Source organism: Pinus tabuliformis, chromosome 3_2 (assembly GCF_031772625.1).
Source record: "Pinus tabuliformis cultivar Carrire ecotype Pingquan chromosome 3_2, CPIR1, whole genome shotgun sequence".
Taxonomy (NCBI): domain Eukaryota; kingdom Viridiplantae; phylum Streptophyta; class Pinopsida; order Pinales; family Pinaceae; genus Pinus; species Pinus tabuliformis.
The window spans coordinates 85,341,402-85,413,490 of NC_142302.1; the positions used below are offsets into that span (position 1 = coordinate 85,341,402).

A 72,089-nucleotide genomic window follows, 5' to 3' on the forward strand; every position below is an offset into this window, starting at 1 on the left:
AATGACTCCATCGCCCAATGGTTGCAAGCACTGGTCTGCTCTCCCAGATGTCTAAGGTTCTTGGTACCTCCAAGGAGCTACCATCCCCATTGGAGCCAATGTTAGTGTCAGTCCTTTCAGCCTTCCTCCAGTGATCAAATATGCTCTTACAAAGTTGTTTCAGAGTGTTAAGGTCAAATTTTGTCATTTCAAAGAGTTTTCAAGCAAAATTTGGTCACTAGGCATTAGGTCTAGGGTTTGCTCTCACTCTTTTCAAATTTGCCCAAATGCCAATCTATGTCACTATTCAGCTGAGTCTATCATCATTCATAGGGTTGTCATTATCATGTCGGTGTTGAATGAGTCATTTTACACTTTATTCATGCTTCAGTTGTGCCTAGGCAAGGTCATTTCCCTCTCCTAGGGTTTTGAAAGCTAATTTTTCTTGGATGGTCAAATCACCGGCAAAACTTGTTTCCTGATGTTCATACACCTTCCCCTATCCTTAAAATACCTTATCAAACACTTCCCATCCCTTAGATCCGCCAAATTCCTCATTTTTGCGCAAACCCTAGTTTCTAGCTACAACCTGGCAATTTTCTAGGTTTGGCCTCTGTTTTGCCCTTTTGGACCCCTTCCCCTCACTGAATCTCTGAAACTCCACTTTCCCCTACTTCCTAACGTCCCTCCCTACTCCCCAAAATTTCCCCAAGAATTTAGAAGTCCCCTATCCCCTTCATTTCGCTCCATTTCGACAAAATTCCTTGTTTCACACATCGGGACAAGTTTCACTCAAATGATGTTTCTGAGAAATAAAAGATGCATTTTGGAAAATTGAGAGAGGTTATTGTCCACAACATGTGAAGGAAGAAAAATCTCCTTCACTTTTTACACAGGTGTCATGGTTTGAGAGAAATGTCAAGAATACCATTGCCTCAAGAGAATCAAAGACACCTCTGAAAGTGACCTTGGGAAAATCAAGTTTTCTCCTAGCTTGGTTGGCCAAATGATTTCTTTGATGGGTAAAATGATAACTAGACACAAAGAGATTTCCAATGAGCTATCATGAGCTCAATTTGGGGTTGAGGAAGGCATTCAAACGTTGACTTCAATAGTACTCTTCTTTCAGGCAGCCTCATTTGGCACTTTTTGACCAGTCTTGGGCGATTTGATTTTTGACAGGTCAAATCAACTCCAAATTGAAAAATTCCACTTGGGTTGGAAAGTAGACTCAAAGGCATTTCCAACGAACCATCCTGCGATTAATTTTGACACCGGAAAGGCCTCTAAAAGCCTCCTAAAAAAGTGCAACCTGTTGGGAGGTGCGCGACCCGTTGAGAGCCCTCCTGTAGTGTAAAAAATCAACGTGCGCGACCCGTTGGGAGGGGCACGACCCGTTGAGGATTTCTCCACAAAAAATTGCCAGTGAGCTGCCAAGTGACCACAAACTTGCTCAATCTTCCTCCAAATCATCAAATTTGTTTGAGGTATGCCTTCTACACTTCAGTTGGTGGTTTGTCATGATTGATGGCTCTCGTGTGCAAAAGTTGAATTGTGTAAGTGGATGAAATTTTAAATGGCTCCTCAAACATGTCAGACACTGAAACATATGAGCAGAGTGATGACCATTCATCATCTTCATAGGTTCAAGTACAGAGGAGGCCACATAGAGGTGGAAAAGGTGGCCATCACAGGAGAGAGGAGCCTACTTCTTTGGCAGGTCTACAAGCTTGTCCTTTGGTAGTTTCTTGCTTTCAGTACATGTCCTGTTATGAGTTTTGTGAGAGGATCTCTCGGATTCAACACCACCGAGAGTTGGCCCGCCTCTTTGTCTTGCACTTGCATGAAGGACATGTCAACCTTGCCAAGGTGGATTTCACTTTGACACCCGAGGTGATTGCACAGGCTACAGGGATTCCAAATGTTGGGGAGATATGAGAAAGTCCTTGATGAGCTATAGAGGATTCGAGGAGACCGAATCTTGAAAAGAAGGAGGCCCGATGACCTATTGCTTGTAGAACGAGAGTCCATGCTCATCCAGGTGAATGCACACTTAGAGAGGCTGTTGGCTAAGGCCAACCATGAGAAAAGGCTGCTGAGAAACATGAAGAATCATTATTGGGCAAGGATGCATGTTTGCAAAGCCAAAATGAAAATGTTCCAAAGGAGGTTGTTCGAGGCTCTTAAGCGGAGGAAGAAGACCAATCCACTCCGTATCTTGTCTGAGGCATCCCTCAGAGATCATGGCACTCACTAGCATCAGCTACAGCACAAATCCCAAAATTTTTTGAGAATTTTGGGTAATTTTGGTATTTTTGGGAAATTTACAGGTTTTGGTTTCTCAACGGGTCTCACCCCCGGTGAGACCCTTTGTCATCGTAGCTCCGTTTTGCGAAAACTCAGCATTTCTAGATTTTTCATGCAAAGTTACACATGCCTATGGATGGACTTAAGTTTCTATGGAGTTTTGGGCCTCCAAAAGGTCAAAATACAGCCAAATTTTGACTTACTGCCCCTTTTTTGAGCTGCAGAAGTAGTCTTGGGAGAATTGACTTTTGACTGGGCAAATGACCTCCAAATCCAAAAATTCTAGTTGGGTTTGGAAGCAGACTCAGAGACCATTCCAACGAGCTATCCTTCACCTCATTCTGACACCGGGAAGGCCTCCAAACAGGGCTACAAAGTGTGCGACCCGTTGAGGAAGATGTGCGCGACACGTTTAGGGAACTTTGCCAGATTTGACCAGTTCAGCCCAGAAAACAAAGTTTAGCTCCAGTTTGACTTTCTGAGGTGGATGGTGATCCTCTTGACTGTACTTGTGGCACTTTTTGGATACTTTTACTCTTGTTTAACTCTTCTAGAAGATTCTTGCATGTAAAGGGTAAAAATTGAATGTATTAACTGGTTTCCAAGTTTATAGAGGCAAGTTGTTTTGACTGCCTATTTTGTAGTGCTTAGTTTAGAAGTGGTTCAAACAACTCCTAGGATAGTGAGATCGACCCATGGAGGCCTGGAAAGAGGTTAGATCATCTATATTATGTACTTTCTTGCTCATTTTCATGGTTGGACTCTTGAGGGAGGAGCTATCATTGTATATTTCACTTGTATCTCTGCAATTTTTGGCTAAGGAAGACCAGGGTTTTGCAGTCATCTTTGGGATTCTTGTGGACTCATGTGTTGATGGTGTGTTTCTTCATGTTATTGTAAGCTTTGTTATGTGATTCATTTCCTTTCTATACTGCTGCATATTAAACAAATGAAGTGATAAAGTTAGAATTCATGCTTGCCATGCTCTACTTTTAAATTTGTTTAATTTCTATGTTTTCTGCTGTCTAAAGAGAATTCAAATCCATTGTTTGCTCTCTTTAGCCCTCTCATCTTTCTTCTTAATCATCCCTTTCAGCTAAAGACATCAATACAGGTTCCTACCTTGCCCCAAAGACCCCCCTGCAGAAACTATGTCCAATCCCCACACCCTAAATTGGAGTTCCTCAATTTGCCACCAAAAACCCCAAAAACCCCCAAATCAACCTTCAAATCAGTTTACTAGCCTAATATCAGTGTTACCGTGTTGGTCATCTCATCCCATTGAAGATCTACCGAGATTGACCGGAGAGAGCCTTCTCCTGCCCCGTAGGGCTAGCTACGAGGCTGAATGGTTTGATGTAGCTTTGAGGTTTGCCTTTTCAGCCTGAGGTGAAATTTCAAGTGCTAACAGACCCTACCAAAATTAAAGCCATTAAGGAATGGAAAATCCCCACATCCATAAATCATTTGCGCAGATTTCTTGGGTTGACAGGGTATTATCGCAAGTTTGTTAAGAATTATGGGAGAATAGCAGCACCTCTAACGACATTATTGAAGAAAGATGCATTTTCATGGACTCCGGAAGCAACAAAGGCCTTTGAACATCTTAAAGAGGCAATGTGCCAAGCACCGGTCTTAGCTACACCGGACTTCACAAAAACCTTTATTGTTGAATGTGATGCTTCAGGAAATGGAATTGGTGCTGTTCTAATGCAAGATGAAAGACCCATTGCTTTTGAAAGTCGTCCAATCAAGGGAAAGTTTCTAAGCAAAGCTATTTATGACAAGGAAATGTTGGGAATACTCCATGCACTTAAGGAATGATGACCCTACCTAATGGGAAGACACTTCAAGGTAAAAACGGATCATGATAGCCTTAAATACTTTTTAGAACAAAGATTTTCCTCTGAAGAGCAACAAAAGTGGGTCACAAAGATGTTGGGTTATGACTTTGAAATCATCTACAAAAAAGGGAAGCAAAATGTGGTGGCAGATGCACTCTCATGGAAGGATGAGGATGTGGAAGCATTGTTGTTCGTTATTTCTATCATCCAACCAGATTGGATAAATGAAGCAAGGGAGGAATGGAAGAATGACGAAGAAGTTTGGGCACTTATTCGAAAGCTACAACAAGATTCCAGTACGTCTCATACATTTACCTGGAAAAATGATTCGTTATGGCACAAAGATCACTTATACCTCTGTAAGAATTCCTAGCTAAAACAAAAGATTCTTATGGAATTGCACACTTCTCCCTTAGGAGGGCACTCAGGATTTTTAAAAACTTACCACAGGGTTAAGAAGGAATTTTTTTGGGATGGCCCTAAATCAGATATTCAAAAGTTTGTGGCAGAATGTTTGGTTTGCCAACAAAATAAAGTTGAAACAATTAAGACACCAGGTCTATTACAACCTTTATCCATTCCAAGCCAACGTTGGGAGGAGGTATCAATGGATTTTATCACAGGTTTACCCAAGTCTGAGGGAAAGAGTGTCATCATGGTGGTAGTTGACAAACTTACCAAGTATGCACACTTTTGTGCATTATCACATCCAATTAAAGCCAGTATAGTTTCTACTGCATTTATGGAAACAATTCAAAAGCTACATGGAAACCCAAAGATTATTGTAAGTGACAGAGATCCCATTTTCACTGGAAATTTTTGGACAGAATTATTTTCTTGTCTTGGTACTCAGTTAGCTCATAGCTCATCTTATCATCCTCAATATGATGGGCAAACTGAGATCGTAAACAAATGTTTGGAAGGATATCTTCGCTGCTTTGTATCTGATAAACAAACACAATGGGTCAAATGCTTGCCTCTGGCTGAATGGTGGTATAACACTTCCTTTCATACAGCAACAAAAATGACCCCATTTATGGCACTTTATGGGTATCAACCACCATCCATCACATCATATTTAAGAGAAAATTCTAAGGTTCAGGTAGTGGAACATCACATCGAACATCAACAACAAGTCCTCCAACTCTTGAAGGATAACCTCGTGTTGGCACAGAATAGAATGAAGCAACAGGCAGATCAACATCACAGTGAAAGAAGTTTTGATGTAGGTGATTAGGTATTCCTACGGCTACAACCATATAAGCAAATGTCCCTCAAGCAAGCTAAGAAGGATAATAAATTATCACCAAAGTATTATGGTCCGTACAAGGTGTTCCAAAAGATTGGTACTATGGCATACAAATTGGAGCTTCCTGCAGCTTCTCGATTGCACCCAGTTTCCATGTTTCATGCTTAAAGAAGGTTATAGGCGACAAGCTCCTAGCTCAAACAATATTGCTAGAACTTGACGAGGAAGGAAAAATTATATTTGAACCGGAAGCAGTTATAGAAACAAGAACTCGACAGCTATGAAATCGATCAATTTCAGAGTACCTTATCAAGTGGAAGAACTTATCCGTTGAAGATTCCACATGGGAGGATGAGAATTTTATGCAGAAGTATCCAGAACTACTCAAGCGTTGAGGACAACACTTTTTTGAAGGAGAGGGGCATGTTGGGTCCCTATAATACTAGTGATTACCCCATTACTATTGTAGTTATACCCCTTATTTATATTGTTGTGCCCCCATTGCCCCCATATTGTTATTAATGTGCCCAGAGAATCCCTCTATTGTTATTTTTGTGGCTTTATATTATTATTGTTAGGTCGGCTGGATTATATTGTGACTCCTTAGACTCCTATATATAGAAAGGAGGTTTTGTCATTTGTATCATCCAAGAATTGTTCATTTATGTAATGTAAAGGAGGTTGCCCCTCGAAGAGGCTGAATTCTAAGGCGTTGATCTATCTTTTCTATCTTTTCTTGAGCTGGTTTCATAACAAGATGAAATCAAAGCAGGAATGGTACATTTTCCAGAAATTTCCTATTTATGTCATCATTTTGCAGAAACTATTGTGGCGAATCCAAGATGAATTTTGAGAAACTAGAGGAATTTTGTGTTCCTAAATGTCCAATATACAAAATCCTATCTCAAGTTTAACACAGGTATTGCAAAAATTGCGATAACTTCATATCTTCACAACCTATTGTTTAGACTGTGCAAAGTCCTGTTTTTGACATCTTTTCACAGAGAATATTGTGAAAAATGGGAGTTGAATTTTTGGAAACTAAAGAGGTTTATCTCAATAACATACTTATCTACAATAACCTCTTTCACTGTTTACATATCTATCTCGGATTGAGATTACAATGGTATCACTGGACCCTAAGTTTGCATAATTTCTGTGGAAAAATGCACAAAGGAAGGACTTAGTTAGTGACTTGGAGGTCTCATAATCAATTAAGAGTTGCTATCAAATTCAAATTTTTCTTATTTGTCACCATCAATCCATAAATATAGTGCCAAATAGATTCATTTGTTTTGAATGTCCTTTATTTCAGTTCTATTAATGTAAAACAGTTTGAGATATTTGTAAAACCAATCTTGATATTTTTTCATGATATTTCAGTTTAGAATTTTTATATATACTTCTCCATTTTAAGTGTTTTGGGTGGATTGTATTAGACATTTCTATAGAATTTTTGATCAAGAAGACCTAGAAGGTTATTATATCGGTCGATGAGCGAGCAAGCTAAATTGATAAATAAAGATCAGACTTTTCCAAGGATTCATGTGTTAAGTGAATTTCCGACAAGTATTTTCATGTGTTATTGCCATTTTTCTCAAAGTTATTCATAATCTAATATGTGTTTCAATATAAATGCTATAACTGGAATAATATTTCAAAACTTGTTTAAATCACACTATGTCTTAACAGTTAAGAATTTGAATGTTTTCTTCTGATATTTAAATTAAAGAATTCTTAATTTCTCCTTTCTTTAGATTGATTTCATGAATATCTAGGTGGAAGGATTCTTAATTTCCCTTTGATCTTGATTATCCCTTCATTCCTCATTCATTATCCAGGTCTGAGAACCCTTAACTACTCTCTCACCCCGAGTGAAACCCTTTGACCCCTCTGTCTTAAATATCTAAAAAACACTCTACTTTCTTGCCCTTGAAACATTCCCTTTAGTGAGTTAATATAGTTTTTCTTACTTATTGTTTGACTCCATAGCCCAATGGTCTAAGATACCTCATTCTATCCATCTTTCTAAGAATATCCCACCACCCAATCTCAAACAAAATAAAAAAACCCTTGAACAATCATAACTAGCCTTAAGTCATCTTAACTGAAACAAAGTTAAATTATAAAGAGAGAGCCCTCTCTGAGCATTAGGAAGGCTAGGTCCTAATCTCCAAAAGTGGTTTGTAGTTACCTCGGTGATTTCTTTCTTTACCCTTGAGAAAATACCGAGTGATAACAGAACCTTTCCAACATATCTCTTAGGTTTTTCTCTTTAGAAATGAATATGCCCCTATCCTTTTGTAGGATTTGAAGCCCTAGCTAGAAAGTAAGTTCTCCAATCATTGACGTCACAAATTGAAACTTAATTTCTTCATAAAACCATTTTACTAGATTTTATTTGTTTCTACCAAACAAGATATGATCCACATATGCAACCACAATTAATAATTCATCTCCGTTAGCCTTTATGTACACATTCCTATTGACTCCTCCTCTGTTGAAGCCTTGTTTTTTAATGTACTTGTCCAGCCTAGAGTACCATGCTCATGTTGCTTATTTAATACCATACAATTCCTTGTTTAACATGCATACATAGGTTTATTTGATAACAAAACGCCTTCAGGTTGTTCCATATAGAACTCTTCCTCAATTTATCCATTTAGAAAAGAACAATTAACATCCATTTGGTATAGTTTGAAATCCTTGTAACAAGGAAAAGCTGAAAACATCTTGATTTCCTCCAGTCTCGCAAATGGTGCAAAGGTTTCTTCATAATCAAGATCTTCTACTTGTGAGGACCCTTTACACACTAGTCTTGCTTTGTTTCCAGAAAATTGACCCTATTCATTCATCTTATTTTTGAGTACCCATTTTGTTCTAATGAGATTCTTTCCAATAGGTCTTGATGTTAGTTCCCAAGTCCTCTTCTTCTCAATTTGGTCTAACTCGTTGTTCATAGCATCTATCCAAATTTTGTCTTTACTTTCCTCATCAAATTTATTTGGCTCGACCTATGACAACATAGCTATAAGAACTTGCTCAGATTTTTCTATTAGTTGCCTCATTTTTTGTACTCCTTCACTTTTATCTTCATTACTTTGATTTATATGATTATTATTTTTTTTATTACAGTGGAATCGGCAACAGGGGCAGCCTTGCGACTCGCGTTACATGGGGTTGATTCTGACCGCTACCTCTATAACCACTGGGAGTTGCGCCTGCCCCTCTATACAGCTCTAGGGTAAGTCCGAGGGATTTTAACTCATGAACTTGAGTACAGAGCCCGCCTTTCTAACGAACTTCACCGCATTGTGATTACCAACTTGCCTACCCCGTGGAGCTTTCTAGGATTATTATTCTAAGTGTGTCTTGAGGGTCCTTTTAAATGAGTCTCTGTATCTTATAATTCTCATCTTGTACTTCATTTTCTTTACTGTCATGATGATGATGATATGTAGGATTGGTAAAAATTGTGCTCTTGTCCTTATTAGGTAACTCTTCATCAAAATTTACATCTATGCATTCCCCAATATTAAGCTGTATTTTATTATAACATATGTATCCATTATGTTTTGAGGAATATCCCAAAAATATTCCTTCATCTAATCGAGCATGAAGCTTTCCTAGATTTTAATTATTATTTTCTATATAACATTTATTCCCAAATACTTTAAAATGCTTGATTGATGTTGGTTTCTCATGCCGCATATCATAAGGTGTCTTATCAAAGTTTTTTTTGAGATGTGCCTTATTGAGAATATTTACTGTTGTATGCACCGCTTTTTCCCAATAGGTTTGAGGAATCTTATTTCTTGAATTATGGCTATGGCCACTTGCTGAACTGATATGTTTTGTCTCTCTACAACTCCATTCTGTTGAGGTGTGTCTACAATAGTAAACTATCATTTTATGCCAAGTTCATTACACAAGTATGAAAACTCATATGATGTAAATTCACTTGCTCTATCTGACATTATGCACTTTATCTTGGACCCTATTTGTTTTTTTTTCAGTGCCTTGGATATTTTGAACTTGTTAAATTCATTTGACTTATTTCTCAAAAATTCGACTCATGTTAATCTCAAATAGTCACGAGTTATCAGCATGAAATATTTTTCTCCTCTTGGTTCTTCTGTTCTGGAAGGTCGGCACAGATACATATGAACTCGATGCAAAGTCTTACTACTTTATATTTTATGTTTGACATTAAATGATTTTCATGTTTGTTTACCCATTTCACATGACTTGCAGATAATGTTGTAAGTCTTCGTTATTGTTGGTATATATCTAACTACTCTCTTCTTGCTGAGTCTAATGATGTGATCAAAATTGAGATACCCCAATCTTTTATGCCATAGCTAAAATTCATCTTGTTTATTGATGTAGCATTCTTCACTCTCTTCCTTAAATATATATACATTATTCTCTCTTCGAACTCCTTTATCCAAAATCTTCCACATAGATGTTGACCCGATTTCACAGTATTGAGCTGTAAAGAGAACATCACAACCTTTATCACACATCTAATTTACACTAAACAAATTATATTTTGGACCATCTACAAACAGTACATCCTCAACCTTTCCTCTTCCATTATTCAAACTGATTGTACCCTTTCCTCTAATTCTTCCCGCTTCATCATTACCGAATATGATATTTCCAATATTATTTTCATCAATGGTTACAAACTTGGTTTTAACTCCTATCACATGTTCAGTGAAGCCACTATCTCTTCTATAGCTAAAACCTTAGGATTGAATTTAGAAGGTAATGGCCTCAATATTTTGTGAACTATTACACATTATTTGATTTATTCTCCTCAAACCACTATGGTATTTACGACTTCATCAAATCTTAAAAAGCATTTAGCTATATCTTCATCTTCATTCATTCTTATGGTCTCAAGTTGTGTTCTATATACTTGTAATTTGGCCATCTTTACCATTTTATCTCCTTCATGAATATTTTCTAATTTACTCTATATATATTTCACTATCTCAAAATGAATTACTTTAATAAATTCACACTCTCATAGAACACTAAGAAGTGCATTCATAGCTTTAGTATAAAATTCAGTTTGGCATCTTTATCACTATTTTTTCCCTTTCTTTTCTTCATATCCTGCAATCACAACAATGCATACTTCTACTCATAAAGATACTAAATATGTCTTCATTCTCACTTCGCAAAAGGCATAGTTCGTACCTATAAATAGAGGAGATTTATTTGTTGAGCATCCTACTTGACTAGCCATTTTACTAACTTAGAACCTCCTTCCAGTTGTTAGACTGCTACTGAAGGAACCTAGCTCTAATAACAATTGATATTTACGATTGGAAATTACTGATACATTGGGGGTGAATCAATAATTTAAAATATTACTTTTTCTCAACTTAAATTTGTTCTTATGTAGCTAATGATTTATGTATGTCTCTATTATTATTTTGTTCCTTTTGGAGGTGTCAGGGAGATAAATTTGAAGATATATTTATCAAGAATCCAAGAACATTCACACAACATTCAAGAACCAACACATGAAGACACCAAATATAAGTGGAAACCTCAAAGGGGGAGAACCACGAATTTTAGGCTGAAAGTGATGTGAAGGCAATCTACTACTCCTTATTACATCATATTTTTGTAGGCTCCAACCTACAAAAGGCTACTACCTCAAAGGAAGCTTCAACTCCCAAAAAGAATTTGCAGCCTACAACCCATAGGAAGCTCCTACCTCAATAGGCTACAACCCATTCTTTATTGTGCTACACTATAGAAAGGGACAAAAATCTCTTAATCACAACATCAAGTCACAAATGTTGGTTTCCTTATATACAACTCTATTGTCAAGTCTACTGATGCACTACTTCTTCTTGTCAAATTTTGGCTTCTTCTGTTGCTACTCATCAACCTTCTTATGCAGACTATTTCACTTCAAAAAGTTGTGTTTCCATTCCACATTGTATACTTTATAAGGTAGACATATTGGTTTTTCATATTATTTGCAGGAATATGAAATGAAGCATTGTCTTTTGGACTGCCAAAAGCTTCTCACAAACTTGTCACTTCATTTTCAATTCTGAAAACAATTTGTAATATAAAATAGAGTTGAACTAAAAAATCTCAATCAGTAATGATTACAAGAGACAAATCTGATTTTTATTATCAACATTTTTTGTTCAATGAAACATGTATATTTAAGCTTTTATATCAATATTTTTTGTCCCCTTTTAACAATCTTCAAACTTCACATTTAATATCATAGCCTCCACCACTAGTGCAAAATGACTAATTAGTTACTAAAAAAACAACTAAGATTTGCATATAAGCGACCATTTTTCACTCGGTGACCAATAGTAGTTGATTTACAGTATCTTATAAAGAAACCGATTTTTAGTCATTTTTAGCGTAGTCATTAATTGGTTCCCTCAAATTTACCATATAGTAGTATGCTTAATCATAAATTTGTTCATTAATTTTTCATTGGTTTAGTCATTAATTGTCACAATTAATGATCAAATATACAAAAAATATATTACTATCTAAATCCTCGAGAAAATCAATTAATGACGAAAGAAATATGACCAAACTGTGGGTCATGTTATAAAGTACTGTAAATTAGCTACTAATAGTCATATATATGCAAATTTCAGTCATCATTTGAAACAAATTAATGACCAGAGAAATATGAATAAATTTTAGTCAAGTTATAAGATACTGTAAATTAGCTACTAATAGTCATATATATGCAAAATTTAGTCATAATTTTAATAAAAAAATTATCATTTGCATTAGTCATTTATCTTTTTTTGGTATTTTCATATTCATTATATAAATGACTGATTTAGTAGTTTCTATTCATTTCATTTAATTTCATTCATAATCATTATAAATGACTAATTCATTCATATATTCATTTTATTCATGTTCATCATTAATTAATATAAACTACTAATTTAGTAGTTTTAGATTGATTATATGTGTTCATTATTAATTAAAATAAGTATGATTTTGTGACTAAACTTTAAAAAAATGCCATACAATGTGCATGTTTATGTAATATGATAACTCAAAGTTACATATGTTTATTACAAAACTAAAAAATATCAAGTGAAAATAAAGATAATTTCAACCATATAAATTTTATTATAGAAAATATCAAGTATTACAATATGAGTTTCCAACTTAATATCAGTTGGACTACAATTTACACGTGAAATATTGTTTCATCATTTCAAAACATTGTCACTGTGTTGACAAAGCATTGCAAGTGAATTCGCCAACTCTGAAGGCTTGACCATCAGTATTATGAGTGTCTTATGAAAGATATTTGCTTTAAGGGTATCACTAGACATATTCACTTGTCTCTCTCATTTTGCATTTATCACTCCAATGTTATTCTTCTCCTCCTTGAGTTGCTGCTTCTTAGCATCAATATTGAGTTCCTCTCCTGAAAATAAAAGAAGATACAATCTAGAGTATAAGACATGAAAGATGATGAATACTTGAATATAAAATCAAGTAGACTATAAAATATTTATATGACATATACCTCAACATTCGATACGATTACCTATATAAACAGAGTAAATAAAATGTCACCATAAAAAATAACACCTCAGGAACTTAGTATTCAACCTTTAACAAAACCGTAGGCACAACATACCAACTAAGTTACATGTTAGAAATATTAGGCAATAGGTAACTTGTCAAAACAAATGGAAAAAAAAAAATCAATGTTAAAAATATCCTTATTGCTTGTTCTAAAAGAGTCACGTTCCTTAAATTTGGATATTAATTTCCCATAGTAAAAGGTCCCCGTTATTATGACCTATGTTTTTAGAATCATGAGATTGATTTAACATCATATTCGATTGTGGTGACAAAATGATTCAACTTTCCAAGATGAGTACCTCACTTCGTTGAATGAAGGTGCTAGTTGTGTGTGGTGTCAAAACCTTAGGGAAGCAGAACACTAAGGCCTAAGAAAATATATCACCACTTTTCCACTGAAAGAAAAAATTTCAATCCTGTAATGGCCTCTAGGAGTACATTTCTTTGGATGAATATCACACTCCGAGAGATGATTGTCTAATACACTGAGAAGTGTAGATATATTGTCACAATGCCCCTCACAGTAAGACCCTATAGTTGTGTCCTATAATAGTAATCATATTATACTATTTAATTGTAAATTATTACTATAAGATAATTATTAATCTGAATAATTAGTCTAAAATTGTGTTTTTAGTACTTTTATATACATGAAAATATTCGAAAAAAAAGAACCTTTTGTGACTAGTTAATTTCAATTAAATCTAAATACACAAGAAATTATGGCTCCTCGGATTTTCTCTAAGGGTTATCCACTGATTGTATCAATTTCTCCCATGTCCTCTACTACTTCTAGTGAATTCCTCTTTGATGATGTCCAATGCCAATGCAATGGACATTTATCCTCGATGTTTTTCTCAGCGAAAGGGAAGATCCATAAGTAACAACCAAAATGTAGCCTCAAATATATTATTGGGGGAAAAATGCATTAATTATATGAAAAGCTAAGAAACACTACACGTTAATCATCTTCCCTTTAATATTGATTGATAACATCTTTGCATGATCATGTATTACTAAAGTGTCAAGTAGGGACATTTAAAGTTTGTCATCCATCAATAAAACCCTTGAGAGTGCTTGGTAGTTAATACTTCCTATTACACACACAATAGATCACCAACTTCAAGGATAGCAATATAAACACAACAAAAAAGAAATTAAAAGAAATACTAGGAAGCCAAATCCAAATAATCTTGAGTCAAGAAGATACCAACCCCTTCACATTAGCAAGGCATTCATAGGCACTAAAATAGAAAATCCTTCCATTACATCATTTTCAACATTTCTTTAATTTCCTTAATTGAGAACATAGCTTTCAAAAAAAAATCATTGAAAAAGGCCTCAAAATCATAAAAAATGCTCGAGTGATTGTTGTATCAATTAAATAGAAAGGCAATTGTTCGATGTGCTTTTAACTTGCGGAGTGTATTTAAGGATATTAAGATTTCTCATCCATTTCTCATAATCAAAATTTAATCTGTGGGTTCCAATAAAGTAATAAATTTCCCTCCAAGATAGCTAAGAGATCACTTTGGAGAAGTACTTTTAGAAGCACTGGGATAGTAGAAATGAAATTAACTAGGAGGTGTTAGCACTCAGTAATTTTATGAGGTTGCAAAAGAAAATCAACAAGGTAACCACAAACCAACTTTAGAAACTGGGATCTAGGCCTTCCAGCTTCAGAGAGTGCTCTCTTTGTAAGATTTAACTTTCTTTGGTTAAATATTAGGCTAGTTATGAAGTTTAGGGTTTGATTTGTATTTGAGTGGTTGGTTGATAACTTAGATTTCCATTGCGCTATGGAGTCTATTACATAGAATACATATTAACTATAGTATCTACAGATAGATCTCACAAGGCAAGGTAGCCAAACTGACTGGATTCTTTAAAGTCTGTGAAATGGAGAAGAAGAACAAAATAAGGTTCACTTTAAAATATAGAGCATTGTTACCTAAATTTTATATTTAAAGATCAAAAGAAAACATAGAAATGATTCATAGACGGGTATAGGGTGTAGATTTAAACAAATGTTTTCCTTTATTTATTTATTGAATAATTCAGATTTAGAAACAAATATGTGCTATAAATAGAGAGGTATAAACACATAAAATAGATAGATGTACATCACCAACAACTTGACACATGAATCCTATGAAAGATCTTATGTAAAACTTTATAAAATCTGTTGATGCTTAAGAAAAATATATATAATAGTGTTTCTTCTTATAAAAACCAACATGTACTACAACAATTGAAGTATTTATAACTAATTTACAAAAAAATATCATGTTAGGATGATGAGGATGTATCTACAAAAAAAATAGGACTGAAGTAATATAACTTCTTACAATGAAATGAGGTAAATCAAACTATCTAAAGTAGTGGCACTGAAATGAAGGAACAACTGGTTGTCTGGCATTGAAGAACTAGATTTGCTGTAATGCTGAGCTATGCCACTAAAATTACCTTTTAATATAGTAATTCAAAAAGTTTATCCCATTGCATTTCGCTTGGGATATTCATCTTCATCAACTTCCTGTATACTTCAACTTCAGTATACTTGGAAAATGTCAGCCAGGTGATGATCAAATTTGGAATTCCATATTGAATGTGAAGATCATATAGTACTACTTCTAGGAATGCCTTTCATGTCATGTTGAGTCTTCCGGCTGTAAGTTTTGAGCTATATCTTGCCTTGTTCATAATATGCTCATTGTAATCTGGCCATGTGCTGAGCTTGTCATTAATCACTAACATTTTTGGAAGTGCTTTCTTGTAGAGAGGATCCCCCTTGGAAAAGAATATCTATATACATGTGTTCATGTTTTTACCCTTATATTCAAGCCGTCTCATCAGGTTCCTTTTAGTCAACACGTTCCTGACTTATAAAATTGATTCAGTCCTGTCTTCAATTTATAATTCTTCCAGTTCTTGACTATTCTTGGAATTAAGAAATTTGATAAGCTCAATCGTTTCATTTGGTTTATCTCCTAGCTACTTTCTAACCTACTCAATGGCTTCATTTGACCTTTCAATAAGATCTTGTTGTTCAAAAATGATTTGGATTGAAGGCCAAATTTATCCCGTGTCTTCTTTAATTCTTTTCCTAATATTTTCCTTCACTTGTGCTGATGTGGTGCCCATGGCACAATCTTTTTCCATTTTCTGTAATCTTTGGGACAATTTCTAGGACTTCTGTGTTTCTTCCATGTAGGAATTTTCAAACCTTGTACTCTTCTCCTGTAAAATCTTTATCTCCAGATTTAGTTTCTTTAGCTCTTCTTTCTATTTTGACATACTTTCCATAGATTACGCTAACTTCACTGAGTCATCAACAAATGATGTGGGAAGCATTGTTGAGGATGATGTTCCTACTGTAGTGGTTGTTGTAGGTACACATGTTTGTACTAAATATGCAATAGGAACTACATGTTGGCATTATGACACAGATTTAGCACTATGGCATAGGTGTTGTCATTGATGACAACTCACTCAGATGACAGATGACAGTTCAACAGGTTAATAGCACAGCGTTACAGATCAAACTTCACAGAATGAGGAAAGAGGTATATGCAGGTTCACCTTGACAAAGTAGCATATACATGTGGATTAACAGATCAAAAGGAGCTTATACATACACACACACTTTCACAGAATGAAAGGTGCGTATATCTTGGAAAACTAAGTTTCGGTCCAAGGTATTTGGTCCATGGTATTTTGATCCATGGTATTGGTCAAAGATATATGGTCCAAGGTATTTGGTCCAAGGTATTGGTCCTAAGTGGTTTTGGTCCATGGTATTGCGTAAGGCCTAAGACTATAAAAGGAGGAGAAGATGATTAGGCAAATGTACTTAAATACTAAATATCTGATGAAGAGTGAGATCTAGTATACAGGTTATTGGGTTATGGTACATAACTGCATCTGACTCAAGGATGAACCTTAGCGCTTGATGAAGGATAAGATCTAATGATGGGTCAAGATCTTAAGGCTTTAAGTGAAGTATATTTATGTGGTTTGATCATTTATCTGAATAACTGGCGCATATAGTAGTCTGTAAATATGATGATCTGGGTATAACTAAAGTCTGGAATTGTTGTAATGTTTAAATCATCATTTACAGATCTATACGTAGGTTCACTTTAGAAAAGGCATGTATACACAGTAGTTCTGCATATCAAAACAACATATACATCTTAAATTTGATTTGCAGATCCGTACGCAGGTCTGCCTTGAGAATAGAGCGTATGCATGCAGGTTCAACACATGGAAGTAGCATATACCTCATAAAATATGTTTTAGCTGCTTCTGTTTGATGTTGCAGTGTTCTGGGTTCTGGGTTGTATTATGGTTACTGTATTCTGGTTATAGCATTATGAAAGATTAGATTGAAGGATTGTCAAAGTGATTGATTGGCTTAGTTGTGGTTGGTGCAAAGGATATTGGTTGATGCAAATATATTTGATGATTGAATGATGTTAGTGATGGATCCAATCTGAAAATTTATGAAACATGGTCTTGGAAGAAAAGAGAAGGTTGTAGCCTTTTGTAGGCTAGCACCCACGTACTAGTAAACATATCAGCTAGTATAAGAGATAGGGGGTTGTAGCTCCCTTCCAAGAGAAGCTGGAGAATGAGAGAAGGTTTTATCCTTCTGCAGGTAGAATCTTGTGTACTAGTATAAGACTACACCAGTACAAAATTGTAAAAGGAAGTTTCTTATTAAAAAGAAGATAGAGACGATTGGAGCAGGTGGTTTTCACCCACATTGGGTTTCCACCTTATATCTTTTGTTCATGTGTGTGATTGATTGTTCTATTTTTACTGCACCTGGTTATTGTTTATATGGTTCTGATGCACTAATTAAAGGTAACATATGATGAATTAACTGAATCATAAGTTTGCAAGATATATGCTAGTTTCCTTAAACACAATTGCGTATACACGCGAGTTCCATTAAATGAAGTAGCGTATTTGAATCTGATTATGGAAATGAAAAATTATTGACTTGATAATAATGATTCACTCCCCTCTCCCCCTCCCCTCTCAGTATTATTTCCAACAATTGGTATTAGAGCAGGTCCTTCAGAAGAAGCTTGATCGCATGAAGGAAGATGCATCATCATGAGTAATCAAGGAAGAGAGGGATCCATCAGAACACCAGTATTTGATGCAAGCAACTTCATTTTTTGGAAGGTAAGAACCACAGCCTATCTTCAATCTCTTGGAACAGATGTCTGGGAAATCGGGGAAGGAGGATATACATTTCCATTAGCAATTCCTACAGATGTGCCAGGGAAAAAGCAATATGAAACCAATGCCAAGGTTGTCAATACATTATTGGGAAGTCTGTCACAATCAAAATTTGTCAAAGTTATGCAACTCAAATCCACCAAATAAATATGGGACAAAATTGTTCTAAGCTATGAAGGAAACTCTAAGTTAAAACGTGCAAAATTGCAAACTCTCAGAATTTAATATGAAACTCTCAAAATGCACAATGATGAAATTATAGCTAGTTACTTCTTACATATAGATGAGATTGTTAATTGCATGAAGAATTTGGGTGAAGAGATAGAAGAAGTTACTTTATTTGAAAAGGTTTTAAGATCCTTGTCTGCTAAGTTTGAATCAAAAGTATTTGCCATGGAGGAAAAGCAGGATCTTCAGACTATCACTATGACACAACTACACAGAATATTAATTGCTTTCGAGATGAGAAAAGGAGGTCCATCAGATATGACAGAAGCCATATTTAAAGATTCAAGAAGAGAAGAACTCAATGAATCAAGACATATCTTAGAAGGAGAGGAAGAAGAAAACTTTGTCAAGAACCTTGAACAGGGTTCCGGAAGATTTAGAGGTAAATTACTTTTCAAATGTTTTGCTTGTGGAAGAGTTAGTCATTATGTTGCCAAATGTCCTCATAAAGATAAGCTTGATAAAGTTAAGGAATCAACAAAATGGAATAGAAAACAAAGTGTAAGTAAGAAGAGCTACTATACCTATGAAGATAGCGATGGTTTATTAATTAGTGATGAAGATGAAAATAGTAATGACTATATACTTCTGATGGCTTTTGGAGATGATGATTTCTTGGATGCTTTAGATGAAGATGACCTTTATGAAGAAATCTCTAAACTAAAAATATGTTTATAAGAAAAGAATATGATTATCGATACTTTGACATTCCAACTCGCTGAAAGAGAAAAACACAATGAAAAACTAGAATGTGAAATTGTGGGTCTAAGAAAGGATATTGAGAAAACAAAATCTCTCAATCTTAGATTGAATAAAGGATCAGAAACCTTAAATGAAATTATCAAAGTGCAACGTTCTCCTCTGATAAAGACAGGTCTTGGATATATTGAAGAAGCATCTCAAGCACAGAAGCCACCAACCTCCACTAAAATCTATCTTGATGCAACAAAGAGCAGTGAACAGTTTGACAATCGCCAGCAAAGGCATAAAGCAGATCACCAAGTAAATCAGGCTCAATTTACCTCAAGGATGAATAGAAGCTACAAACAACCTCAGGTAAATCATACTCAATCTGTTTCAAGAATGAATATCAATAGAAATTACAATCATCAGGTCAGTAGATTCGATAATCATGACAACTTCTTTAATGGCTAATGTTTTTCATGTCATAACTTTGGACACAAAGCTACTCAATGTGTTGCTTACAAGACCATCATGACTAGAGAAGCACGAAATCAAAGGAATGTGACAGGGATCATGAAATGGACCTATAATAACTATTCTCTTCTTGAAAATGAAATATAATTCTCTATCTGCAACAACTTTAGTCATGAAGAATCTGAATGTAGAAGTAAATTTGGACAAACATCTCAGAAGGATCAAACTTCATTAAGTCCCAAAATATGGAGAAATAAAGAACCGCAAACAAAAAGATGTGGTATAGCCTTGTATGAATTATTAGAGTCAGTCTTTATAGCCTTCCTCCAGTGTTAAAGCATGCTCTTACAAAGTGATTTTTGGGTGTCAAGGTCAAATTTTGTCTTTTCAGTGAGTCTTCAAATAAAATTTGGTCACTGGGCATTAGGTCTAGGATTTGTTTTCACTCCTTCCAAATTCTTCCAAGTATTTGTCCATGTCACCATTCGAATGAGTGTAGCATCATTAAAAGAGTTGTCATCATTAGTTAATGATCAAATGGGTCATTTTACACCTTTTTTGTGCTTCAGTTGTACTTGGGTAAGGCTCATTTCCCTCTCCTAGGGTTTTGAAGGTAATTTCTCTTGGATGGTCAAATCATTAACAAAACTTGTGTCCTGATGTTCATACACCTTCCCCTATCCCTAAAATACCTTCTTAAACAATTTCCATCACTGATATCCCTCAAATTAGTCATTTTCCCACAAACCTTATCTTATTGCTACAATTTGACAATTTTCTAGGTTAGGCCTGTGTTTTTCCCTTTTGGACCCCTTCCCCTCACTCAATCTTTGAAATTCCACTTTTCGCTACTTCCTAACATCCCTCGCTACTTCCCAAAATTTTATCAATAATTTAGAAGCCACACATCCCCTTCATTTCCCTTCATTTCCATAAATCCCCTACTCCACATATCGGGATAGGTTTTCTTCAAACTATGTTTCTAAGCAAGAAAAGATGAATTTGAAAAATGTGAGAGAGGTTTTTGTCCACCCTTGACCCAAGAAGAAAAAAATCTTTCAATTTTTACATAGGTTTCATGGTTTGGGAGAAATGTTGAAAACATCATTAGCCTCAGGAGGATTGATGCACCTCTGGAGTGACCTTGGGTCAAATAAAGATTTTGCCTATCCTGGTTGGACAAATGACTTGATTGATGAGTCAAATGATAGCTAGACACAAATATATTTCCAATGAGCTATCATCAGCTTAATTTTTAGTTGAGGAAGACCTTCAAAGGTTGACTGTAATAGCACTCTACGTTTAGGCAACCTCTTTCTGCACATTTTGACCAGTCTTGGGAGATTTGCCTTTTGACATGGAAAATGAACACCAAATTGAAAAATTAAAGATGTTCTGGAAAGTAGACTCAAAAAAATTTCCAACGAGCTATCACATGCCCAATTTCGACACCGGGAAGACTTAAATATTTTTCTGAAAAAAGGTGTTGTGCATTGGGAGGCTGGTGCTGCACATTGGGCAGGAACTGTGCATCAGATCCATTTCTCCTTCACAAAATTGCACTGGCACTATGCATTTGGAAGGCACTGCACATTGGGTTGGTTGCACTGTTCATTGAGCTACCAAGCTTGTAAATCACCCAAAGTCATCCTCCATCACTTCTTTTGCTGCATTCACATTCCAACAAGTAAGTATCAACATATCTTGAGCTTAAATAAGGTTTTCATGTATGGTTCATGATTTTTGCTTCTTAAAATTCAAACCCTAGTCTATCCCTCTACACTATTTTACACCACTGCAAACTATAATTCCTTGCCTCGTTTTCCCAACTTCATTTTCCTTAAACCTACCCCTTGATCCCATTTTCCCTAACTCATATTCCCTTCCCCTATTTTCCAAGAAAAAAACCTAACCCCTTTATGAAACCCTAAACCCCTCATACATCAAACCCTATTTCCTATATCAATTCCACTCACTCCCTTACCTCACCCCATCACTATTTTTCCTTTTTCAAATCCCTTCATACTCATCGTTTCCCCCAACTAGTAATCCACCATTCATCACATCATCCCAAAAAGACAGGCATGGAGAGAGACAGTGAGCCTGATTTTGAGGAGGAGGAATAGGATATGCGACATGAGGATTAAGCAACTTAAGGCAAGATTAAGGAGGTTATTAAAAAGAAAAAAGAGGGAGGATAAGCTTAATATCTTCACTCATGTTACACTAGCCCAACAAAGTAACTCATGAAACAACTTTGAGCCAAAATTGGGCAAATTTTGAAACAATTTTGTCAATTTCAAATTTTTGAATTATGCAACACAAAAAATTACAGTGGTGTTGCGCGTCGGATTGGCACACCCATTTTCAAAATGGCTTGTAATTCTGGATTTAACATCCAAATTACATCAATCCCTAAAATTTTCGTCTCATTTGGAGCAAAACTAGGTCTCCTAAAGGGCAAGAAACACTCAAAAAGTGCCCTCTCTGCCACTTTTTGCACCCACAGGAAGCAGTCTTGGGGGAATTCATTTTTCAAGGGGAAAATGACCTCCAAATTCTAAAATTAAATATGCTCCAGAAACTAGATAGACAGATCTTTCCAACAAGCTATCTTGGGCCTAATTTTGTGGAGTGGAAGGCCTCCAAAAGCATGCTTGAAGCCGCGCTGCGCATTGGGCAGTTTTTGTCAATTTTGCTTAAAACTCAAAATTTCTCCCAGTTCGACTACCAGTTGACTTTTTCTCTTCTCCTTGGTAAATTCGTGATGATAAATGATGTAATGTGATGTAAATTTTATGAAAAATGACTTGGCGGGGTAGATACATCAATGAAAAGTGGTTTAAAACTGAATGTATCAGTTCCCTTGGATTTAGAGGCAAGCTATTCCACTGCCTATTTTCTTGTTCCTAGTTTAGGTGTAGTTGAAACAGCTCCTTAACTCTTGGATTTTACCCTTGATGGGTAGCTCAGATGTTTTTGATGCCTATATTATGTACTTTCTTATTCATTTGTAAGGGTTGGACTCTTATGGATGCTTTGAGCTTCATTGTACATCACTTCTGCAGTTTGGCAAGGAAATAAACTAAGGTTTTGCAATTATTTTTGTTGGATTCTTGTGGTAAAGTGTCTTTGCATTGTTTCTTCCTTTGTTATTTAGTGTCTCTTATTTGTTTTATGTGCCAACATCTATTTCTTTATTCTTAACTAAATGAGTCAAGATAGATAGGTGGAATCCATTGATATTAATGCTTTTCCATGGGAACACATTTAGTTTTTAATGTTTTCAGCTGTTTGAAGAGGATTCATGAAATTTGCATGCCATCCCCTCACCAATCTTAGACTTACCATCACATTCAATTCCAAGTGCAAAAACACCTACCTACCTCGCCCCACAGAACATCCTACAATTTTGAGTCGATTTCCCAGACCTAAAGCTGCCTGCTCCATTTGTTCCAGCAACCAAACCTTCAAAATAAATAAAAAACCCTAGAGCTACTATACCTAGCCTAAAATCCATATTTTTAGTCATCTCGATTGAGATTGACAAGGAGAGAGCCCTCTCCTAACCTGGTAGGGCTAGCTACCAGGTTAAGCGTGGTTTGTGGTTACCCTAGAATTGCTTCAATTCACCCTAAGGTCGATCTAGGCTCTACCATAGTGGCAACCATACTGGGGAACGTAGTTTTATATTCCTCAGCAAAATGTTTCAAGCTTAGATCTGATTGTTGATGGTGGACAACGATCAGAAACCGGAAGGCTGAAATCATTCACCTGGCAACTCCAATGTTGAAAAATCCCAAGGTTTAGAATTTTTATGGCAACTCTACTCCTCAATAACCAGTAGCCTAAAGAATTTCTTGGTGAATTCGTTGTTATCAAAATTGATTTGCTAGATCGAAGGTATGCTCCTATCAGCCGAGATCACTTTCTAGGTTTCCCAAATAAAATTCCCAAGGTAGATTGGTAAAGGAATTTGCCTATGTTTAAAGATGATGATAAGAATGATGTTGCTTTACATCTGGTTAGATTTCACATACATATTCACAAGTTCAAGGTTGATTTTCCTGAAGACTACTTGATGAAGATATTCATGGCCACTGCTAGTATTTAAGTTTTGAAAGGTTTTCATACCATGTTCTTTGAAAGGTATAAATAATCTTATCCATCCTTAGTATTAGTTCAGAACTGTTGTAGACATGCTTATAGTTTTATTGAAAATCTTGAGAAAGTTTATGAAGATGATGACTTCATGGATGATGAGATCATGGAAGCCCTGTATGAAAATCCATTTCAGCAACATAAAGAGAGCTTAGTGGATACTTATCAAGATGCGCAGGAAAATTTGCAGCAGGATCAAGATCTTAGTACAATGGAAAATGATGAAAGAGAAGGTCTTATTTCAGATCTGCTCATAGCAGATGACAGTATGCAGGGAAATCAAGTTTCAATTTCAGATCGTGATGATGAAGAGTACCTTGTTCTGAATCCCATGAAGGAGAGCTCTGTTGTTGAGACTTTCTAGAAAGAAGAAGGCAAAGTTATTGATCCAAGTGTTCTCATTTCATTAGAAAAAAGTCTTCACGAGGAGGTAATCTAGTCCTTTTATGAAAAACAAGATGAGATCTTTGTTCATGTAAGTGAAAAATCTTCTTTGGATAACTCAGTGGTAAATGATAAAAGTGTTAGTTTTGAGTTTCAACTATCTAAAATTTTCCCTCGTATGACTGATGAGTGCGATGACAATTTGATTGCCATGTCATTTGGAGATGATCAACAACATTTTCAAATTTTAGAAGACCAGGGAATTGAGGACTTTCATTCAAGTTTTTCATGTTTTAAAATGTTATTTCAAGAAGACAATACTGGCTTGAGAAAAAGAAAACAAAAAGTATTATCTCCTCTGTCTGAAGATGAGATAGATCAACTCCTTAAAGGTCGGGTTACAACCCAAGCTAAAGAAGTTTTGCAGTGTTCACATAGTCAGGAAGGTTTTAATGAAGCTTCTTCCACTTTTGAAAATGATAACAATCTTGAAATTAGATTTATAGATCAATGAATAGATATTGTTTTCCTTCATGAAAATGATAAGGCTATTGTGTTTGATAATATTGAAGAATGTTTTCTATTTAAGAAAGGCTTAGACTATGAAATTGAGCCTGAGAGAGACAGTATGCCAGAATTTGAGTCAGAATTTCTCATGGTCAAGGAATTTACAGCCAACACTCAGATAGTAGAAGCTTATACTGCTCTATGCCTTCCTATCAATCAGCAACCAACTGTTCTTTCAGATCAAAATGAAGGGAGTACTTGTATTTTTGCTGCTGGATCTCAAGACAAGCTGGTGCTTCAGAATTTTTAAGATCCCTTCACCATTCTTTTGCAAACATTAGAAAAGATTAATGTTACTTGGTTCGTTAGCATAAGCCCTGGTTTCAGTTGTTATTGTGAGTTGCCTACATGTACATCGTTCTACCTGCTTGGGGAAAGTGAGAAAAAAATTTCAATATGTAGCCATTTGCTAGATTGGTTACATTAGAAGGCCCACTTGACATGATTGTACATATTTCATTAGCAGGCAGGTGGTTTTCATCATGATTTGAAGCCCTCAAATCTCGATGGTTTGTTGCCATTAAAAAGCTTTGTAAGTACTTGTTTCAGTTAAGTAGTCCTTGAGTCATTTTTCGTTTTAGTCAGTTTCAAGATAGTTTTAGAGTCAGTTTGTGTCGTCAAGTCATCAGTTTTGAGTCATGCATTTTAGTTTGAGATTTTGACTCCATGCCCAATGGATAAGGCTACTAGGTCTATGGTGTTCTTGGCACCTCCAAGGAGCTACCATCCCCATTGGAGCCAATGTTAGAGTCAGCCTTTGCAGGCTTCCTCTAGATATCAAACATGCTCTTACAAAGTGATTTTTGGGTGTCAAGGTCAAATTTTGTCATTTCAGTGAGTCTTTAATTAAAATTTGGTCACTGGGTATCATGTCTAGGATTTGTTTTCACTCCTTCCAAAGTCTTCCAAGTATTGGTCCATGTCACCATTCAAATGAGTGTACCATCATTAAAACTGTTGTCATCATTAGTTCATGTTCCAATGGGTCATTTTACACCTTGTTCGTGCTTCAGTTGTACTTGGGTAAGGCTCATTTCCCTCTCCTATGGTTTTGAAGGTAATTTCTCTTGGATGGTTAAATCATCAGCAAAACTTGTGTCCTGATTTTCATAAACCTTCCCCTATTCCTTATATACCTTCTTAATCAATTCCCATCACTGATATCCCTGAAATTCGTCATTTTCCAACAATCCCTATCTTATTGCTACAATTTGACAATTTTCTAGGTTAGGCCTATGGTTTTCCCTTTTGGACCCCTTCCCCTCACTCAATCTTTGAAATTCCACTTTACCCTGCTTCCTAACATCCCTCCCTACTTCCCAAAATTTTCTCAATAATTTAGAAGCCCCTCATCCCCTTCATTTCCCTTCATTTCTACAAATCCCTTGCTCCACATATCTGGATAGATTTTCTTGAAACTATGTTTCTAAGCAAGAAAAGATGAATTTGACAAAAGTAAGAGAGGATTTTGTCCATCCTTGACCCAAGAAGAAAAACATCTTTCAGTTTTCACACAGGTTTCATGGTTTGGGAGAAATGTCGAAAACATCATTGGCCTCAGGAGGATTGATGCACCTCTCGAGTGACCTTGGTAAAATCAAGATTTCTCCTATCCTCGTTGGCCAATGACTTTATTGATGCATCAAATGATAGCTAGACACAAAGATATTTCCAATGAGCTATCATGAGCTTAATTTGGAGTTGAGAAAGACCTTCACAAGTTGACTGCAATAGCACTCTGCATTTAGGTAGCCTCATTCTGCACATTTTGACCAGTCTTGGGAGATTGACCCTTTGACAGGGAAAATGAACTCCAAATTGAAAAATTCAATATTTTTTTGGAAAATAGACTTGACAGGATTTCAAACGAGCTATCACATGCCTAATTTGGGCATTGGGAATACCTTCCAGAGTTGTCTCCCAAAAGGTGTTGCGCATTGGGCAGGCGCTGCACACCGGGCCATTTCTCCTTCACAAAATTGCACTGGCGTTGTGCATTGGGAAGGCTCTGCGCATTGGGAAGGCACTGTCCATTGGGTTGGCTGCACTGCGCATTGAGGTGCCAAGCTTGTGATTCACCCAAAGTCATCCTCCATCACTTCTTTTGCTGCATTCACCTCCCAACAAGTAAGTATCAACATATCTTGAGCTTAAATAAGGTTTTCATGTATGGTTCATGATTTTTTCTTCCTAAAATTCAAACCCAAGTCTGTCTCTCTACACTATTTTACACCACTACATACTATAATTCATTGCCTCGTTTTCCCAAATTCATTTGCCTTAAACCTACCCCTTGATCCCATTTTCCCTAACTCATATTCCCTTCCCCTATTTTCCAAGAAAAAAACCTAACCCCTTTATGAAACCCTAAACCCCTCATACATCAAACCCTATTTCCTATATCAATTCCACTCACTCCCTTACCTCACCCCATCACTAATTTTCCTTTTAGAAATCTCTTCATAGTCATATTTTCCCTCATCTATTAATCCACCATTCATCACATCATCCCAAGGAGACAAGCATGGAGAGGGACAATAAACCTGATTTTGAGGAGGAGGAATAGGATATGCAACATGATGATTAAGCAACTTAAGGCAAGATTAAGGAGGGCCTTAAAAAGAAAAAAGAGGGAGGATAAGCTTAATATCTTGGCTGATGTTACACTAGCCCAACAAAGTAACCCATGAAATAGCTTCAAGCCAAAACTGGGCAAATTTTGAAACAATTTTCTCAATTTCAAATTTTTGAATTATGCAACACAGGAAATTTTGGTGGATGCGCAGCGCGACCGGCGCTGTGCATTGGGTTGGCACACCCATTTGCAAAATGGTTTGTAGTTATAGATTCATCATCAAAATTACATCAATCCTTGAAAGTTTCATCTCATTTGGAGCAAAAATAGGTCTCCTAAAGGGCAAGAAACACTCAAAAAGTGCCCTCTCTGCCACTTTTTGCACCCAGAGGAAGCAGTCTTGGGAGAATTCATTTTCGAAGGGGAAAATGACCTCCAAATTAGGAAATTCAAGATGTTTAAGAAACTAGATAGAAAAATATTTCTAGCGAGATATCTTGGGCATGATTTGGTGGAGAAAAAGGCCTCCAAAAGAATGCTTGAAGTGGTGTTGTGCATTGGGCAGTTTTTGTCAATTTTTCTTAAAACACAAAATTTCTCCCAGTTTGACTACCAGTTGACGTTTTCTCTTCTCCTTGGTAAATTTGTGAAGGTAAATAATGTAATGTGATTTAAATTTGATTAAAAATGACTTGAGGGGGTAGATACATCAACGAAAAGTGGTTTAAAGTTGAATGTATCAGTTCCCTTGGTTTTAGAGGCATGTTGCTCCACTGCCTATTTTCTTGTTCCTAGTTTAGATGTAGTTGAAATAGCTCCTTAACTCTTGGATTCGACCATTTATGGATAGCTCAGATGTTTTTTATGCATATATTATGTAATTTCTTGGTCATTTGTGAGGGTTGGACTCTTGTGGATGCTTTGAGCTTCATTGTACATCACTTCTGTAGTTTGGCAAGAAAATAAACTAGGGTTTTGCAACTATTTTTGTGGGATTCTTGTGGTAAAGTGTCTTGGAATTATTTCTTTCTTTTTTATTTAGTTTCTTTTATGTGTTATATGTGCCATCATCTATTTATTTCTTCTTAAATAAATGAATCAAGATAAATAGGTGGAATCCATTGATATCAGTGCTCTGCCATGGGAACACATTTAGTTTTTAATGTTTTCAGCTGTTTGAAGAGTATTCATGAACTTTGCATGCCCTCCTCAATCCCTCACCAGTATTATACTTACCATCACACTCAATTACAAGTTCCAAAACACCTACCTACCTCACCCCACAGAACATCCTGCAATTCTGAGTCGATTTCCCGGACCCAAAGCTGCCTGCTCCATTTGATCCAGCATCCAAACCTTCAAAATAAATAAAAAACCATAGAGCTACTATACCTAGCCTAAAATCCGTATTTGTAGTAATGTTGATTGAGAGTGAAAAGGAGAGAGCCCTCTCCCAACCTGGTAAGGCAAGCTACCAGGTTAAGCGTGGTTTGTGGTTATCCTAGAATTGCTTCAATTCAGCTTGAGGTCAATCTAGGCTGTAACATTTAGAAGGACAAGAAATTTAGTGATACATTGACAGTGGATGCTAGAAACACATGACAGGTGATAAAGAAAAGCTTCATTCATATAATGCCTTAGAAAAGGAAAAGAAGGTCTCATTTGGAAATGATACTCCTGCTGTCATAAAAGGTAAAGGTTTTGTTCTCTTAAAAGAAGAAGTTAAAGCTAGGAATGTTATGTATGTTTATGGTCTAAAGCATAGTCTGTTAAGTGTCAGTCAAATGTATGATCAAGGAAATGAAGTAGTATTTTGACGAAATGGATGTATTGTTTGTGAGCTTGATATAGGAGAAACCATGATCAAAGGTATAAGAACTCCAAACAACTTATAAATTCTCAAGGGAGGACAAAAACAATGTTATCTAAGAAAAAATGATGAACACTGGATATGGCATAGAAGATTTGGGCATCTAAGCTTCTCTCAAATAAAAAAATCATACATATTCGAGGTCGTTCATGATCTTCCTGATATCAGCATTCCAGAAAATACAATATGCAAATCATGTCAATTTGGTAAGAAAACCAGATCGCACTTCCCTGAAATGGAAGGATCAGCTAGTAAGCGTCTTGAAATTGTTCATAATAATTTATGTGGACCATAAAGGAAAATGTCACCTTGTGGAGAAGAATATTTTATATTTTTCATTGATGATTTTTCCAAAATGTGTTGGATAGGGCTTCTAAAGCATAAATATGAAGCATTTGAAAAATTCAAAGCCTTCAAAGCCTTGGTTGAAAATGAATCAGATCACAAAATCAAATGCCTCAGATCTAATCGAGGAGGGGTATTTACCTCAGATGAATTCTTTGACTTTTGTGAAGAACATGGAATAAAAAGGCAATTCTGCACTGCAAGGACTCCTCAGGAAAATGGAGTGGTAGAAAGGATGAACATAACTGTTCAAGAAATGGCTCTTTCTATGCTAGATGAGTCTGTAACTCCTGCAACCTTTTGGGTGAAGCTACATTTGCTGTCGTCACTATTCTCAACCAGGAAAATTTTCGGGTAAACAACACTCAAACTCCACATGAGCTTTGGTATGGTAAGACTCCTACTGTAAAATAATTCAAAAGTTTTGGAAGCAAATGTTACATCAAAAGGACTGATGAAAAACTTGGCAAGTTTGAACCCAGAGCAGATGAAGGTATTCTTCTTGGTTACCCTTCCTGAAGTAAAGGATATAAATGTTATAATAAAAGACTTGGGAAAATTATTGAAAGTATTGATGTTGTGCTTGATGAAGCATGCAAAAATCCAAAGCAAATAAAAAACGAAGATTATGAAGAAGATGAGGCTTATCTTCCCACGTCAAATTAGACTAATTCTGAATAAGAAACCAATGAAGCACTAGAAGAAAACATAATGGTAGAAGAAAAGACTCCGTCCAGGTATGTTTAGAAAAATCATCTAGAGGCTCAAATTTTTGGACAGAAAGAGGCAGGTGTGCAGACAAGAAGAACTATTACAGAAGCTTCAAGCTATCTAGCATCGCTATCCTCCACCAAACCTAAAAATGTAAATGAAGCATGCAAAGATGAATGTTGGGTCAAGGACATGAATGAAGAACTTGAGCAAATTGAAAAGAATAATACTTGGGAATTAGTTCCTATACCCCATGATAAGAATATCATAGGAAATAAATGGATATTCAGAAATAGGCTAAATGAAAATGGGGAAGTTATTAGAAACAGGGCCAAAATTGTTTGTAAAGGATATGCTCAACAAGAAGGTATATATTTTGAAGAAACTTTTGCACCTGTTGCTAGACTTGAAGCCATAAGAATGCTCCTTTCTCTTTCTAGTTTTCAGAAATTCAAAGTATAGCAAATGGATGTAAAACCTGCCTTTCTTAATGGAGACTTAGGAGAATAAGTCTATATTGAGCAACCAAACGGATTCATTCTGGGAAATGATGAAAAAATTGTATTCAGACTCATAAAGGGTCTCTATGGTCTAGAACAAGCTCCAAGGGCCTGGTATTACCATCTTGACAAATATCTCCATCAACAAGGTTTTTCAAAAGGATCAGCTGATAGCAATCTATATAAAAAGATTGACAATAATAAATTGCTAATACTTGCTGTGTATGTTGATGATATCATTTTTGGTAGTAATGAAGAAGCCATGAGTCAGAATTTTGCTTTGGTAATGCAGAAAGAATTTGAAATTTCCCTGCTTGGTGAGCTTACATATTTTCTTGGTCTACAAGTTCAACAAAATAAAGATGGTACTTTTCTATCACAAACCAAATATCTCAAACAGATCTTGAAAAAATATGACATGGAAGATTCTAAACCAGTATGTACCCCAATGGTAACAAGATGTAGTCTCAGCTCAAATGATTAATCAACAGTAGTATATCAACCAAATTATAGATCCATGATTGGCTATATGCTTTATCTAATAGGTACCCGACCAGACATCATGCATGTTGTAGGAATAGTTGGAAGATTCCAAGAAAATCCAAAGGAATCGCACCTTCGGGCAGTCAAAAGGGTTTTCAAATATCTTCAAGGAACACAGAATGTTGGTTTATGGTATCCTAGAGATACAAATCTTACACTTCATGCATATACAGATGCAGATTGGGCAGGAAGCATTAATGCCAGAAAAAGCAATAGTGGTGGTGCATTCTATATTGGTTTGAAATTAGTGGCTTGGTTCAGCAAGAAATAAAGTTCAATTGCATTATCTACAGCTGAAGCAGAATATGTGGCTACCGCATCTTGCTGCACACAACTCCTTTTGATGATGAAAACATTGCAACACATTTAGATCACATGTACTCCACCCATCTTCATTCTATGTGATAATACAAGTGCCATCAGTATTTAAAATAATCCAGTCATGCATTCCAACACTAAGCACATACCCATCAAATATCATTTTCTATGTGAACAAGTGGTTGAACAAAAGGTCAAATTGGAGTATGTTCCCTCCAAAGAACAGGTTGTTGATATATTCACCAAACCACTGCCCAAAGAGGCATTTGAATATCTCAGACAGAAGCCAGGAGTAGTTGATGTATCATCCTGTTGTTAAAGCTTATATGTTTTAGAGAAAGGTGGTCATACGTGAGTTTCATGAAGCGTAGTCACATACATACACTGGTTTCTACGGATACAGTAACGTATATGCTGGTTTGAGGAAAAGTAGTGGGATAGACTCAGGATGAAAGGGGTCTGATATGGTTAAGTGAATTGTCTGCTCTGCTTGATGATGGTTACAATCTATTGATGACATGTGCAAATGTGTTGGCTCTCATAAGTTGTTGACAACCTGATGTATATCTGATTGATGATGATGCCTTGATAACTCTTCTACTATATGAAATGATCAGATCTAACAGTGATCATCTGGCACAAGTTTAAGGGGAGCATATACTTCTAATAATGCATTGTTGGCATTATCTTAGAAGATCTTGGTACAAATTCACACAGTTGTTTTTGATTCAGGTGGAACAGGTTCAAGGGGAGAACATGGTTGCTGGTTTGGATGTTGATTGACAGATGTTGCTGATGACTATCATGGTCTTTCTTCAGACATTTGGTCTCTATTATATATTTCATGTATATCTTTTAATGTAAAGGTCATGAAACGACCTATTTTGTTACCCCACTATGCATGTGATGGATGATGTAATGTTCTTGTTTTGACATGTATAAACAATTTGTATATCCCCACTTGGTTGGGTGGATGAGTCAAACTTGGTATATCCCCATTTGGTTGGTTGATGGATGTATGTATGGGTAATTGGTGATAGGAAGGTCATTTATGATGTATGTACAGAGTCATGTTCTTCTTTTAGAACATCTTTTTACAGGCCTTGCTTATATTCAGGGGGAGCATGGACTCGATCATGGAGCTCAATCAACACACTTTTTCATATCAAAGAACTCAGAATGAACTTAGGGGGAACATAACCCTTTGCCCATGATGACAAAGGGGGAGAGTGACATGGGGTTGCCATTGAGTCCAAAGGGGGAGATTGTTGGCATTATGACACAGATTTAGAACTATGGCAGAAGTGTTGTCCTTGATGGAAACTCACTCAGATGACAGATCACAGCTCAGCAGGTTAATAGCACAAAGTTACAGATCAAAATTCACAGAATGAGGAAAGATAGGTATACACAAGTTCACCTTCAAAAAGTAGAATATACACGTGAATTAACAGATCAAAAGAAGTGTATACGTACACACGCACTTTCACAGAATGAAAGGTTTGTATATCTTGAAAAACTATGTTTTGGTCCAAGGTATTTGGTCCATGGTATTTTGTTCCATGGTATTTTGATCCATGGTATTGATCCAAGATATATGGTCTGAGGTATTTGGTCCAAGGTATTGGTCCTAAGTGGTTTTGGTCCATGGTATTGAGTAAGGCCTAAGACTATAAAAGGAGGAGAAGATCATTAGGAAAATGTACTTAAATATTAAATATCTGATGAAGAGTAAGATCCAGTATATAGGTTATTGGGTTATGGTGCATAGCTAGATCTGAATCAAGGATGAACCTTAGCGCTTGATGAAAGATAAGATCTAATGATGTGTCAAGATCTTAAGGATTGAAGTGAACTACCTTTATGTGGTTTGATCATTTATCTGAATAACTGGCGCATGTAGTAGTCTATAAATATGATGATCTGGGTATAACTAAAGTCTAGAATTGTTGTAATGTTTAAATCATCATTTACAGATCTGTACGCAGGTCCACTTTAGAAAAGGCACGTATACACGCTGGTTCTGCATATCAAAAACAACATATACATCTTAAATTTGATTTGTAGATCTGTATGCAGGTTCTCCTTGAGAATAGAGTGTATGCACATAGGTTCAACACATGGAAGTAGTGTATACCTCATAAAATATGTCTTAGCTTCTTCTATTTGCTGTTGCAGTTTTCTAGGTTCTGGCTTGTATTATGGTTACTGTATTCCGGTTACAACATTCTGAAAGATCAGATTGAAGGATTGTCAAAGTGATTGATTGACTCAGTTGTGGTTGGTGCAAAGGAGATTGGTTGATGCAGATATATTTGATGATTGAATGATGTTAGTGATGGATCTAGTTTGAAAATTTATGAAATGTGGTCCCTGGAAGAAAAGAGAAGGTTGTTGCCTTCTGTAGGCCGGCACCTACGTACTAGTAAACATATCAACTAGCACAAGAGCTAGGGTGTTGTAGCTCCCTTCCAGGAGAAGTAAGAGAATGAGAGAGGGTTGTAGCCTTCTGCAGGTAGAAGCCTGCATACCGGTATAAGGTTGCACCAGTACAAAATTGTAAAAACAAGTTTCTTATTAAAAAGAAAATAGAAAAGATTGCAGCAGGTGGGTTTCACCCACATTGGGTTTCTACCTTATATCTTGTGTTCATGTGTGTGATTGTCTGTTCTAGTTTTATTGCACCTGGTTACTATTTATATGGTTTTTATGCACCGATTAAAATCAACATATGATGAGTTAAATGAATCATAAGTTTGTAGGATATATGCTAGTTGCCTTAAACACAGTGGCGTATACACACAAGTTCCATTAACTGAAGTAGTGTATAAGAATCTAATTATGGAAATGAAAAATTATTGACTTGCTAATACTAATTCAGCCCCCTCTCTTAGTATTATTTCCAACACTGTATCTAGAGGAACAACTGCAAGTTGTGATTGATGTTCCTTTTCCTTTATTAGCTTGTCCATTTCTACTTCCATTGCTTTGATCTGGGAACCTTGTTCTACTATAAGCTTGAGAATATCTTCCTTTTGTAGCTCTGTCTCTCCAAGTTTTTTGGCACTGGGATCTTCCTTTGCTGGTAGCTTCAATTTCTTCTTTAATGTTGCAATTTCAACATTCTTCTTTCTGATTATCTCTTCTGTAGATTTGGAATTTTCTGGATCAAGGTCGGATTTGACCACCATTTCCTCCAAATATTTAATTCTGGTATCTTTTGCAAGTGAGGAGATTTTCTCCAATTTGAGTTGATGTTGCACATTATTTAGAGTAAGTTGTAGTTTTGACATAGTGATAGTATTCTGAGTGAAACCCAAATACACCATCTCTCCTTCCTGCCTATGCATATCTATTTGATACAAAGGATGGACATCCTTTGCATCAAATTCAAAAGTGGTATGTTTGAAATATGTTACTGACTTTGGTTGAGAGACATGGGCCTCCAATAATTCCATATGCATTCTTTCCTTCTATGTACCATATGATGAGATGAGTCTGTGCTGAATGGAGGAGGATTTCTTTATGAATTGAGCTAATACACTATCATGAATGCCCTCATTCCTATGTTTGATTTCCTTATATCTCTAAAAAATGTTTAAATATCTCTACTCTGCAGATGTTTTTGGTGTCTGAGGTACACTAGATGGAATATCTTTTGTAACTGAGGAAGATGATGGAGTCTTTGTAGTACCACTGTCCAGCTTGAAAGTCTTCAAACCAGAGAGCAGAATAGTGCCTTGTCTATCCTCCAGTGATGGAAATTCTATTTTTGAATCGGAGCCTGCTTTAAGCTACTTAGTATATATTTTAAATTACTTAGTGGAGACTTCGGTGACTGGAGAATCATCCTCTCTTACTCTCTTATCTATTTTCTCTTTGGGTATTGGAGTCTCTGAAGCTGTCCTAGAAAGTACCTGCTGCTTGGCCTCCTACAATGTATTTTCCACCCATGTGTGCTAGTTCATATACTTTTCTATTTCAAGCCTCTGAGTGTGCACATATGGTGTAGTTTTTTGTTCCACTCCCAACTTGGAAATTACCCCAAAGGGGTCATAAGACCAAGTGAAACTAAGAGGGAAGTTCATCTGTTTCAGCAGGAGGTCTGGTTCCCCTCCTGGTGCTCTACTATTGCAGATAAAGGGCCCTACTTCTGCCTTGATTTGAAACTGCGATTTCTTCTTGGCTGCCATGAAATGGATATTCTCAAAATGAATTTCTACCTGATGTATTCCAAGGCAAATATCATCATTGGAAAATATTTGGGCAATTTGTATGGTGGCAGCTCTGGACCATACACTCTAATCTATGTGAATGATTGGTGAAGGTACCAATCCCCTGTTTTGACCTATTTACTGAGCTGCAGTACCTTCTGAATTTCTACATTGATCCTTGGAAACTTATGGCCACTTAACAAACAAATAGATGGGTATACAAATTTCTTTATGACTCTAAGAAATTATATTCATGTGATTGTTTTCTAACTAAGGAAGTCCAGAAAATGAATGACTCTGGCTCTCCTTCCTAATCAAGCTTCTGTACTAAGAATGGAAACTTATCAGTTTGGAAAAACATGAACATATGCATAATAATAGATAAATATCTAAACATTCCTTCGGTTAAAAACTGAAGGAATTGTTCATGAATTACATTTGATAAGAAGTGACCATAGTCAAAGGTGACTGATGGTCGTTCTTCTAATGAAAGGGTGGACATAAATCCTAGAATATGCTCATCTATCGACTTATTTGAATAATAGCCAAGAATGGATGAAAAAACATAAATAATTTGCCTTTTCCTTTCAGGGGACATAGAAGATGGATATGGGGGATTTTTCTTAAGGAGTTGAGAGTATTGAGGGAGGAAGATTTCAAAGATGGAAGCTCTCTGGGTGAAAGTTAACTTCTAGTAAATTTATTAGAGAGTTTCAATGGATAAAGGTGAGAGGGAATCACAGTGGGGAACCTGGAGCATTTGATTAATGCTGTCAAATGTGATGGTGAAGAGAATTTCACCATTTGGGGAGATAATTTCCCTCTTTATTTCAACTTAATAGGCTTAGAATCTTAGGAAGGATTTAGGGAAATGATAGGATTGGGGAACAATAAACAGAGGTAGTCTGGATTTCTAGAGGTGTATCTCATCAGATTGGTCAAAGAAATTATTCTGAAATGACCAGCGCAATTCGAACAAGTCGAATCCACACTATGTTTCGGCGATTTTGTAATCTCCATTTGCAAATGGGGTATGGTCTAAATCGATAGGGGGATTGAGATTGGATTGATTACAGGGGAATTTTTGTGTGCCATGGTGGTTGTAAAATGGAGAATTAAAAATTGTAACAATAGGAAATTGTTGTGTGTTCAATAACGGCGGGAATTCAAAGTGGCTGACCTTTGTAAATGTATGAATGATAGGAAATAGAAAGGCTACAAAAATATTAGAGCACATAGGGGTAGGAGCACTATTGAATGAGCGAGGAAAGAAAAGTGTAATCAAAGTGGTAAATTTTATATTTATTTGTTCTGAGAAGGCCTTAACCATTCGATTAATGGTCTTTTTAAAGCATTAACTCTTGTAATGCCACGAGAAAAAAGATAGGGGATTAATGGAGATTGTAACGGTTTTAGATGTGGCAGCTGGGGGTTAGTCGATTAGTGGAGTGGGACCGTTGACGGGAGTGACGTGGGTAGGGAGAGGTGTCACAATGGGAGTGGTAGATGTGATAGGACGTGGAGGTGAAATATGGAGGGTAGACGAGGCAAGCGGGAAGGCAATATCACTTTCGGAGGGAGGGCGCAGTAGTATTCAGTCTATGAAGGGGGGTTTGAAATCAACTAGTGGTGTCTCGTAGGTGGGCAGTAAACTCCTTTTTAGACCCCCCCTGCTGTTAAACTTTGCCTCATAGGGTGGGGGGGGTTTAAAACCTGCCATGGGCCGTTGGATTTATGTGGGGAATGATTGGGGATGGGTGAGTAAGGGGTGGTTTAACACCGAAGGACCCCGCCATATCTTTTTGGGTGCATGAATCATAAACCAAGGTATAAGACTTTGGATAAGGGAATACTTAAGACTTATTCAATAAAAATCTTCATTCTCGTATTATAAGGCTCTCTGAAAGCATATGTGGGTGAATTTGAGTATGAAAACCCCTTAAATTTTATTCTAAGAGATAAAGACAATTTATTTCAAACACTAGACTAATCTAATCAACTAAATTAATCCAAATTATGCAATTGGATTAACATTATTCACCTATTTCTACCTATCTAATCTTAACCAAGATTAAACTATCTGGTTAAGTTATTCATTCTAACCTGATTAACATAAATTGAAAACAACTTGAGCATGATTAAATTATATGTCTCAAGCAAAAAGGGATTGTGGCATTTTAAACAAGTTGCACACAATTTCACAAATTTATTCTTTTACAAAGCCAGAAGGCTAGTAGTGGCACTTAAGCTAACATCACTTTCAGGTTTATTCATTTTTTGTGGGGTTCATTTATCATTTATTTTCTCTTTGTTTTTCTTATATTTTTGTAGTTATACCCTCTTTTACATTTTTTTTTCATTTTTCTATCCTTTTTCAGAAATCATTTGTAGAAAGCTATATTATTTACAATCTGAAATACCGAAATAAAATACTCAATGGTCACTGATCCTATAAATAATAGAACCCTAACAGGAGGAAAATGAAGCACTTGAGTGGGTGCCCCAAAACATTTGAACACAACTGAAAATCATTTTATACTCCCTCCACATGTTTTAAAACAGAAACCATTCTACTGCATCTCATTTATTTTGTACCTTTATGTAATATGTAATTCTTTGAGCAAGAATAGAGCATTCATAAATAATTTCATGAAAGAGGACTCTTCATAATCCTAATAATTTGGGCTCTAACAAATAAACAATTTTATGTAGTGAATAGATATTTGATGGTAGATTTCAGTGATTAAAATGATAGCTTTATTCTTAATCTCATTACAACAAAAATAAATTCAACCCTAACTAGTTGGGATCTAATAAATCAAGAATTACATGTAGTAAAGTAAACTTGCATGGTAGATCCCAATTATTTGCAATGAAAAATTTATTCTTGATCTTATTACAACATATATAAATTAAAGAGTACATACATATTTCCTTATCTAAGACAAACTTTGAACACATTCCAAGGTTTCATAGAAATATAATGGTACAATTTACCTGTAGGACATGAGAAAGCTATGCACATCTAGAACCCATCACTGGACAATAGTTTTATTGCGACACCATCTCATGGAATTAGAATCATTTAGATAGATAGTTTTAGAGGGATACCTTGCAACACATATTCAACACACCTTCAAGCTTCAAATTCATCAATTGATTTACTTTAGTAGCAAATTCTGGTGGGATTTCATTAAATACAACCTGACAAAAGCCATTTACGATAGCTTTCATTGCCTTCTCTGGATCTATACCCCTCTGGAAATAGAATAACTGATATTCACCAATTTTTGAGGTACTTGCTTCATGTTCAACATGGGCTATTGGGTTCTTCACGTGGAAAAGGTTGCAAATATTAGATGTATAATGGAAATAAGCATGCAATTCAAGGTTTATCCTAAATTCTCTGGGGTGAATTATAAAACACCATCTACTTAAAACATGATATATGGTAGTAACAAAAAAATAACCAAGATCCCACTTAAGAATTCAGAATGTTGCAAATAGGAGATGTCTTAAACAATATGAACTATTTAATTACATAATCACACTCAAATAGACAAAAGTGTGAAAAAAATGGAGTTGGAATATTATAGTCTTGTCAAGGTAGATATAGCTATGTAAAATTTAACTTCTATCTAAAACATGTAAATGTAACTTCTATATAACATTCTAAATATCCTCTTTTCAGTCATTTAAGAGACTAACACTTTTTTTTTTTATCTTTGGTTAATAACTTAATACTCCACCAAAATTAGAATTGAATTGGTTCTTCACAAATCAAGGGGAAATTCGAAACCACTGTGAAAATGCTTACTCATTCCCCTTCCATATTTCTATAAACAATAAGATGCAATATACATGAGTTATAAGTAATATGATGTTTACATGTTATATCAAGACAAATTTTTTCTCATCTCATTAACTCTTATCTTATAGTTGCTAATAGATATAGCCTTTAAAATTGTGAGCCATCCTTGTCATATCTTATATTTAATGATGGATATAGCTTTTAAAATCATCAAGCTTGTTTGTTATTTTATGTACGGTCAATTTAAATGTAAGTGCTCATAATTTTACTCAATATTATCTTGTACAACTAAAAAAAAAAATGATGTGCGGGTGGTGTTTCTAGTGATTTCCAAACTTGTTTTAATTACCTAAATTTAGCCTATTTAAAATAACTAGGGGTGGTGTTTCTAGTTATTTTCTAACTTGTTTTAAGTATCTAAATTTAGCCGGGCTAGTGTTTCTAGTTATTTTCAAACTTGTTTTAATTACCTAAATTTAGGCTACTTAAAGTAAATAGTTGCACTGACCATCTTATCCTCAAGTCAGTGACTTTGATTGAGGGCATCTTCATGACATCAACCATCTCTGAAAATTATGAAATATTAGTAGTATATTGCATTAAATAGACAATGTTGGCATAGAATCTTTTATTATCTTTTTTACTCCATGTCACAAATTTATTGATATTTTATGATTCTTGGTTTCAATTTCCATGCTAAGACTGGATTCATCACGCATGCTATTATTTTTAGTTACGCACACATCATATTACTCACTTCTAATTGTATAAAAACGAGAGAGTATGCACAATGACATGTGGGTGTCTATTTTACTCAACAATATGCTTGATTTTTTAACCCATTCCAATCCTACCACAATGAAATTAAGAGAGACAAGGACACAAGAAGGACTATCAATAAATGAAATTAGAGACTTTAGAATGCAACTAAAATTGTACCTAAATCTAATGATAAGTATTTGTAGTTTCTTGGTCACTAATGAGCATCAAATCACACTATGAAAAATTCCACGCATTATGAGAATTTGGTTGCACCTGCTATAATCCTTTGTAGTAGTTCATTGACCTGCCTATAGATATAATTTTAGAAACAATCCCACTCATGCAATTCTTCCCTATATGGATCATCTTTGTCCCCCCCTATTGGTAGTTATTTTTCAAGGCAACATAATATAACTCTCCAGTTGCTTCATCACCTTTTAAAACAATGCTTGAGTAGTTCTAGATGATTGTCGAACCAATGTCTACTCAGGTCAACGAAATCCTTGATTTGTCTCCATCGCATAAAAATCTTTTCGTAATAAAATTATAAATCCCACGTCTGCATTCCTCATCCTCGACATACCAATTCTTTATAGTGGAATACTTTATCATTTCTCCCTCGGTGCAATAGAGATCCAATATTGTGGCATGGAGATGATTGGTGTCATAAAATGGTGCAATTCATCCTTCAATATATGTCAAAGAACTCCTCTTACCTCAAAGAACTCCTCTCATTTACAACAAATAGGGTCCTCTCAAACTGCCTGGTCTCCATCTCATTCATCCAGAAATAAGTGGATATTTCCATGGGTGACAAAGTGTGCTTGGAGATTTAATAGAAGGATCTCTCACTAAAAAAATAAAAATAGAATGTAGCAAAATAGTTATCAGCATGAGGAACAACCCTACCAAGCTACTTCCTAACTAGATGAAGATACTCTCGAACTACCTCTTGTAACGAACAAAAGATAACCTCAACTACCTATAGAGTCTACCTATGCATGGTAGCAATGAAAAAACTGTAAAAAATGACATCTACAATAATGTTTCTCAATCTCTTCTTCTAGTCAATGACATGCCCAACTTTTGAAAAGTATCAAGCAGGTCACAGTCCACCTCATCCAAGCTCCTCTTCTTCTTATACTCTCTCTCTCTCTTTAGGTTTAGAATAATAGCAAAGGCCTTGGAAATTGATGGATGGGTAAAAGTTATCAGACCATTTGGGTTCTTCAATTTTTAATCATTGTCCGTAAGCATTGAGTCTAAATTTCAAAAGCCATTTGGATTCCTTATTTTTAGCTGAAATTAACATAAGCTTTAGAGAGTTGTAAGGTTTATTGGATGTAAGTATATTCTACTTAAAATATAGTAACATGGTTTAAACTATAGGCATTGATACCAGATTCTAAGGATGAAACAAAAATATTTTATGTTCATAATTACAAGAAATTTTAATTTCATGTAACAAAGTTTGAGGAAGGTATAATATTTGAACCATACTAGAAAATTTTCTTGCATCACTCGATCCCTTTGAATTTGGGCATGGTAGAGTCCATTACACAGACTATCAAGAAATAAAAAAAAATATTGAAAAGGAAAAATAAAATTTCATGCATTCTAACCCAAGAAAAGTTAGGGAGGATATCTCTACAATATGGACATGAAAAATTCTTACTTGTCCATTTCCTTTTGTTGAATTGTTGGCAACAATTAAGATCTGCATTATCATAATCATTAAACACTTTCTACAATAAGGACATGCAAAATTCTTACTTATGCATTGCCTTTTGATGAGTTGTTTGCCACAATCAAGATCTACACTATCATAATCATTAAACCCTCTACTCTAGATGAAATTTATTCTTTGATCATATAATCCCTCCAATTTGTTTACCCATAAGAACAAAAATAATCTTTAGTGAAAAGGAAGAACTCTCTAGAGTCCAAATTCATACCCATGTACAAATGGCCAAAGTCTCCATCCCTAATGAACTTGCCCTTCCTCCATCTAATCATTGATGCTCTCCTAAGGAATTTACCATGCAAACTCCATTTAAGGTTCAAATCCCATGAAATCCATAGATCATGTATTTGGTCTTGCTTCTCTTGGCATTTCCACGTAGATATCAACAAAGCAAAGAAAAATGCACTGCTACCATTTGATGTTGTAACCAGGGAAAGAAGACGAGTGTGGTCACGACCTCCAAATAGGTCTTCTCTGCATGGCAACAAAAAAATCTCATGGAGGATTACATGGACATCTTCACCTCAACCACAAGGGAGCATCTACATGGTTAGGTCATTCAATTCATTGATGTGACCCTAGGTGTGTCGCTACCTAATGGACAAATATATTGACACTGTGTTCTAGAGAATGATGAAATCAAGAGGTAGATTCAGGAGTTATTGTAGAAAGGGCACATTAGGCCAAGTTCATCACCCTGAAGGAGCCCTATTGTGTTGGTACAAAATAAGGATGGGAAGTAGAGACTATGTATTAGCTATCGGGAACTAAATAAGATCACTATCCAGAATACGTATCCAATCCCAGAGATTGATGACCTTTTGGACTAGCTCAAGGGTGGAAAATATTTTAGCAAGATTGGATTGACGTTGAGGTATCACCAGGTACCAATAGAACCCTCTGATGTGTGAAATTCTACCTTCAAATATAAGTATGACCTTTTCGAATGGTTGGTAATGCCTTTTGGGTTGATGAATTCACCCACAACCTTCATGAGGCTAATGGATGACATCTTGCGATCTTTCACAAACTCATTCATGTTGTTTTATTTGGATGACATCCTCATCTTCAACAAGAGTTGAGAAGAGCACCTCTCTCATATTCGACCAATTCCTCCAAACTCTGTGACAACACAAGTTGTGTGCCAATTTGGAGAAATTCTCTTTTGGTATGACCTAGTTTCAATATATGGGTTACATCATTGATGAGCAGGGTGTGCATGTGCACCTAGGCAAGATACAAGTCATTTAGGATTGGTCAGCCCCAACCACTCTAATGGATCTCTGCAACTTTCTTGGTCTTGCTAATTTCTACCACATGTTTGTGTTGGGGTTCTCTCATATCACTTGGCCTTTGAGTCAAGTCACTAAGGGCGGAGTGAAAGAAAAACAAATTAGGTTTGAATCCAAACAAAAGGCATTTTATGAGTTAAAGCATTGCCTCTACTCTGCATCAGTTCTCAAATTACCATAACTGTAACAAATATTTAAGATTGAGATAGATGCCTCTGACTATGCTATTGGTTCAGTTCTTACTCAGCAGGGGCATCCAATGGCATATCAAAGGGAGACACTTTCAGACACAGAATGAAAGTATCCCACTTATGACAAAGAGATGCATTCCATAGTGTAATCTTGTTGATAATGTAAGCATTACATTCTGGGTAAGGAAATGGTCATCCAAATAGACCACTGACCCTTGCACTTCATACAGACACGAGGGAAGTTGGACAACAATGGCCATAAGAAATGGTCCACATAGCTGCAACAATTCCATTTAAACATTAAGTATAAGAAGGTTAGCAACAATAATTTTTCAGAACGCCTCAGCTGACCACCTGTCATGGCATTAACTGCTATGCTCGACTCTTCTGGGCATGACAATTCGAGGTGGCCACATCAGTACAAGAGTGATCCAAAATTTGGAAACACATACCAAACGCTCCTAGAAGGCATGCAAATTCCAAATTTTCACCTCCAAGATACATTATTATGTCATCTAGGACATATTTTTGTTCCTTCAAGTAAGTGTGCCAAGATGATTTTGGAGGCACACTACAGTTGGGTTGCTCGACACTTCGGATTAGAGAAAACAATGGCAGTGACAAAATGTATTTTTATTGGACTAACCTTCGACAAGATGTTGGAAAGTACATCAGATCCCGGACTGCCTACTCCATTTCCAAACTGACCATCAAGAAGAAAGGCCCATATACTCCTTTGCCTCTCCTAGTCAACCTTGGGATTTCATCTCCATAGATTACATGTCAGGTCTCCCTTCTATTAACCATTATAATGACTGGATTTTTGTGGTCATCGATAGATTGTGTAAGATGACCATTCTCATCGCTTGCCAAAAGAGTATCATAGTAGAATCCGCTGCTAAGCAAATCTTTGAACAAGTATGGGTACACTCTTCTCTCCCACAATCCATTATGATAGATCAAGATAACAGTTTCCTAAGTACATTTTTGTCAAGTATCTGGTCACTGCTGGATACCAAGCTAGCTAAGTCTACAACTTTCCACCCCAAAAATAATGTCTAAACAAAGGTCATTAGTAGGATTATCGTACACATTATGCACATATGCAACTTGAAGAATCCACACAAATGGGATGAAAGCCTCCCCTACGTCCATCACAACTACAACAGAGCTCTCCATAGCTCAACTAGGCACAACCCCCTTCAGGTGGGGTTGGGATTCCAACCACTATGTCTAATTGATGTTGCCAGACCATTTGCAGTTACTCAGGCAGATTTGACCCATGTCTAGTCTGAAGCTGACAGAGATAACAAATTTATTGAGCCCATCTAGCACATCCTTGAGCAGGTACATGAAATATTGGGCAAAGAAAATTCTAAGAACAAGAAGCGACATCATCAACATCAGGTGCCATAGAAGTTCCAGGTGGGTGAAAAAGTTTGACGACATTTGCAGAAGGAGACCTTGTTGGGCCGTACGGTAAGCTTCGACTGCTCTGATATGTGTCGTACACCATCACCAAGAATGTAGGGGATAATTATTTAGAGCTCAACATTCCACCATTCCTTGGTCTACACGTAGTGTTTGATGTGGACTGCCTTCTGCCATACTTTCCACCATTACTGGACACATTCGACATTGCAGAACAACTCACGCTAACAGAGTTAAACCAAGATTGCATGGAACATGCCACAACTAATTGAATCATGGATACACATATAAATAATTCTCAATAATAGAGGATCCAACTATATTGGGTTGTCAAAGCTGGCCAACTCTTGCACCGAGCCCAGTCGCTCACCAGGGACCAACTTTAGGAGAATTTCCCCATCTGATGGAGGCACTCAACGGAATGGAGACCATTTCTTCCTAAGGTATGAGGAATGATCTAGGTGGATATTAGTAGCCACCCACCTATTTCTCTTGGACCCCCACAACGGTTTGTTTTATTTTTTCATTTTCCTTAATTGTAGCACAATTTATTATTTTTTGCATTTTTTCCGGATCTCAACTTCGAGAGCCATTTTGAGGCCCTCAACATTTTTTTTTGGAAAATGGGGAAAAAATAGTTTTGCATGTATTTTTAATGCCAAAAGTTGTAGTTGTCATAAATACCTTGCTAACATGGTATTTTTCACATCAAACGAAGATCGTATGCCAATGTTCTGCGCTCAGGAAGTTAATGTTCCAACGTACCCAAACGAGGCCCATAGTTTTGGCACTTCATCTCCTAGGTATAGATTTTTGGATATTTAATGTTTTTCATTGTTTCTCAATAATAAAGAGGCCTTTGATCCTCATTGTAACATATTTCATAGGCATGTAGCCAATCACTTCTCAAGGATAAGCTACCATAGCCTTAGCTAGTTTATTTCCATTCTATTTGTAGACATATTTCAGTTCTTTGATATTAATGAAATGAGGTGTTATTTTTTCTACATCTCTTTATTTGTGGTTATATATGTATTGTTTTGCATCCATATTTAAGTTCAAATCATTGTGGTGTATTAAGTATGTTGGAGTGTATCGATGTTGTGGAGTGTGTCAACGCTGTGGAATATTGTTGCATATATGCTGGAGTGTATCAACGCTACAGAATATACACATATCCACCATCGATAGCCTCAATATACAATGTTATGTATAACATCAAATGTTTCATATCATATCAAACTCTACACATCACATGTTGGTATCCATTGGATACTGCTGAACATTGCATATAATGTAAATTGAATAATTCAAAACGTTGTTGAAAATTGATATTCGATACACCACTCCAATGTTCACTACAACATGGTATCATTTCCAGCATTTAATACACTCTTTCAATCCGAGTGGAAGCTCTCAATATTTTGGAAAAATGCAAATGAACAAAACGTAGTATATTCCAATGCATATGAGGTGACACAACCAATAATAAAGCCAACCATAATTTAATTTGTAATGCATAGGCCACCACCAACTATAATATATTCAACAACACATCTATTGGGCTTCATGCAGTAATGTAATCAGAAGTTGTGCTAGAGAATAATAATAATACCGAGCCATTCCAGGGAATAATAGCACTGAGTCATGCCAAAGGTGGTATACCATTGAGCGAGGAATATGTTGGTTACTCATTAATACATTTGTTGAATGTTGGTGAGTCGTAAGACAATGTCAATATCATTCAAAAGGATTTACAAATGAATTAATGAGACATAACCCTAATTATAATATACCCAATATATATTTAAATGTATTTATCATGTGCCATATCATAATTGACCATCCGCAATATATGTTTCATTTTCCATACCCATTATACCTTTGTTTCCTACCATTCTATAATATACTTGTCATCATTATATTCCAGACTGAATAATCATTACTTCTTCCTTGTGTTACCTTTCTTTTAACAATTCATTATTTCCACTACATATCTTAATTACGCTCAATTCTCTTTGGGCTCCAATTTCCTTCTTTGAGATGCTTGCTTACTCTGCAAGTTTTCTTCATATTTTAGGGATCTCCTCCTTTTATTTTTTTAATATTTTCAATGTGTGTTATTAATCAATGTTAGTGATGTCCTTTTCAGTATCATACACTGGTGGCCTTTTTTCCAACCATTTGTTGTTCTCTAAATTTTCCTTAGTATTGAATGCCCAGAAATTGCATCTCATTGACTGTAGATAATATCTTTGAGAATACAATGGATTTAAATGTTTGTTCATTTTATTTCTATGAGATATATCTGGTTTATTTTCTTTATCTTGTATAGATATGGATAATTACATCTTCGTATGGTTCCATTTCTTCTTCTATAAAGTTACTAATGAATTGAATCTTCATTTAAATTTTTAGATGTACGAATTTGTTCTTCTTCAATTATGATGCTGATGTTTTAAATAATTTCCTTCATAATCTTACTTTTAACTATTCTTGCACTTTGATCATATATCATTAATTTCACCCAAATCATTTTGGTCATAATACTGAAGTTGAAGGATTTGGAGAAATCATAGTGATGAAATGAAATGAAACACATTGTATCAATCACATGATGGCCTTCTAATTGCATAAGAATTTTCATAATTTCCTTTAGTAGTAGTTCTTTGCAATCACAAAACGGAACTATGCAAGAAATGATATTTTTCAAAAATTTGCACTTGATCTTCTGTTAAGCTAGATTCCTTCATATGAAAGTTGCAAATAACGTGGTTTAGATGTCAATCTTATGATTCTTCATGATGAATACCTCTTGAAAATGCATCACAAAGATGAATAAAATATGCTCCTCTAGGCTTGATGGTAGCAAACATGTTTGAAGATATCTTAGTTTTGAATGAATCATTATAGCTTAATTACTTATGGTCCTTTTAATTTAAAAGTGAACTTCCGTAGTAGTATTTTTTCTTCTACTTTCATGTATATATTTGAATACCATCTTCTCCTTCACTTACTAGAAATGCCTTGTCTTTTGTTTGCATATATATATATATATATATATATATATATATATATATATATATATATAGAGAGAGAGAGAGAGAGAGAGAGAGAGAGAGAGATCTGGGTTTTGTAGATCAAATGTTAGTTGAATACACAAATCATCATAATGTACATTAATACATTCCATATAAACATTTATATTTATAAGAAGATAAAGAATTTTGAGAAAATTCAGATGATGCCAACATGATTTTTCTAGATATGTAAAATTTTGATTTGAAAACATTTATTTACATGCTTATATACATGATATATACATGTGTGCATTTCTCTATAAAAAAATTGCACTAAAGACTGAAATTTTGAATGGTGCACTTGATGGAATTTGTTTTCTCATGAATAAGGTGACTCGATCTCACAATTTGATGATGCCTTTATTCTTGTTGCTTCTTAACTGCTTCAAATTCTTGAGAAAATCATATACTTCATGTTCCCGCTCTTGTAGTCTCCCCCTTGGATTGTGCACTCAATTTCATATACTCGGTAATGTTTTAGGTCCTCCTTTTGAAGTCACATTAGTGAAAATAATTTGCAGGAACTATCCCTAACTTGTTTATCATATATTCAAATGGTTCTCTATCAAGAGGTTTTGTAAATATATCTTCTATTTGTTATTTTGTGGGTATGTATTCCATCTTCATTGTTTTCTCAACCTATTTCTCTCTGAGAAAGTGGTACTTTATAGGGATATTTTTAGTGTTTGAATGAAGCATAGGATTTTTCAAAATTCTTATTTCACTAGTATCATCACAGTTGATATATATAGGCTCACTGTAATTTACCTTCATAGCTTGAGGTGTCTACTTCATCCACAACACTTGTGTGAAACAAGTTGCAACTGCTATGTATTCAGATTCAGTTGTAGATAAAGAAATTGATGATTGTTTCTTGCTTAACCATGCCGCAAAAGATTCTCCTAAGTAGAATGCACCACCACTTGAAATTTTCCCATCATCTAAGCAATTGACCCAAATCACATCTATGCATTCTGTGAATGTAAAGTACGTCCCTTTTGGATAGCATATACCATAGTCTGTAGTTCCTTTAAATTATCTAAATATCCTCTTTATTGTTAACAACTAACTTTGTTTGGGTGTTGATTGATATCTTGCTACTAATCTGATTGCCAACATTATATTTGGTCTAGAAGTTGTTAGGTATAGGATACTTCATATCATAGATCTATAAAGATTTTCATCGACATTTGGCAATTCATCAACTACACATAGCCTGCATCTAGTTATCATGAGGGTTGAGGCAAGTTTACAGCCTTCCATTTGGAACTTGTTAGAGTCCTATAGTGATAGGATTCATAATTTTGAATTCGCTAAGGTTAAGCCTTGTAATATTGTACATACCTTTACTTTCTGCAAATTTTTTCCATAGTAAAAATTAAAAAAATGTAAAGACGGTGTGTCCTAAAAGAAATATCAAAGGACAAAAAGAATAAGAAAAGATCAAAAAATGAAAATATATGAACTCCGAACACAAAAATAGATCATGAAAGTGTGCAAGTCTAAATTCCACTACTATTTTAATTCTTTTTCAAATAATGGTTGTGTGCAGCTTGTCATACATGCCACAACCCATGGTAGTCAAACTACTTAATCTTGACTATTTCATGCTTTGAATTTTGTGTTTATAGTTAGAGAATAAAATCTGACCAAACACCTTAGTCTTGGCAGACCATTAGATAGGTAGAGAAAATAAAAGGAGCTCATTAGTTTAATCTCAGCCCTTGGAAGATATAAGTTTATAAGCGGATAGTTTCTTTTATAAAAGGAAAGGAAGGAAAAGGGTCTGCTAGCTTAAATGCACCTAAATAAGTGAAGAAAAAATGTTAGGGTAAGTAAAGAAAGGTTGCTGAAGTATAAAGTTGATTGAAAAAAAGCACATTTATCATGCTTAATCATATGTTTCAATGTGCATGAGAAATTAAGAAAGCAAAAAAAGAGGTTTACAAGTTGATTTAATCGACTCCCCCTCATTCATTTCATTCCTATACTTATTAATCTCCCCATTGACAAGTATGTTCTAGTACTAAAAATTGTCAAAGTCATAAAGGCTCAGAGCATTTCTCTGACTTTTGGTGAGACCGAACCTTCAGTTTAATGACTTATGGACATCAAATATTAGAATTCCCTTCATAAAAGTCATTTCCCTTCATTACCCTAATAAAACCCCTTTTCCTAAGGTTAAACTCCATTTGACTATGAAAATTAAACAACCCCATGTTAAATTCCATTTCATTCAAAATACCCACAAAATGGTTTTATCCTAAGTATAAGTGTATGTGAAGAAAATGCACAAATATTACATTATGCTTAGTGGTATATTCACTCTGCTCATTTCAATTCATATTAATTTTTAACATAATAATATAGCTCTCGATATACCTTTTCCCATATATAAATAAATCCTGTATATAATACCCCAACCCTTAGTTTAATTATAAACTATAATTTTATCCCATACCCCCGACAAAACCCTCTTAACTCACTACTTCTCAATAAAGTTAAAATAATCCCTTCATTAAACCCGATCCAATCATTTAATCCCATTTCTAACTCATAAATGATCCCAAACCGCCATGGATTAAAGCTCCCCCCCCGAAACCTCTACCCATAACATCCATGCAAATTTGTCTCCCCACTGTGGTCTGATCATCAACACCCAAATCTAATGGTTCATAGCCATATCGGGTTCACCCAATTTCTGTCCATTACCTGCCCGATAAAGCAGTATTGCCTAGGCCCCCATCTGCTACATGTCAAGCGCTAACATAGATCGGGTGACCTTGCCAAAATACCACCTCCTCCATAAAAGTGTTGCGATGGCCTTCGATACTGCCTCCCCACTAAACCCAAAACCACTCACTATTCATAATATAAAATTCCACACTAATTTACCCCTTACCCATTAAAACCCCAAAAACCCTCATTTTCTTGCATTTTACTCAGTTACACAACGAAATCTATCAAACCATTTCGGCACCACCTTGAGCCTCTGAGACATGATTTCACCATGGATTCCCTCCCGAACACCTTCTGGACTCTGTCCATAGTGCTTCCCAGTTGCAGTATAGCCTCCAGGCACCTCCTCGTAGACCTGTGTTTTATTAAGAAATTGTTGTATTTTGCAAGTAATTAGCAGAAGACTAGAGCTTGGATAAATAGTTTTGATACTAGTCACAAAACTTGTTTACTCTAAGACTCAAAAGGAAATCTATTTAAAGACCTTCATTTAGAAGAAGAAAACAGTTATACACAAAAAAAAGAAAGAAATCATTCACACAGAGACATTGACTCCTAAAACAGAGGAACCAGATAGAGCATACAGTCAAAACACAAATAGATCAAACATACAGAAAGTTGATCAATATCCATTACCATATGCTGATACATATAGAAAACTAAGTAATTTATTGTGGAAATACACAGTAAAAAGTTAAAATGTACATTAAAAGTAAAAACATAGTAAAGGATATTGACAGGTCATCAAAGTAAAAGTGTATGAAATGAAAGAACATCAATAAAGGTGTATCAGATTGAAAAATCAAAGTGAAGATAGATGAAAAAATAGAGCAGTCAAGGTAAACAGTAAAAGTAAACATGGAACTAGTAAGGGTTAAACAAATATGAAGACACTTTCAGTAGCAACAATGAATTTTATCCAAAGGAAAGGTAAAAACAATTAAAAGAAAATTAAGGTTAAAAGATAAAATCAGAGCAAGAATGGTACATTTTCCAAAAATTTCCTGTTTAAGTCGTAATTTTGAAGAAACTATTGTGGCCAATATAAGATGAATTTTAAGAAATTGGAGGAGATATATGTTCCTAAAAGGCCAGTATACAAAAACCTATCTCAGTTTTTATACAGGTATTACAAAATGGGCAATAAATGAATATCTTCACGGCCTATTTTTTAGACTGTGCAAAGTCCTATTTTTGACGTTTTTTTGCAGAGATTATTGTGCGCAGATGGAGTTGCATTTTTGGAAACTAAAAAAGGTTTATCTCAATAACATAATTATATACAATAACCTTTTCTATGTTTTACATATCTATCTCAGATTGAGATATACAAAGGTATCACTCGACCCTAATTTTGTAGAATTTTTGTGGCAAAATGCACAAAGGGAGCTTAGTGACTTGGAGGCCTCATCATCAATTAAGAGTTGCTATCAAATTTGAATTTCTCTTCTTTGTCATGATAGATCCATAAACATAGTGCCAAATAGATTCATTAGTTTTGAGTGTGCTTTGTTTAAGTTCTATTAATGTAAAATAGTTTGAGATATTTGTAAAACCAATCTTGATATTTTTTCAAGATATTTCAGTTTAGAATTTGTATAAATACTTCTCCATTTGAAGTGTTTTGTGTGGATTCTATTAGACATTTATATAGAATTTTTTATCAAGAAGACCCAGAAGATTAGTGTAACGATTGATGAGCCAGCAAGCTAGATTGATAAATAAAGGTCAGACTTTTCCAAGGATTCATGTGTTGAGCAAATTTCACACAAGTCTTTTCATGTGTTATTGTTATTTTTCTCAAATTTATTCATAATCTTATATGTGTCTCAATCTAAATTCTATAACTGGAATAATATTTCAAAACCTATTTAAATCACACTTTGTCTTAACAGTTAAGCATTTGAATGTTTTCTTCTGATATTTTAATTAAAAAATTCTTATTTGCTCCTTCCTTTAGGTTGATTTCATGAATATCCTGGTTGAAGGATTCTTAATTGACCTTTGATCTTGATTATCCCTTCATTCCTCATTCATTATCTAGGTATGAGAACCCTTAACTTCTCTCTCACCTCATGTGAAACCCTTTAACCCCTATGTCTTAAAGATCTGAAAAACACTCTACTTTCTTGCCCTTGGAACATTCCCTTTAGTGAGTTAATCTAGTTTTTCTTCCTTACTATTTGACTCCATAGCCCAATGGTCTAAAAGACATCATTCTATCCATCTGTCTAAGCAGGTCCCACCACCCAATCTCAAACAAAATAAAAAACACCTTGAACAATCATAACTAGCCTAAAAGCATCTTAAATAAAACAAATTTAAATTATAAAGAGAGAGACCTCTCTAAGAATCAGGAAGGCTAGGTCATGATCTCCAAAAGTGGTTTGTAGTTACCTCGGTGACTTCTTTCTTTTACCTTGAGAAAATACTGAGTGATAACATAATGGCTACCATACTGCAGAGGACTAACATTTTCTTCAAAAACATTTTACAGGTTCAAATCTAATCTATGATGGTGGACAATGATCAGACACACAAAGGTTAAAATAATCCACCTGGTGACTCCAAATCAATTTCACAATCAATACTCCACTAGAGGAATGAACCTGAAAGAACAATATGAAAAGTTTAGGCTTTTAACTTGGATTGTTATCCAAGACATTATGTTCTTTCTCATCAAGAATTTTTTTCAATGTATATTGCATTTTAGAGAAGATCTTAGATTAATTTTTGATTATTTTCCTTCAAAATTGTAAATATATATCTTCCTTATTCATTTGAGTAGCTTTCTTCTAAATCTTATGATTATCATTTTTCAATTGAGGAGCATCAAACAATCAAGACTAATCATACAATCTCTGTACATATTCCTATACCTTGTAAAGTTCCCGATAGATATAAGCCCCTCATGTTACCTCCTTTACTCCATGATTTCCCTGATCACTATCACAAACATCTCCCTAGTTTTGATGGAGAGAATGGTATCACTGCCCAAAAACATATTCAAGTTTTTGAGAATTATCTAGACTTATTTGAGATTGATGAAGATGATGTTAGAATCATACTTTTTTCTCTCTCTTTGCAAAGTAGAGTAAGGAGTTGGTTCAAGAATCTACCTATTGCAAGCATCTCAAATTTCCAATAGTTTTTCAAATTTTTCCTTGATAGATGGATAATCAAAGTCAATCTTTTTGTGATCATAGAAGAATATAATCAGTTAAAAAGACAACCAAATGAAACAATACAAACATTTTCTGACAGGTTTAATAAAATCTATTATTCAATGCCATCAAATATAAGACCTCCTCTTCATTCATCTCTCTTGCATTATCCAAAACCATTTGATCTAGAGATTGAACTTCAACTAAGAGAAAGAAAACCCTCAACACTGGAATAGATGCAGAACATTGCAGTAGATGTAGAAGTTGATCTGCAAATTAGAAGAGAAAAGTTGAAAGCATGAGCAGAGAACAACAACATTGTAGAGGTTAAACTTGACATTTTGGTAAGAAAAATAAAGGAAGTGATATAGAATATCATCATGAAAGATAATTTTTTTGTTCAAAATCACCATGATGCATTTATTTCACAAAATCAAGAGGTTGATAGCCATGAAAAAATTCATACTAATTCCAACTACCACAGATCAGAAGATAGATTTATAGACCAATATGTGGAGAGGAAATCTACTGATCTAATGTGTATGTTTGATGACATTACTTCTTTTAATGATTTGCCTAAATATGATCAATATGATGAAAATTATTTTCTTCAAATCCAAACTAACTTTATAGAATAACCAGAAACTAGTTTGGAGGATGAGGAGATTAAGTTTCAGCAAATCAGATATAGTGATCAGCCTATACATCTCAGATATGAGAATGAGGAAGGAAGTGCAAGAAGTTTGGTAATAAGTGAAGGTTTTTTTCCTCTTTGTTTTCCTTCATTTCTATTCATTAGATAAAACATTAAAGAAATAAAAAATTAGCAGTCTTTAGGTATCTCTATTAATAAAAAAGAAGGCAAGGGAACTCCTAATCAAGATTCTTTAGTTGCATAATTACAGTTGTGAAAATCCATTTAAACACCTGATGAAATAATACAAGAAAATTATATACCACTATGTTTGAATCATTTCAAATAATGTGGTATGGAAATTCTAAAGAAAAGGATGAGTAGCTTGTAGAGATTTGTGAAGTCCCATTTGAAACTATGAGTAATAAGTTACAACAATCCCTCCAAGTTTTTCGTGATCCCGTAACTGACGTGTTAGATAGTGAATGCAATAAGAATTGTTGTTCATTAACTAACTGTCAGATTCAGGATCAAGATGATACGTGTTTCATCAGTCAAACAGTTCAATTAGAAGAAATATCATCACAAAGCTTGTTTGAAAATATGCAGTGTGATAAAGGTGAAAGTGACATTTCCGTTTCATGGCATGGAGGCCATTCAGAACAATTGTACAGTTGCTTAAATTAGTTCAAAAATACTGTGTATATTTTGGAGGATCCTTTTGTATAGTTTCTAGTGTCAAAAGTGTTAGTGTCAGTCTTTCCAGCCTTCCTACAGTGATCAAATATGCTCTTACAAAGTGGTCTCAGAGTTTCCAGGTCAAATTTTGTCATTTCAGTGAGTCCTCAAGCCAAAATTTGGTCACTAGGCATTAGGTCTAGGGTTTGCCCAAATGTGAGTCTATGTCATCATTCAGCTGAGTGTATCATCATTCAGAGGGTTGTCATTATCATGTTAGTATCTAATGAGTCATTTCACACCTTGTTCATGCTTCAGTTGTGCCTTGGCAATGTCATTTCCCTCTCCTACGGTTTTGAAGGCAATTTCTCTTGGATGGTCAAATCACCGGCAAAACTTGTTTCCTGATGTTCATAAACCTTCCCCTATCCTTAATGTACCTTATCAAACACTTCCCAACACTCAGATCCCCCAAAATCCTCATTTTTGCACAAACCCTAGTTTCTAGCTACAATCTGGCAATTTTCTAGGTTTGGCCTGTGTTTTTCCCTTTTGGACCCCTTCCCCTCACTCAGTCACTGAGACTCCACTTTCTCCTACTTCCTAACATCCCTTCCCACTCCCACAAATTTCCCCAATAATTTAGAAGCCCCCTATCCCCTTCATCTCGCTCCATTTCGACAAAATTCCTTGCTTCACACATCGGGACAAGTCGCACTCAAATGATGTTCCAGAGCAATCAAAGATGAATTTTGGAAAACTGAGAGAGGTTTTTGTCCATAACATGCCAAAGAGGAAAAACCTCCTTCACTTTTTACACAGGCATCATGTTTTGAGAGAAATGTCAAAAATACCGGCGAGAACGAAGGTGCTCCAAGGACGGTTGGCCAAAGCACAAAAACGAAGGAAAACGCCCGATCCACTCCAAATTTTGGTCAAAGCTTCTTTGAATGAGCATGGTACTTTATTGGGGACTCCCAGCCCAAATTTCAAGAAATTTGGAGAAAATTTTGTCATTTGTGAATTTTTTGTGCAATTTACAGGTTTTGGCCATTGGAATGGTCTCACCCCAGGTGAGACCATTTTGGACGACTGCTCGGAATTTTGAAAACTTGGCATTTTTCGAAAGGGCATGCAAAGAGAAAAATTACCAATACTTGGGAGAAGCCTGATTTTGAGATTTGAGTCTCCAAAAGCTCAAAATACATCAAAAAAATGACTTTCTGCCCACTTTTTGAGTTGCAGAAAGTGACGTTGGGAGAAATGGTTTTTGAGGGGGCAAAACAACTCCAAATTCAGAAATTCCACTTGGGATGGAAAGTAGACAGACCAATATTTCCAATCAGCCATCTTGCACCTGATTTGGATCAGTGGAACCCACTAAAAAGTAGCTGCAAAGGGGCGCGACCATTTGAACAGGGGGCGCGACCATTCGAGCCAGCTTTACCAGAATTGACCTTTTTTGTCAAAAAACACTGTTTTGACTATGGTTGACCATTTTTACTTGTAGATGATGGATAAATGTAATATTTTCATGGCACTTTGATAGATTTTATCTCTCTTTACCCTTCTAGAAGCTTCCATGATGTAAAAAGTGAAAAATTAATGCATGGATGAGTTAGCTAAGTAATAGAGGCAAGTTGTTTGGCTGCCTATTTTCTAGTTCTTAGTTTAGAATTAGTTCAAACTGCTCCTAGGAAGCTGAGCTCGACCCCTAGAGGTGGGGAAAGGAGTTAGATGGTCTAGATGGTCTATATTATGCTCTCTCCTTCTCATTTTCATGGTTGGACTCTTGTGGGAGAAAGTTTTTATTGTGTATTGTACATCTATTTCTGCAATTTAAGGAAAGGAAGGCCAGGGTTTTGTAGATTTCATTGTGGATTCTTGTGGATCATTGTGTTGATGGTGTGTCTTCTAATTGTTACTATAAGTTTGTTTATGTGTTACATCTCTCTTTCTTTGCTGCTATTTGAACAAGATGAAGTGATAAAGTTTGAATTCATGCATGTCATGCTCAGCTTTTAATTCTGTTCAATATCTATGTTTTCCACTGTTTAAAGAGGATTCAAAGTCCTTGTTTTCCCTCTTTAACCTCCTCTCTTTCTTCCCTGATCACTCATCCAAGCCAAAGGCATCAGCACAAGTTCCTACCTTGCCCCAAAGAACCCCCTGCAAAAACTGAGCCCAATCCCCGCACCCTGAATTGCACTCCCTCCAATTGCCACCAAAAACCCCAAAAATCATTAAATCCAACCCCCCTATCAATTTACTAGCCTAAAATCTTTATTCTTAATTGGTCAGCCTAATCATATTGAAAGATCTATCAAATCTGACCCGAGAGAGCCTTCTCATACCTCGTAGGGCTAGCTACGAGGTGAAATGGTTTGATGTAGCCTTGAGAGTTTGTCTATCTCAGCCTAGGTGAATTCCAAGCGCTAACATATTGGCGACCATACTGGGGAGAACAAACTTGTTTGTGGGTTGATGTGTTTGTTTCATAAGTCTTAGACGGAGCCTGAAGTTACGCCAGAAGCCTTCGAAAACGCTCTTGTTTTACATCAGTGTTAGTAGATAAACGCTGCTTTAGTCAATCTCCGTGAGCTTGTGAATACGACCACTTTGATTGCATTTTACCCCAGTACATGTATCAAGTTCAGATCTGATTGTTGATAGTGGACAACGATCAGACACTTGAAAGGCTGAAATCATTCACTGGCGACTCCTTTCACTGAAAACTCCAGAGATCAATGCTTCATGGTGACTTCACTGCAGATAGATCAGTAGCTGTGAGCTTTTCAAGATGGATCAGATTGCAAGAAGATATGCTCCCTTGAGCCGAGATCACATTCCAGGTTTTCCGAATAAGATGCCCAAGGTAGATTGGTCAAGGAATCTGCCCACATTTAACGCTGATGGTAAGAAGGATGCTGCTTTACATGTGATTAGATTTCATATGCATGTTCGCAAGTTAAAGATCAATTTTCCTGAGGACTGTTTGAAGAAAATGTTTATGGCTACTCTGGAAGATGAAGCCCGATTCTGGTATGAAAGTTTGCCATCTGCTTCAATTTATTGTTTAAGGGATTTTCATACCGTGTTCTTTGAAAAGTATAAAGAATCATATCCATCTTTGATTTTAGTTCAGAACTGTTGTAGCCATGTACATAATTTTATTGAAAGCCTTGAGAAGTATTATGAAGATGATAATTTTATGGATGTTGAGATCATGGAGGCTTTGTATGAGAATCCATTTCAGCAACATGAAGAGAACCTAGAGGATTCCCATAGAGATGATCATGAAAATTTGTAGCAGGACCAAGATCTTAGTATGGTGGAAAATGAAAAAATTTCGCCTCTTGACAATCAACAGAAATTGCATGAAATGGATCAGCAGTATGAGGAAAATCTGTATACTCCTTCACTTGAAATCAATGAAGACAATCATTGTTTGAGCAAAAGAAACCAAAAGGCATTGTCTCCTTTGTCTGAAGAGGAGATAGATCAGCTTTTGAAAGGTCTTGTTACAGCCCAAGCTACAGCAGATTTGCAATGCACACATAGTCAGGAAAGTGTTGGGGAAAATTCTTCCTTTGTTGAAGAAGATGAGTGTCTTGTAGATCAGCAAACCGATAATGTTGTCCTTCACAAAGATGATAATCCCGCTGTCATATTATATGAAGATAACCTACCATATTGCCAGACTACTGAAGATCATAGCCTACAGGATTACCTCTCAGATTCTTCATATGTTTCATGTGCTGAAATGTTTTTCCAAGAAGAGATCTGCTCATCCGTTTGTTCAGAGATTTTTGAAGCCCATGAGCATACTTTTACTGAAGCACATGAAGAAGACAGATCAGAGTTTGAAACAAAGGATACCTTGTTCTTTCAACAGGAGGTGGCAGTGGCAAATCTTCATGTTTTTCACGATCCTCTAGTAAGTTTGTTGCAACCAGCAGTGATAGTGTTTATTGCAGTGTTCAGTGATGAAGGAGATCATGGTCAGCTATGTTTTTGGATGCCCGGTTACCAGTATCTATTGTTGATCATGCGATCTGATTGGGAGAATCAATCAAGAAGGCATCTGCTTGATTGGTTGCATTGGCATTTTGATATAGTTTGATGTATATAGTCTTGTAAGAAACACCGGTGGTTGTCATCATGATTTCAAATCTTGATGGACTGCTGCCCTTCAAAAAGCTTTGTAAAGTTCTGTTTTAAGTCGGTCATGAGTCATTTGTGTTTGGTCTATAGAGTGAGTTTTTTCAAGTTATTTCAGTTTGCCATCGAGTCAGTTTGAGTCAAGTTTCAGTTAGGTTTCAGTCAAGTTTTCATTCAATAAATGTGTCAAAGTTTTGTGTCAAAGGTGTAAATCATGACTCCATCGCCCAATGGTTGCAAGCACTGGTCTGCTCTCCCAGATGTCTAAGGTTCTTGGCACCTCCAAGGAGCTACCATCCCCATTGGAGCCAATGTTAGTGTCAGTCTTTCCAGCCTTCCTACAGTGATCAAATATGCTCTTACAAAGTGGTCTCAGAGTTTCCAGGTCAAATTTTGTCATTTCAGTGAGTCCTCAAGCCAAAATTTGGTCACTAGGCATTAGGTCTAGGGTTTGCCCAAATGTGAGTCTATGTCATCATTCAGCTGAGTGTATCATCATTCAGAGGGTTGTCATTATCATGTCAGTATCTAATGAGTCATTTCACACCTTGTTCATGCTTCAGTTGTGCCTTGGCAAGGTCATTTCCCTCTCCTAGGGTTTTGAAGGCAATTTCTCTTGGATGGTCAAATCACCGGCAAAACTTGTTTCCTGATGTTCATACACCTTCCCCTATCCTTAATGTACCTTATCAAAGACTTCCCAACACTCAGATCCCCCAAAATCCTCATTTTTGCACAAACCCTAGTTTCTAGCTACAATCTGGCAATTTTCTAGGTTTCGCCTGTGTTTTTCCCTTTTGGACCCCTTCCCCTCACTCAGTCACTGAGATTCCACTTTCTCCTGCTTCCTAACATCCCTCCCCACTCCCAAAAATTTCCCCAAGAATTTAGAAGCCTCCTATCCCCTTCATCTCGCTCCATTTCGACAAAATTCCTTGCTTCACACATCGGGACAAGTCGCACTCAAATGATGTTCCAGAGCAATCAAAGATGAATTTTGGAAAACTGAGAGAGGTTTTTGTCCATAACATGCCAAAGAAGAAAAAACTCCTTCACTTTTTATACAGGTGTCATGGTTTGAGAGAAATGTCAAAAATACCGGCGAGAACGAAGGTGCTCCAAGGACGGTTGGCCAAAGCACAAAAACGAAGGAAAACGCCCGATCCACTCCAAATTTTGGTCAAAGCCTCTTTGACTGAGCATGGTACTTTATTGGGGACTCCCAGCCCAAATTTCAAGAAATTTGGAGAAAATTTTGTCATTTGTGAATTTTTTGTGCAATTTACAGGTTTTGGCCATTGGAATGGTCTCACCCCGGGTGAGACCATTTTGGAGGACTGCTCGGAATTTTGAAAACTTGGCATTTTTGGAAAGGGCATGCAAAGAGAAAAATTACCAATACTTGGGAGAAGCCTGATTTTGAGATTTGAGCCTCCAAAAGCTCAAAATACATCAAAAAAATGACTTTCTGCCCACTTTTTGAGTTGCAGAAAGTGACCTTGGGAGAAATGGTTTTTGAGGGGGCGAAACAACTCCAAATTTAGAAATTCTACTTGGGATGGAAATTAGACAGACCAAGCTTTCCCATGAGCCATCTTGCACCTGATTTGGATCAGTGGAACCCACTCAAAAGTAGCTGCAAAGGGGCGCGACCATTTGAACAGGGGGCGCGACCATTCGAGCCAGCTTTACCAGAATTGACCTTTTTTGTCAAAAAACACTGTTTTGACTATGGTTGACCATTTTTACTTGTAGATGATGGATAAATGTAATATTTTCATGGCACTTTGATAGATTTTATCTCTCTTTACCCTTCTAGAAGCTTCCATGATGTAAAAAGTGAAAAATTAATGCATGGATGAGTTAGCTAAGTAATAGAGGCAAGTTGTTTGGCTGCCTATTTTCTAGTTCTTAGTTTAGAATTAGTTCAAACTGCTCCTAGGAAGTTCAGCTCGACCCCTAGAGGTGGGGAAAGGAGTTAGATGGTCTAGATGGTCTATATTATGCTCTCTCCTTCTCATTTTCATGGTTGGACTCTTGTGGGAGAAAGTTTTTATTGTGTATTGTACATCTATTTCTGCAATTTAAGGAAAGGAAGGCCAGGGTTTTGCAGATTTCATTGTGGATTCTTGTGGATCATTGTGTTGATGGTGTGTCTTCTAATTGTTACTGTAAGTTTGTTTATGTGTTACATCTCTCTTTCTTTGCTGCTATTTGAACAAGATGAAGTGATAAAGTTTGAATTCATGCATGCCATGCTCAGCTTTTAATTCTGTTCAATATCTATGTTTTCCACTGTTTAAAGAGGATTCAAAGTCCTTGTTTGCCCTCTTTAACCTTCTCTCTTTCTTCCCTGATCACTCATCCAAGCCAAAGGCATCAGCACAAGTTCCTACCTTGCCCCAAAGAACCCCCTGCAAAAACTGAGCCCAATCCCCGCACCCTGAATTGCACTCCCTCCAATTGCCACCAAAAACCCCAAAAATCATTAAATCCAACCCCCCTATCAATTTAGTAGCCTAAAATCTTTATTCTTAATTGGTTAGCCTAATCATATTGAAAGATCTATCAAATCTGACCCGAGAGAGCCTTCTCATACCTCGTAGGGCTAGCTACGAGGTGAAATGGTTTGATGTAGCCTTGAGAGTTTGTCTATCTCAGCCTAGGTGAATTCCAAGCGCTAACAAAAAGGAAATCAAGTATTTCCTTATCTTCTCATTTGTTGACAAGGTTATAATTGGCTTTAGAATCTCAGTTTTAATCATAAACAAGCACAAATAGCAAAATTCACCAATGTATATAATGCTTGAATGGTTGCATTGGGTTGTTTCATTTTACCTAAATAGTAGTTGGACAACTGATTAGAGTAAGTAGGTAGGACTTCAGTTTCAATAAATTCAGTTTTTCAGCAGCAAGTTTATTTCAAATCAGATTTCAGTACAACATGTGTGAGATTTCAATTCAAGATTTTCTGTCATAGATATTATACAATGAGATAGAAATCACAAAAGAACAGTTTAAAGTTCTTAAAGTTCTTAACATTTTGCCAGCAAATGCCATTCCCATGTGAAGCCATTGTCAGAGTCCCATAGTGATAGGATTCATAATTTTGAATTGGCTAAGGTTAAGCCTTGTAATATTATACATACCTTTGCTTTTTGCAAATGTTTTCCATATTAAAAATTAAAAAATGTAAAGAGGGTGTGTCCTAAAATAAATATAAAAGAACAAAAAGAAGAAGAAAAGATCAAAAACTAAAAATTAAAAGAAATTAAAAGAAATACTAGGAAGTCAAATGCAAATAATCTTGAGTCAAGAAGATACCAAGCCCTTCACATTAGCAAGGCATTCATAGGCACTAAAATAGAAAATCCTTCCATTGCATCATTTTCAGCTTTTCTTTAATTTCTTTAATTGAGAAAATGACTTTCAAAAAAAAAATCATTGAAAAAGGTCTCAAAATCCTAAAAAATGCTCGAGTGATTGTTGTATCAATTAAACAGAAGGCAATTGTTCGATATGATTTTAAATTGTGGAGTATATTTAAGGATATGAAGCTTTCTCATCCCTTGCTCATAATCAAATTTTAATCTATGGGTTCCAATCAAGTAATAAATTTCCCTCCAAGATAGTTAATAGATCACTTTGGAGAAGGACTTTTAGAAGCATTGGGATAGTAGAAATGAAACTAACTAGGTGTTAACACTAAGTAATTTTATGAGGTTACAAAAGAAAATCAACAAGGTAACCACAAACCAACTTTGGAATCTGGGATCTAGGCCTTCCATCTTTGGAGAGTGCTCTCTGTGTAAGATTTAACTTTCTTTGGTTGAATATTAGGCTAGTTATGAATTTTAGGGTTTGATTTGTATTTGAGTGGTTGGTTGATAACTTAGATTTCCATTGGGCTATGGAGTCTATTACATAAAAGACATATTAACTATAGTATCTACAGATAGATCTCACAAGGCAAGGTAGCCAAACAAACTAGATTCTTTAAAGTCTATGAAATGGAGAAGAAGAACAAAATAAGGTTCACTTTAAAATATAGAGCATTGTTACCTGAATTCTATATTTAAAGATAAAAAGAAAACATAGAACTTATTTGTAGATAGGTACACGGTGTAGATTTAAACAAATTTTGCCCTTTATTTATCTATTTAATAATTTAGATTTGAAAACAAATATGTGCTATAAATAGAGAGGTATAAACACATAAAATAGATAGATGTACTTCACCAACAACTCGACACATGAATCTTGTGAAAGATCTTATGTATTACTTTGTAAAATCTGTTGATGCTTCAGAAAAATATATACAATAGTGTTTCTTCTTATAAAAACCAACATGTACTACTTCAAAAATTGAAGTATTTATAACTAATTTACAAAAAATATCCTATCAGGATGACAAGGATGTATATACAAAAAAATAGGACTGAATTAAGCTAACTTCTTACAATGAAATGAGGAAAATCAAACTGTCTAAAGTGGTGGCACTGAAATGAAGGAAAAGCTGGCTATCTGGCACTGAAAAACTAGATTTGTTGTAACACTGAGCTGTGCCACTAAAATTACCTTTTAATCTAGTAATTCAAAAAGTTTATCCCATCGCATTTCTCTTGGGATATTCATCTTCATCAACTTCCTGTATACTTCAACTTCAATATACCTGGAAAATGTCAGCCGGGTGATGAACAAATTTGGAATTCCATATTGAATGTCAAGATCATATAATACTACTTCTAGGAATGTCTTTCATGTCATGTTGAGTCTTTTGGTTGTATGTTTTGAGCTATATCTTGCCTTGTTCATAATCGGCTCGTTGTAATCTGGCCATGTGTTGAGCTTGTCATTAATCACTAACATGTTTGGAAGTCCTTTCTTGTAGAGAGGCTCTAGGTTCTCATTAGGTTCATTTTGGTGACCACGTTCCTGACTTATAAAATTGATTCAGTCCTGTCTTAAATTTCTAATTCTTCTAGTTCTTAACTGTTCTTAGAATTTAGAAATTTTATAAGCTTAGTGGCTTCATTTGGGTTATCTCCTAGCTACTTTCTATCTTGCTCAATGGCTTCATTTGACCTTTCAATAAGATCCTATTGTTCAAAAATGATTTGTATTGAAGGCAAAATTTCTACTGTGTCTTCATTAATTCTTTTCCAAATATTTTCCTTCACCTATGCTGATGTGGTGCCCATGGCACAATCTTTTTCCATTTTCTCTAATCTTTGGGACAATGTCTATGACTTCTATGTTTCTTCCATGTATGCATTTCCAAACCTTATACTCTTCTCATGTAAAACCGTTATCTCCAGCTTTAGTTTCTTTAGCTCTTCTTCCTGTTTTGACATGTTTTTCCATAGATTGAGCTAACTTCACTGAGTCATCAACAAATGATGTGGGAAGCATTGTTGAGGATGATGTTCCTACTGTAGTGGTTGTTGTAGGTACACATGTTTGCAGTAAATATGCAATAGGAACTACATGCTGGCATTATGACACAAATTGAGCACTATGGCACATGTGTTGTCCTTGATGGCAACTCACTCAGATGATAGATCACAGTTCAGCAGGTTAATAGCATAGAGTTATAGATCAGACTTCACAAAATGAGGAAAGAGAGGTATACACAGGTTCACCTTGACAAACTAGCATATACACATGGATTAACAGATCAAAAGGAGCATATACGTACACACGCACTTTCACAGAATGAAAGGCACGTATATCTTGGAAAACTAAGTTGTGGTCTAAGGTATTTGGTCCATGCTATTTTGGTCCATGCTATTTTGATCCATGGTATTATACCAAGATATATGGTCCGAGGTATTTGGTCCAAGGTATTGGTCCTAAGTGGTTTTGGTCCATGGTATTGAATAAGGCCTAAGACTATAAAAGGAGGAGAAGATCATTAGGAAAATGTACTTAAATATTGAATATCTGATGAAGAGTAAGATCCAGTATACAGGTTATTCGGTTATGGTGCATAGCTGCATCTGACTCAAGGATGAACCTTAGCACTTGATGAAGGATAAGATCTAATGATGGGTCAAGATCTTAAGGCTTGAAGTGAAGTATGTTTATGTGGTTTGATCATTTATCTGAATAACTGGCGCATGTAGTAGTCTGTAAATATGATGATCTGGGTATAACTAAAGTCTGGAATTGTTGTAATGTTTAAATCATCATTTACAGATCTATACGTAGGTTCACTTTAGAAAAGGCGTGTATACACAGTGTTTTTGCATATCAAAACAACATATACATCTTAAATTTGATTTGCAGATCTGTACGTATGTCCGCCTTGAGAATAGAGAATATGCACGCAGGTTCGACAGATGGAAGTAGTGTATACCTCATAAAATATGTTTTAGCTGCTTCTGTTTGTTGTTGCAGTGTTCTAGGTTCTAGATTGTATTCTGGTTACAACATTATGAAAGATCAGATTGAAGGATTTTCAAAGTGATTGATTGACTCAGTTGTGGTTGGTGCAAAGGAGATTGGTTGATGCAGATATATTTGACGATTGAATGATGTTAGTGATGGATCCAATTTGAAAATTTATGAAACATGGTCCCTGGAAGAAAATAGAAGGTTGTAGCCTTCTATAGGCTGACACCTACGTACTAGTAAACATATCAGCTAGTCCAAGAGCTAGGGGGTTGTAGCTCCCTTCTAGGAGAAGCTGGAGAAAGAGAGAAGGTTGTAGCCTTCTGCAAGTAGAAACCTATGTACTGGTATAAGACTGCACCAGTACAAAATTGTAAAAAGAAGTTTCTTATTAAAAATAAGATAGAGACGATTGCAATAGGTGGTTTTCACCCACATTGGGTTTCCACTTTATATCTTGTGTTCATGTGTGTGATTGTCTATTCTATTTTTACTGCACCTAGTTACTACTTATATGGTTCTGATGCATTGAGTAGATGTCAACATATGATGTATTAATTGAGTCATAAGTCTATAGGATATATGCTAGTTTCCTTAAACATAGTTTCGTATACACGCGAGTTCCATTAAATGAAGTAGCGTATATGAATATGACTATGGAAATGAAAAATTATTGACTTGCTAATATTGATTCTCCCCCCCCCCCCCCCCCCCCCCAAAAAAAAAAAATTTAGTATTATTTCCAACAATTGGTATCAGAGCAGGTCCTTCAAAAGAAGCTTGATCGCATGAAGGAAGATCCATCATCATGAGTAATCAAGCAAGATAGAGATCCATCAAAACACCAATCTTTGATGGAAGAAACTTCTTTTATTGGAAGGTAAGAACCATATCCTATCTTCAATCTCTTGGAACAGATGTCTGGGAAATCATGGAAGGAGGATATACATTTCCATCAGAAATTCCTACAGATGCAGTAGGTAAGAAGCAATATGAAGCCAATGCTAAGGCTGTCAATACATTATTGTGAAGTCTATCACAATCAGAATTTGTCAAAGTTATGCAGCTCAAATCTGCCAAAGAAATATGGGACAAAATCGTTCTAAGCTATGATGGAGACTCTCAAGTAAAACATGTAAAACTGCAAACTCTCAGAATTCAATATCAAACTCTCAAAATGCACAATGATGAAAGTAATGCTAGTTACTTATTACGTATAGATGAGATTTTTAATTGCATGAAGAATCTGGGTGAAGAGATAAAAGAAGTTACTTTAGTTGAAAAGGTTTTAAGATCCTTGTCTGCTAAGTTTGAATCAAAAGTATCCGCCATAGAGGAAAAGCAGGACCTTTAGACTATTACTATGACACAGCTGCACAGAATGTTAACTGCTTTCAAGAAGAGAAATGGAGGTCCATTGGATATGAGAGAAGCTGAATTTAAAGCTTCAAGAATAGAAGAACTCAATGAATCAGGACATATTTCATAAGGAGAGGAAGAAGAAAACTTTGTCAAGAACCTTCAACGGAGTTCCGGAAGATTCATAGCTAAACTACCTTTCAAATGTTTTGCTTGTGGAAGAGTCGGTCATTATGCTGCCAAATGTCCTCATAAGGATAAGCTTGATGAAGGTAAGGAATTAGCAAAATGGAATAGAAAACAAAGTGTAAGTAAGAATAGCTACTATACATATGAAGATAGCGACGGTTTATCAATTAGTGATGAAGATGAAAATAGTAATGACTATAGACTTCTGATGGCTTTTGAAGATGATGATTTCTTGGATGATTTAGATGAAGATGACCTTTATGAAGAAATATCTAAACTCAAAATCTGTTTAGAAGAAAGGAATATGATTATAGATACTTTGACATTCCAACTTGCTGAAAGAGAAAAACACAATGAAAAACTAGAATGTAAAATTGTGGGTCTAAGAAAGGATATTGAGAAAACGAAAGCTCTCAATCTTAGATTTACTAAAGCATCAGAAACCTTAAATGAAATTATCAAAGTGTAGTGTTCTCCTCTGATAAAGACAGGTCTCAGATATACTGAAGAAGCATCTCAAGCACAGAAGCCATCAACCTCCACTAAAATCTATCTTGATACAGCAAAGAGCAATGAACAGTTTGAAAATCGTCAGCAAAGGCATAAAGCAGATCACCAGGTAAATCAGGCTCAATTTACTTCAAGGATGAATAGAAGCTACAAACAACCTCAATTAAATCATACTCAAACTGTTTCAAGAATGAATTTCAATAGAAACTACAATCACCAGGTCAGTAGATTCGATAATCACAGGAACTTCTTTTATGGCCAATGCTTTTCATGTCATAACTTTGGACACAAATCTACTCAATGTGTTGCTTACACGACCATCATGACTAGAGAAGCATGAAATCAAAGGAATGTGATAGGGATCATGGAACAGACCTACAATAACTATTCTCTTCCTGAAAATGAAATAGAATGCTCTATCTACAACAACTTCGGTCATGAAGAATCTGAATTCAAGAGTAAATTTCAGCAAACATCTTAGAAGAAGCAAACTTCATTAAGCCCCAAAATATGGAGAAAGAAAGAACCACAAACAGAAAGATGTGGTATAGCTTTGGATGCAGAAGGACAAGAGAATGAGTGGTACATCGATAGTGGATGCTCATAACACATGATAGGTGACAAAGAAAATCTTTATTCATATAATGCCTTAGAAAAGGAAAGGAAGGTCTCATTTGGAAATGATACACCTGGTGTCATAAAAGGTAAAGGATCTGTTATCTTAAAAGAAAAAGTTAAAGCTGGGAATGTTATGTATGTCAATGGTCTAAAGCATAATCTGTTGACTGTCAGTCAAATGTGTGATCAAGGAAATGAAGTAGTATTTCAATCAAATGGATGTGTTGTTCGTGAGCTTGATATAGGAGAAACCGTGATCAAAGGTATATGAACTCCAAACAACTTATACGTTCTCAAGGGAGGACAACAACAATGCTATCTAAGAGAAAATGATGAACATTGGCTATGGCACAGAATATTGGGGCATCTAAGCTTCTCTCAAATAAGAAAAGAATGCACATTCTAGGCTATTTGTGATCTTCCTGATATCAACATTCCAGAAAATACAATATGCAAATCATGTCAATTTGGTAAGCAAACCAGATCGCACTTCCCTGAAAAGGAAGGATCAGCTAGTAAGCCTCTTCAACTTGTTCATACTGATTTATGTGGACCATCAAGGAAAAAGTCACCTCATGGAGAAGAATATTTTATATTGTTCATTGATGATTTTTCCAGAATGTGTTGGATGGGACTTCTAAATCATAAAGATGAAGCATTTGAAAAATTTGAAGCCTTTTGTTAGGCCCTTATACTACTAGTGTAACCCCTTATTGTTATTATTATAACCCACTTATTATATTGATGTACCCATGTAGTGCCCATATTGTTACTATTGTGCCCCACAGAAGCCCACTATTGTTATTATTGTGCCCTCACATTATTATTGTTATGTCGGCTCTGATTATGTTATGACCCCTTAGACTCCTATGTATAGAAATGAGGTCTTTTCATTTGTATCATCTAAGAATTGTTCATTTATGTAATGTAAAGTAGGTTGCCCCCTCGAAGAGGTTGAATTCTAAGCCGTTGATCTATCTTTTCTATCTTTTCTTGAGCTGGTTTCATAACATTTGGTATCAGAGCTTTGGATTCTAGGGTTTCGCTGCTCCAAACAGGTCATCATGGCATTTTCGCTATAATTTTTTTTTGTGACATTTCAGAAGTCGCAAAAAAAATCCATTTGAGAAGAAATCACGCTGAACCTTGGGTCCGAATTTCAGATCTTTTCGCGTGATATTTGCGGAGATATGATATGAGGAAGTTGGTCTTTTTCCAGACTCCTGAATTACATTCAAAATAGGTGACCCGGGGAAAATTGTCATAACTTTCTATCTATGGTTTGGATTGAAATTTCGTAAGAAGTTACAGAAAGAGGACGGACTGTAGTTTCTTGTATGCATTTTTCAGATCCAAAGGTTGAAACAGTGACTCGTGGCACGTCGTACAAGTTCGTTCTATTGAACTAGTCTATAATCAGGTCATCTTGGGAGATTGTGCATAACTCTTTCTTGGAGAATCCAATTTGGATCAGACTAGTGGCATTGGAAAGAGGACACAGAGGGCTACTACAGGTCACAATTTCAGAACTTAAAGATCCGAAAGTACAAAGTTACAATCGTTTCAAGGTAGAGCTCCTAAAATCAAGAAAAAGCAAGATGAGGAAGTTTGATGGCAAGGATCCGGTAAATTGGATACTTTATATGGAGCAATATTTTGATAGACATGGTGTACAACTGTTACAAAAGGTATGTATTGCATCTTCATATTTAGAACCAGATCAATTTTTATGGTACAAAGGGCTTTGTTCTCGTAAACAACTTATTACGTGGTCAATTTTCACGGAGGAAATGATAGCACATTATGAGGATACAACGAGCAACACCTTCTTTAGAGTAACACCACAAAAATTGGAAAGAGTAAAAGGGTTTTGTGACATAGTGGAAAGCAAAATTATGGAAACCAGGAAGTGTACCCCTCACAACTATAAATATGGAAGTGTTGTTTCTCCTAGCCTTCCACAAGCTACAAGGGTTACGCCACAACAATTGGAAGAAAAAAGAGAAAAAGGTCTTTGTTACAATTGTGATAGCAAATGCACTAAAGGTCATAAGCGTGCTGAGAAGAAATTATTTTACATAGAATATGAAGAGGAGGAAGAAAAGGATCAAGAAACAACAAAAGAAGAAGACATACGCCAGGACCCCACCCGAGAGAAAGAAGAAATGAATCAGACCATATCTTGTAAAGCATTGGAAAGAATTACCACTCCTCAAACTATCAAGATAGAAGGACATATCAAGAAGAAACAGGTGCAAGAAGTGAAAGATCACATCGAGAAAGAAGAAATGAATCCAACCATATCTTGTAATTCATTGTTCGAAATTACCACTGCTCAAACTATCAAGATAGAAGGACATATAAAGAAGAAAAATGTTCAAGAAGTGAAAGATCACATCGAGCATCAAGAAATAAATCCGACCATATCTTGTAAAGGATTAGAAGAAATTACCACTCCTCAAACTCTAGAGGTAGAAGGACATATCAAGAAGAAAAAGGTTCAAGCAGTGAAAGATCACATCGAGCATCAACAACAAGTTCTCCAACTTTTAAAGGATAACGCCACTTCGGTGCAAAATTAAACGAAACAACAGGCACTTAAAAAATGGCGACCTTACCGAATGGGAAGGCTCTTCAAGGATGAGGATGTGGAAGCATTGTTTTGTGCTATTTATATTATCCAACCAGATTGGATAAACAAAGCAAGGGATGAATGGAAGAAGGACGAAGAAGTATGGCCACTTATTCAAAAGTTGCAAAAGATCCCAATTCAAACAATATTGCCAAAAATTAAAGAGGAAGGAAAAATCATATTGGAACCTGGAGCAGTCACAGAAACAAGAACCCGACAGCTACGAAATCGATCAATTTCAGAGTATCTCATCAAGTGGAAGAACTTACCCGCTGAATATTCCACATGGGAGGACAAGAATTTTATACAGAAGCATCAAGAACTAATCAAGCGTTGAGGACAATGCTTTTTGAAGGAGAGGGGCATGTTAGGCCCCTATACTACTAGTGTAACCCCTTATTGTTATTAGTATAACCCACTTATTATATTGATGTACCCATGTAGTGCCCATATTGTTACTATTGTGCCCCATAGAAGCCCACTATTGTTATTATTGTGCCCTTACATTATTATTGTTATGTCGGCTCTGATTATGTTATGACCCCTTAGACTCCTATATATAGAAATGAGGTCTTTTCATTTGTATCATCTAAGAATTGTTCATTTATGTAATGTAAAGTAGGTTGCCCCCTCGAAGAGGCTGAATTCTAAGGCGTTGATCTATCCTTTCTATCTTTTCTTGAGCTAGTTTCATAACACCTTCAAAGCCTTGGTTGAAAATGAATCAGATCGCAAAATAAAATGTCTCAGATCTGATCGAGGAGGAGAATTTACCTCGGATGAATTCTTCGAATTTTGTGAAGAACATGGAATAAAAAGGTAATTCCCCATTGCAAGGACTCCTCAGCAAAATGGAGTGGTAGAAACAAAACTTTTCAACA

The 72,089-nt window shown here is 35.7% G+C and overlaps 1 pseudogene; it reads right to left on the reverse strand.

The window, feature by feature from the left end:
• Positions 1-12,749: 12,749 nt before the first annotated feature.
• LOC149179958 (iron-sulfur cluster assembly SufBD family protein ABCI8, chloroplastic pseudogene) lies at positions 12,750-41,705 on the reverse strand (annotated as a pseudogene).
• Positions 41,706-72,089: the final 30,384 nt, after the last annotated feature.